At 43.5% G+C, this 72089-nt stretch overlaps 2 protein-coding genes across 2 annotated transcripts in view; one reads left to right on the top strand and one right to left on the bottom strand.

Annotated features, from left to right (window-relative positions):
• MAP1LC3B (microtubule associated protein 1 light chain 3 beta) overlaps positions 1-11529 on the top strand; it is an 11935-nt gene extending 406 nt beyond the window's left edge. The window contains exons 2-4 of the mRNA XM_087826610.1: positions 5777-5832; positions 9088-9194; positions 9995-11529. Of these exons, the coding sequence (XP_087682736.1) occupies positions 5777-5832; positions 9088-9194; positions 9995-10169 (338 nt within the window). The 3' untranslated portion in view covers positions 10170-11529. The remainder of the gene's footprint in view (positions 1-5776; positions 5833-9087; positions 9195-9994) is intronic.
• Positions 11530-13194: 1665 nt separating this feature from the next.
• ZCCHC14 (zinc finger CCHC-type containing 14) lies at positions 13195-70761 on the bottom strand. The gene is made up of 13 exons (XM_016197279.2): positions 70177-70761; positions 47761-47884; positions 37602-37675; positions 28257-28328; positions 25336-25445; positions 24186-24280; positions 24052-24106; positions 22725-23004; positions 21258-21349; positions 20794-20921; positions 19570-19710; positions 18016-19485; positions 13195-16802 (listed from the first exon to the last, which is right to left on the bottom strand). The coding sequence occupies exons 1-13, from the start codon at positions 70741-70743 to the stop codon at positions 16747-16749; spliced, it is 3264 nt and encodes a 1087-aa protein (XP_016052765.2). The 5' UTR covers positions 70744-70761; the 3' UTR covers positions 13195-16746.
• Between the last annotated feature and the right edge of the window lie 1328 nt (positions 70762-72089).

Here is a 72089-nt window from a genome sequence, read left to right as displayed (position 1 = left end):
CCGGACGCCGGGGCCACGTTGAAGGCTCAGGGGCCGGGAGCTGAGGAGTCGAGGGGTCGGGCCCGCGGGGGTGGGGTGGGGGCTGAGGAGACGCGGGGCCCGAGGGGCCGCGGGGTCGACGACCTCCTCGGGTGACTGACGGGCCGAGGGTTTCCGGGGAGGGCCCGCGAGGAGGGGTAAGAGGGCTGCGGGAAGTGGGGGAGGGGAGGCGGGGTGCAGAGCCGGGCCTGGGGCGTTCACACCTCGTCCCGCGCCGGGGTGCTGAATCACCTTTGGCCCCTGCTCAGCCCTCCAGTCTAGGGGGTAGGGGGGTGACTCCCTCCAAAAAAGCGAAAAACCATGTCAGGGAGTCGTGGGGAGGCTGTCCGGGACGCGGGGCTGTGACAGGCCCTTTGAAGTGGTGGCTCTAGGATGCCAGTGAATCATCTCCAGGTAAGTCGTCCTGATCTCCTGTGGGCACTAAAAACCGTCAGTGCCTTAACTGAGAGGAGTGAACCCTGGTGAGCCCCAGAATCTGCAGTTTCTGCACCCCTGTACCGGCCAGTGTAGCCGGACTCTTGATGGTGTTTGTGGCCGGAGAGCTAGGGTGGATGGCTTTTCCTCTTGGCTTGGGAGTACATTCTTACTTTTATACCAGCAGTAAATCAAATCAGTTCTCTCCCAGTTGAGACTAGAATCCCAACTTAGGTTTTCTGGCATTTGGTTGAAATTAAGAGTAACATCACAATAATCACTCCTCCACAGAAATGATGAGAAAGAAGTGATTCGCTCTCCTCTTAAGCAAGAAAATTCTGCAGTAACAACGTGGCCTCCGTGGATGTCTGTTTGCAGGACTTGTTTATAGCAGATCTGGGAGTACAGGTAGCTTCCACTGCACTGAGAATCCCCTGTGGTAACCTTTAGGATCTCAAGCAGTGGTGCCTTTGTCTAGATTCCTGGAGTCTAGAAAGAGGTAGACATTCATTTGAGCTTGGGTATGGTTTTCTGGATCTCATTATTGATAAGTATTTGACTTCTTGTGCCTGAGGAGTGTCAGTAAGTGAAATTCATGTTGGCCTGCTGAGCATATCTTTTCAAACAGCCTCTTGAGGTAGTTTGTTGGTTAATGAGACTTAGACGTGCCTTTTTTGTTAGGTTTTCTTTTCAGTGACCCTAGTGAACTCTTAATGTTATTTAGCTTTTATGCAACCCTGAGAGCAGCATTTAAAGCAGATTTGCTGTATCTGGCTTCTGTTCTCACTGACTGGCATTTGAAAGTTAACTGGGGGCATATGTGTGGGAAAGATGCCCATTTTCTCATGACTGGAACTATACTTTTCTCTGCTTAAAGTACTTTTAGGTTATTCCGAAGAAATATGTTCTAATGAATTAGAAGGATTTCACCTGGAACCTGTGGCTCTGGGAGTAAACAAGCAGGAGTGCTCCCCCACCCCCCTTAGTGTATCTTACATATGGGATGGGCAAAAGTAGATTTACAGTTCATATTAAAAAGACATGCAGATTATGATTATTACAATAGCTTTATTAACTCAAAAGAATGTCATAATGGCACAATAAGCCTACTTTTGCCCACCCCATATATTGTATTTGTGTGCTTTTCCCTTACCTCACCTTTCCTTCCCACCTCCTTTTTAAAGATCTCTTTAATAGTCATTTTGCAGAAAAGTATCAAATATCTTTCAATGATTACTGCTTTTCTTTGCTCTTGACTATCCTAGCAGCACTGATAGTTGACAATTTTCAGAGATTCGTAGCACAGTAAGCAAGGGGAGTCAATTCTTTGGCAAGAACCTCTATAGAATCTAAGACCAGCTTCAGTTGGCTTAAGCATTTCTTTCTCTTTCCAAGTGAGTGAGTTTAGGTTAATTTAAAATTGAATATAGCTCTGTTGATGTCTTATACCGTAATTGAGAGGGTTGAAATGGACCTTAGGGCCCACCCCAAATAACCCTTTCCTTTTGTAGCTGAAGAAACTGGGTGGGGCCCAGAGAGGTGAAGATTATGGTCCACCTAGTGGCAGAGTCTGGACTTGTACTTTTAACCTTCTGAGATGAATTCTTCTATCCTCTGGTAGGTAGCCATCATTTCCAATACATGAAGTAGATCAACACTCTGAGTCAAGATGCATAGTGTATCGTTGCATATATATATTTTGAATATATCTTTATTGATTTCAGAGAGAGGAAGGGAGAGAGAGAGATAGAAACATCAGTGATGAGAGAGTAATTGATTGGTTGCCTCCTCGCCCTACTGGGGATCAAGCCCCCCAACCCAGGAATGTGCCCTGACTGGGAATCAAACGGTGCAGCTGCAATCTCCTGGATCATAGGTCAGTGCTCGTTCGCTGAACCATGCCAGCTGGGCATCCTTGCAAATGTTTTGAAAAATATGATAAACTTGAAAAATTATATTTGAGCAAGCAATTTTGGATTTGGTCTTCTCAAGTGTAATAGTTTCACTCCATTTTCTTCTGGGATTGGCCAGTTAATATCAGAACTTTTTTCCCCCAGACACTGTTCTGCTGAGATTCAAAGGTAAATTTAGGCCTTAAGGCTCTCCATTAATAATGAAAGGGCTTGGCCCTGGCTGGTGTGGGTCAGTGGGTTGGGCGTCCTCCAGTGGTGCATCAAAAGGTTGCTGATTTGACTCCCTGTCAGGGCACATGGGCTGGATCCCCAGTAGGGGGTGTGCAAGAGGCAGCTGGTGGATATGTCACCCTTACATTGATGTTTCTCTCTCTCCCTTTTCCTTTGCCTCTAAAAGTCAACAAAAAAAATCTTAAAATAAATATTAAAAAAATAATGAAAGGGTTTGCATGTCTTGGAAGTTTTTGTGTTGGTCTAGAATAAGTAGCTTCAACTACTCTTAATAGGTAGACAGGAGAGTGAGATTTATAGCAAAATCTAGGTAGCATTCCATGATAGATTGGATATTAAGTTTTATAGACAGATTGGGAAAATATTGATTATGCTTCCATTTCACTCAGTGAAATAAACCCTGGAAAATGTATGTAGGTGAAGTTTTACTTTGAAGTTTTATTTTAAATGCTCTGGAGAATCTCAAAGCAACTTTGCAAGTGATATGTTGGTAAAATACGGTACCTTAGACGCCTATCCTCCATTTTTATCTGTTTGTAAGGCTTATAAGGATTCTTAGAGACAGGAGGAAATGGAATCTGGGGAAGTACACCCGATGTGCATTTGGAGTGGTATTTCCATTTCACAGCTTTTATTGTTTATTAACCATCTTCTATGTATAAGCCTGAGCCCTGGGGGAATACAGAGATGACTAGAACTGGGTCCCTGACTGCTAGGCACAGTTCATTGAAGATAAATGATAAAAGGTCCTTATAGCACTGAGAAAATAATTGAGTTAAAAGAATTATCCTTTTTATGTGCCTTTGATCTGTGGTGTTGGTGTGCTTCTGTCAAATGTACAATTGACCTCTGAAGATAACTGTCTAATTAAAAAGAGTGAAGTTTTGCCTTGGCCAGTGTGGTTCAGTTTTTTGAGCATAGTCCCATGCACCAAGAGGTCACTGGTTCGATTCCCAGTCAGGGCACATGCCTGGGTTGGGGACTAGAACCCCAGTAGGGGGTGTGCCAGAGGCAGCCAGTCGATGTTTTTCACTCTTGTCAATGTTTCCCTCTCCCTCTCTCAAATAAATAAAAACATATTAAAGAGTGAGGTATCAGCAAAACCATATTTACTCAATTGCTTCAGGCTCACCTGACCAAGACACTGAGGACATTCCTGTGCTACTCTCTTCACCTGCTCTTTAATAAAAAAAAAAAATAATCATTTTTGTCTTCCTTTTATGCCATATTCTGGGGATAAATCAAAATAAAGAAAACTTTTGACACTATAGTTTCTGACTTCGAAGCCTCACATTTAGAGTCTACTTTGTTTTTCCCTTCTTCATGTACCAAAATAAATGTTTCCTTGTGTAAAAAAAAAAAAACTTCCCCTTATGCCTAAATGTTTCCACTTAACTTTTAGATTTATTAGGATACACTTTTAAAGGAACATATTCCAGGGTATATGAAAGTTATCATCCACTTGCTAGAGTGCATTAATTAAATTCTGATTTCTCCTAGCCTCTGAAATAATCTGTGACAAAATAGAGGTTTTTGTTGTGGAGAGGGCTGATAGCTAAGTCTAGATGGTAGAGCACCTGTTTTTTGATAGGAGAATCATAGGGACAGGTCTTAGAGCGTTGAGAAGGAATCCACACCCTCAGAAATAGAGAAGGGTTCAAACGATAATGTAAAGAAAAAACTCTTCCTGTATGTCTCCTCTACTTTCAGTATCCTACTAAACATTGCTTCACTTCTGACACTAGACATGTGGGTTTTCTACACATCAAGCAGATCAGCTGGGTGTCCTACAATTTAACTCAATTCTAACACTATCTACCTGGTGATAGCCTCAGATCCAGTAAGTTAAGGGCTCAGTCCCACAAGATTCCCCTCCCTCCCTAACACTTCAACCACTAATTGCAAGGGCAGGTTGTTACCTGTGCTTCTGACAACTGGCCCCCTCTCTTCTCCTCCCAGGTGGTCAGAGAGTGGGGCTGAAAGTTTCAGTCCTCTCTGTTGGTCCCCCTGGCAACCGGAAAAGCTTTCCCAAAGTCACCTTATTAACATGAACTCTGGTGTGGTTGAAAGGGGCTTGTTATGAATAAGGAAAGACATCTCTATCACTCATATCACTTAGGAAAATTCAAGGGTTTTGGGAGCTTTGTGCCAGGGCCAAATACATATTTCTTGTTATAAATCACAGTATCACAGATGAAAACCCCTAGGTTACATTTAATATTAACAATAGCTAAATTTATGTTTATCTTCATGTATTGAATAAGAATATATACTGGTAGGAATCCATGAGTTTGCAATCCTCTTGGTCTATAGCAAATATGTTTTTATTTAGTAATTTATCTTAGGAACTGATTGAGAAATGTTGGATGGGAAAATACAAATAGAACTTACATGTTCATATTTGAATATGGGAATTATTTCAATAGTTTTTATGAAGAATACTAAAATGTTTTTTTAATCCAAACAAAATTGGCAATGACATCAGAATAAATTCATTTTTATATTGGTCTTAGCATCTTTTTTTTTCTGGAGCTACCACTATGAGCACTTTCTCAGGAATTTCATGACATTGGTAATTTATTTGCAAATACCATGAGAATGAATCCTACCATAGTAAATCAAGGTGATTTTGTTAATCTTTGTTAGGTTTTAATTAATGCCATCTTAATCATATGCTCTCATATTGCTTTATATATGACTCGTCCCTCCAATTATATTGAGAACTGGACTTGGCTTGTTTTTCCCCTGTATTCCCCAGAGAGTCTCATACAATTATTGGAAATACAAGTGATTTTATTAATGGGGAGAATACAGAGATATTCTCAGAAAAGTTATTCAGTAGATTTTGTGCTTTAAATTTTTGTTTTGGGCACTGTACAAAACTATTTAAAACTCAAATAGGGCATTCTTTTTTCCCCTGGTCTTATATCATATCTCCTAATATAGCCATGCAGTTTTATGTTGGTTTCCATGTAATTGCCTTTGGCCTTACATACCAACCTTTGCCAGATATGAAGTGTTAGTGCTTGGTTTCTTTCAGTTCTAGGAAAGATGTGTCTAAGGCTTTGCTCTGCCACAGCTAAGGAGAGGTGAATTCAGATATGGAACTCAACCAGCAAAAATCCAGGAAAGCAAGCTGCATTAGGGCCCCTAATAATGGCTATGTCTCTTCATTACAGAACAAAGAGTAGAAGATGTTCGACTTATCCGAGAGCAGCATCCGACCAAAATTCCGGTAGGTAGTTTCAGGTACCTATGTATGTTTCAGTGGTTAATAATGTATGAAGCCCTGGCTGGTGTTTGTCAGTGGTTAGAGCATCAGCCCATGCACTGAAGGGTCTTGGGTTTGATTCCTGGTCAAGGGCAGTGCCTGGGTTGCAGGTTCGATCTTCTGCCCCCCTCAGGGCACATGCGGGAGGCTACCAATGGATGTCTCTCTCACATCTCTCCCCCCCCTTCTCCCTCCCTTCCACTCTAAAAATCAATGGAAAAAAATATCCTCAAGGTGAGGATTAGCAAAACAAAATGTATGAAGAGAGTACTTCTTAAGTATAACTTTAGTTCAGTGCTGCTGTGTGCAACTACAGGGTTTTTACAGGAATCCTAAATCTTAGATATATATATATATTATATTAATAATTTTGAGACAGAGAGGGAGAAATATCAATGTGAGCGAAACATCGATTGGCTGCCTCCTGCATGCCCCCTACTGGGGATCGAGCTTGCAACCCAGGCATGTGCCCTGGAATTGAACTGGCAACTTTTCAGTGCACGGGATGACACCCAACCAACTGAGTCACAGCAGCCAGGGCAGTCTGAGATTTTTTAATTTTTTTTTTTTTAAATATATCTTTATTGATTTCAGAGAGAGGAAAGGAGAGGGAGAGAGAGAGATAGAAACATCAATGATGAGAGAGTCATTGATCGGCTGCAGCCCGCAACCTGGGCATGTGCCCTGACCGGGAATCGAACCCTGATCGCCTGGATCCTAGGTCGACACTTAACCGCTGAGCCACACCCGGCCGGGCAATCTGCGATATCTTAATCTAGTTTTTAATCACATTCTATTTCCTCCAAAGTCTGAGTTTGCTTTCTTAATGTTACATACTTTACAAATAACTATTTGGGGGGGAACAGGGAGAGAGGGGTTAGAACTGTTAGTATTTTATCAATGGAAGGAAATATCCACTTTCTTCTGAAGAAAGCAAAGACTACTGCTGGGAAATGAGTAGCTCTCAGGATTTAAGCATGACTACACATTTCAGGCTGCCTGACTTTTGATGCCCCAGAGAAGTCTCCTCTTATATTTGGCATTTTTTTTTTGTAGGAGATGGAGGAAAGACACTGCTCTTTCTTGTCATGTGTAGGGGCCGCAGGTGCTTATTGCAGTGCCCAGCCAACAGCAACAGTGTTCTCTGCCCTGAATCCTTTGGTGGTGGCCTTTAAATAGGTTTCTGCTGAGGTGTGAACTAGGTCTAGAGAGAAATTGTCAAAAGAAACTTTTGGCTTGAGGCTGAGGCCAAGTTCAGGCCCTAGGGTAAAGGTTAATAAGTGATGTTGGGCTAGTTACTAAAATTCTGAGAGGAGCTGTCATATTCTTATCTGTAAAATAGGGAAAGAATCCCATCCGTATGGTTGTTGGAGATTTTAAAAATTCTGGGTACATGGTGGTTACCTCGTACAAATTCTGCAGACCACTTATAAACTCCACTGCTGCCCTGGCTAATGTGGTTCAGTGGTTGGAGCATCAGCCCGAGCACCAAAGGATCACGGGTTTAATTTCCTGAACCAGGGCACATACCTGGTTTGCAGGTTTGATCCCTGGCCCTGGTTGGGACATGTCAGGGAGGCAACCAATTCATGTGTCTGTCCCCTCCCCCTCCCCCCTTCCCTCCCTTCCACTCTCTAAAAATCAATGGGGAAAAAATATCCTTAGGTGAGGATTAACAAAAAAAAAAAAGAAAAGAAACTCTACTGCTAAATTCTTTACTTTTGAGTACCTGCTATGTTTGTTTACTGATAGGTGCCACTCCTTGGAAACAAACAGCCAGCCCAGCAGTCTGCCAGGACTTATTCCACAGACTCCTTTTGAAATGTGAATGTGTCTTTTCTGCTAATAGTTTCCAGTTTTTTGCAGAAATCTCGTTTGTACCTCCATGTATGTGCTTGATACATGCTGAACAAGTTTGAGAAGCAGACTCAGCCACTTAGCATGTTGGGAATATGATGGGTGGATGGATGGACAAGGCACAGGCAGCTCCCTGGTCCTCCAGTCTCCATTCCCCAGTAGTGGCTTTTTCTTTTGTGCTCCTGTCCATAGCCCTATCACTAAATGAAAATGTAAGAAATCACTTTTCATAACTAGTAAAATGTCTTATTCTATGAGTTATTCATCTGCATTCCCCAATTAGAAGAGTTAAAGGAAAAATAAAATAAGAATTGAAAAGTAAACCAGTTATTTATAGGTGATCGAATTTTCATGGATATCACCACTGCATAGTGAGTAGGAGTAGCTAGAACAGCTTCTCCCCAGGCAGACCAGACTCAGCAGCTGAAAGCAGAAGGTACCTAAGGTCATCTTATCTTGCATTTTCCAGGCTGCTGTGTGTTCCTTTAATGAAGTATTCTAAGGTCTTGAATTTTTTCTTCTCTACTACTGCTTCTTCCTGGGCCAAGAATCTACGATTTCTGTATTGTCTCTGATTTCTGCTACCACTTAAACTCAGGCAGGTGTAGTCTACCCACTGATACTTCCTTGAGGATATCATGTTCTGACACACAGCCATAGATAAACTTCATTTTAACAAGGAAGGTGATGACAGCTTGACTTTTTTTTCTCTCCAGAAAAGAAGTATGGCAAGAAGCTAATGGATTTATTTCAGTTCATAATGTGAAACTATTTTTGTTCCCTGCATAGTTCAAGGTTCTTGACTTTAATACTCATTAAAGAAATAATATTTTATCAAAATGAAAGACACCTTCAAGTAACAAATTGTCTCTAGAACCAGCAAATCATAGCCTCTTGTCAAATATATACTTAGGGTTATTTTCATGTCAAATAGAGAAACATGTCTCTAGTATTTTAAAAAAACTGAGTCTATTACACGTAATTAAGATCTTAACACTTTTATCAAGGTTCCTGCCATGCCACAGGAAATGGTGGTATTAGAATTGATATAGACAGATTCAGATCTTTACACTTTTAAGTGCTACCTAGCCTCTGTGTGCTCCTAAATCTTAAGGTCTTTTTTTGACTAGGTAGTATATTTTCATGGTTCCACAAAACAAAATACATAGCAGTTTCTTCCTCCACCCTGTAGCCACTCTGCTCACCTCCCTGGAGGCAGCTACTGTGTCTCTCATGTACCATTTTATAAGAGATGGACAGCTATGAGGAAACTAACAAATGTGCCAGTTACAACATAGGAAGTATTTTATTTTTCTCTGTTAGTGACTTATTTTAAAATCCCATTTCTGGCTTCATTTCTAGGTGATAATAGAACGATACAAGGGTGAAAAGCAGCTTCCTGTGCTGGATAAGACCAAGTTTCTTGTACCTGATCATGTCAACATGAGTGAACTCATCAAGATAATTAGGTATTTGTTTGTTTCTTTGGGCAACTTCTCATTCTTTTGTTTTGTTAATTGATCTTAGAGAGAGGGAGGGAGGAGGAAGAGAGAAACATTTATATCAGTTACCTCCCATATGTGCCCTGACCTGGACTGACCTGGCACCCTGGGTATGTGCCCTGATCAGGAATTGAACCCGCCACCTTTTGGTGTACGGGACGATGCTCCAACCAAGCCACACTGGCTGGGGCTTAGCTTCCCCTTCTTTATCACACTTACAGCCAAATCTTTAGTTCTGATTAAGATTATGCAAGCTTACTAAAACTATAGGCTATTTCATTCCTCAGTTTATATTTCTTACCTTCTGGGTCTCATGTCCCGTCTTATCCTTTCATAACATCTAGTGTAAATGGCCTTTAACCAGAAAAGTTACAAGTTCTGTATAGCAAAATTAGTAAGAGAGAATGTAGACTTGGTACAATCGTAATAAATTGTAGCAGCTTAGGTCTTAATTTGTAAGCATTTTAACTGTTTTTCTCACATTTTAGACACTAATGGAACTCTTCAGATAGCATCCTAGTTTAAAACTGGCCTCAAGAAGGTAGTAAGAACCTATCAATGATTATCACTAATATTCATGAATATAATAGAAAATGTCTTGTGCTTTGCGAGAAATTTAAGTCCTCAGTAAGGTATACGCTTAATTTTGCCAGAAGCAGCATTTACAAAATCTTTCTACTTTTAAATGAATAAGAGTGGGTGATATTTTTACATATGCTCCCTACTTATTAATGTGTCGATGTTTTTCCCCATTTTCTTTTCTGTAGAAGGCGCTTACAGCTCAACGCTAATCAAGCCTTCTTCCTGTTAGTGAATGGGCACAGCATGGTGAGTGTGTCCACGCCGATTTCGGAAGTGTATGAGAGCGAGAAGGACGAAGATGGGTTCCTGTACATGGTGTACGCCTCTCAGGAGACGTTTGGAATGACATTGTCAGTGTAAGACTAGAAAAATGCATCTGTTCTAGAATTTTGTAAACCCTTACCAATGGGGATAAAAAGGATGTTACCAACTGAGATTGACCCGTTCATCCAAATCACAGATCATCAAAACAGTAGTGTTCCTGCCTAGGAGTTTTAGAAAGTTGTTTTTGTACCTTACACAGAAAAACTGAGCTCCAAGTGAGCACATTCAGCTTTGGAAAGCTATATTATTTAACCTAGGCTGTCTTGCTTTCAAGTTTAGAAGTTTAAAAATAAAATACTTTGCTAAGTTACCAATAAAATAGATCTTCAAGTTATTTTAATGTTCTTTCCCCAATAGGAACTTGCATTTTGAGCATTCAGAGACAGTAAGTCAGAACATGCCAACTTTTTATTGAAGGGTTTCTAACCAACTGGAGAAATCTCAAGCATAGCCCCCAAAACACATTTGCCGTAACAGTTGGCAAAAAGCAGGCTAAATGGGGGTGTAACAGGCCCAGAGAGAAAAAATGTTATTTCTTGTTTTAGATATTTTCTGATCAAAGAGCTCAAACTAGTGCCTGCTTTGGTAAATAAACAAGCACTTATATCAGTTTCATTCTTTAGGACAGTGGTAGAAACTACAGAATCCTGCAGATGATCTATGTTTTTTATGTTAAGTGTGTGACTAAAATATGTTATTAAAAAGTTACCACATTTTTAAGAGTATTTCAGTTATCACTGTTAGGTCAAACAACCGTTGAAATTCTCCCACTCTAAGCTCATGTCAGTTGTGAAGAAAACAGTAAAAGGAAATGTATTCTCTTCACAGATATTGTCAAAAACATTTTCCAAGTCGAACTAGAATAACCAGTGCTTCCTCCTACCTGCATGGGGTTCATTTACTATTTTCATGGGAGTATCACAAAAGGATCACAGACCACGTTAGACTACATGTAGCAGGTCGCAGTTTGCCCTTGTGTACTTAAGACGTGTATGGAATACCTGTACCAGTTAGTGGAAGTTATTTACTCTAACGGTGGGATCAGGCATTACTACATATGGCCCTTAACCCCCAGCCTTCCATCACCTACTCCTGCCGCCGCATGTGTCTGTCTACATGGCTAACTTTTAATATGTATATTTTTACCTTATGTATATTCTTAATTGCCGTCTTGTTTAGATTGTATGTCATTATATCTGACATTCTTGTAACTACTGTGTGATCAATAAGATTCCTATAAGAAATTCTGCTTTTTAAAAAAAAAAATACCATGCCGAGAGGGTTGACTTATATCCACATTAGTGGGTAGTCACTCTGTATTTATAGGATCTTTAAAATAAGTACATTTTTAAATGAACTAAGATGAATAAAGGCACAACTAAAAACTGTCATCAAAGCTCAACTTAATGGCTGTGAGACTTGCAGTCCTGCTTACTGCCTGCACTAGCCAGAGCCAAACAGTACTGTCCTTCCTCACAAGGAGCATCTGGGCTGGGCTTGCTGTGCTGGGTGAGCGGGTGGGGGAGGGACACCCACTGTGAAGGTCTGTCTGGTGGGCATCTTCTTCACCTTGGTCTAGGTTCTGCCACCTGGTCTCGTCCTTACAAAACTAAATTCTCCTGAGAACTTGCTTGCCACAGAGTATGAGGGCGGATGGGGGCGCCTAGGTATCTGGGACTAAACACTTGAAAACGTGTTGTTCTGAACAAAGGGAAACAAACACAAGAGTATAGAGCATGTGTGTTGTGTGGTCAGGAAGGCATCGCATGACTTGCGGGAGGTACCTCAGTTGACTGGGGAGCCGCATCGGGAGAGAGACAGTACCAATACCAGCCAAGCAGTGGCCAATGTTCCTCATTTGGAAAACTCGACCAGGGCCCAACTCAAGCTGAGGCAGGCACTGTCCCGTCTGTGGAAGGGCACAGGGAGCGGGTTGAGGAAATGCTCTGCTCCGCTTCCCCAAGTTCCTTGTTCAGATGTGCACATGTCCCCCATCTCCAGAGGCCTGGCCTGTATGGTTCCCTCAAACAACTCAGAGGCCCTGGAAGTAGCCAAACAGCGAGGTGCCCCATGTCAGGGGCTGCCAGCTGTGTCTCCTAATGTTGTTCACCTAACAGTAGCCCTTACCACGCCTGAAAACACCAAGAGGTCTTAGGGAAAAGGCACCAAATTCTCCCTCTAGTGCTTGGCATTGCTCATGACCAAGATGCAGTCCTAGGCACCCTCAGACTGCCACCCACTAAATCCAGAGGACAGAGCTTTAGGAGCCAGGGCATGTTAATGCCACATTCACTACGTACTTGGAAACATTCAAAATATGCTTAGATCTATTACCACCAACCGTGATTGCTATGAAAGCCAGAGCTGCATGTGACACCTTTAAACCCCGATCAAGAATTCACATTTCTGCCCACACCAAGGACGTTCTTTAAAAATCTGGGAACCTCTAGAAAACAGATTCAAGACTAAGTGTCCCTTTTGTAAAGCTTGGGAAGAAGGCAGAAAGGACTGACTCCCTAAGTTTGGAGATCAAGAACTGATTTATTTGAAAAGATGTGTGCTTCATATTTTGAGGCAAGGACCTAATAAAATGAAATGGTTTTTTTTTTCACTTTTTATTTTCAGTACATTAAATTTACTCATAAAAACATTCTAAAAATGTACAATTTTTCTTTTAACAAAGTATAATAAAACATAAAAACCTCAAAAACAATACTTGACATTTACAATTCAAAATCAAATTAGCAGAATATTAAATATTTACAAAACTATATTTTTAAAAAATATTTATAAAGTTACATGCAATTTTGTAGAATTGACATAAAAGAATGGCTCGAGAATGGGAGACTTTTCCTTCATTCCTAAAACAAAAATGTTCAACAGAAGCTGAAGATTCTGAAGGGTACGAGGTCTTCAGTGTCAGTACCAAAGCCTTTGTCGTTGCGCATGTAGAAACACGCATGTGAGGGGCTTGTTACAATACCCGACCAACACTCCCCTCCCTCCCTCCATTAGCAGTGTAGTAACATTGACCTTTGGCCTCAACCAGCACAGTATGTAGTTTTGTGAATGTTGATTAAAGACACTTTCATAACCTTGGGACTTGTCAATAACTGAGCCTCTTCAGAGCCCACTGCTTTAAATGTCACCTGACTCATTCTTTGGGAGTCATCTGTACTTTGGAAAGGATGGCCAACGGGATCAGGTTCCACAGGCCCGTCCTCTGAGATGGGTGGTCAAGCTGAGCAGGGACACGGTTTCCCTTACAACCTTTAAGACTCTAACATGTAACGCCATTAGTCATCAGTACGTAAAACTAGCAAGGCATTAAGTAAACCACCACGAGAGCAAGAAGAGTGACAAAATGACGGAGTGAGGAGGGTGGTGCGCAACCCAATTCCCACTTGGCAAGTGCTCACTGGAAACACTGGAGTGAGTGGATGGATGAGTGCAAGCCTTGGTCAGCCTGTGCTCAAACAGGAAACACTTCACAGCTGTGACGTCAGGCAAAGTTACTACCACTGCTACTGCGCCTCCATACATAACGTGTAGTGTAAACTAACTAAGTTGACTTCTTGCAATAAAGGACCTATAGAATTCTAAATATAGTGAATTAAAATACTCAACCTACTAACTACTATATTAACAAGCTGACTCCTATAATCTTTTGGAGATTATATAGATGATGCTGGTTTTTTAAAATACCCAATCATATATCTGCTTTCAAAAATAAATTTGTTTTTATTGGAAGTGCTAGTTCCCATTTCCTCAGTGGTCTTTAACAATTAGGAGTTTTAATGTTTAAACATTTTCCAATTTTCAGTATGACCATGAAATAAAAATTAGAAAACAAGGTAGAAAATTGAGTTTTGCTCTAAAAAAAGATGAAACGGTTGTTTCATCCCAACGTATTCTACTTTGATCTGTACATTCCACTTTCCCCATTCTTGGAGAAAAAAATGGGGTTAGAAACTTTAATATATGACAGACTATACAAAGCAAAGTGGCTGGTGCCACACCTACCTGGTTGCCACAGCACTTGAAAACAGCCACGATTTCAGGAAAACGACTAAGTAGTTGAAAGGATCAGTCTGATCTGTGTTTCTAACGTGAGGACATCTGAGGAAATGCAAAATGCTCTTTTAGGCCTACTGACTTTGGTTGCTTTTGGAGAGAAATTCATCAGAGAGAATGCTGCTAGCAAATATTCCCAAGTCCAAGTATGGGATTCACTTGGGAAGAGATCTGATGGATCAGCAGCTTTGTGTCCTGTGTATCTCATTATTTACATTTTACAATTCTCACCTCGGAATGACCTCACTGGAAATGTCATACCACACACGCACTTTCAAAGAAACTGGGAATTTTTCTAAGACCTTTGATGACTGGAACACAGCCACACAATGTCTGAACTTATTTACCTCAATTTGAATGTCATACTTCAAAGTTTTGATTTTTTTGTTGTATGTAATGCTAACTTCTAATATTTATCAAGATATTTATAAGGGTAACAAAAGACACTTTCATTTCCCAATACTGACCATTAAAACAAAAAAACTAAATATGACTTTTTTCTTTTGTTATGAGACAATTTTCAACAATTTCACTATGTTGAAATAGGATTTATTTAAAATATTTATTTGTTTAAAAAAAACCAAAAAATTTAAAAGTTTGGCTTTCAGCACATATCCAGGCCACTGTAACGGCCTTCAGAAATATTAAAATCGTAAACATCAATAAACACTCTAAGTCTTCCTTTAACATAATATGACAAGTTCCAGTCTAATATTCTTTAAGGCAAAGTTGTGTCAGTTCTCATTATTTTGACATTTTTGTAGTGTTTATAATTTAAGAGATCAATGTAACATTCCCCCAAAAAACTGTTATAAGCATCACCATTGCTTAAAAACTAGGTAATAATACTGTGTACCAGGAAGAGATATAAGAATACAGAGGTCTGTCAATTCTGCATTGCATAGAAATAAAACTCTACTAAAATAAAACTCTAAAAAACTCTACTAAAAGCCTTTCATAAGAAAAATGTAACAACTTTCTGATCTAGTTTCCATGAAGCCAGGAAACTGATCTCAAAATTTGAAACCTCACAGTGCCTCAAATTCTAGGGTATTCTTTTGATTTACATCAATTTTGTTTGAGGCTGATTGTCCCATTTTAAGAATGGTCTGAATATTACGGTTTTCTTTTTTTAAAATAAATACGCAACTGGAAAATCCCTGGGTAAGGCCTTACCGATCAATATTTCAATGAAGGCTTTAGCATTTAAAATAGTATTATTTAAGCAGAAAATTCCCTTTAGTCTTGAAAATTTAAGTCCTTAAATTTCAGACCAGAAAGCTCTCATTGCAATGGGGTGGAACTGAGAGCTGTGTGGTGAGGACTTATTTGCCAGCTCGATGAAACTAGGCTTCTGCAGATCCTGTAGTTCTGTCCTGTTGGTGTGGTCTCTTTTAAAAGAGTCTCACCACTATCTATTGTAGCCTTCCAGGTAATTTTTAACAGAACTATTAATACACAGCCTAATACAAAAGAAGCTGACAGGAGAAAATTGCAAATCTTTTGCTCACAAATTACAGGACTGTATTGTTGAAATGTGTGTCAAGTGTGAATCTGTTAGCAGTAAGCCTTGGGGTCCTTGGGAAGGCTGTGTGAGATTTAAAAAACTTGCAAACTTTGCTACGGATGGATAGCATCTGTCAGAGCCAACTCACAAAGGCCATGCTGTTACCGTGTGTCTGCAGAGTTGCTTCATGGTGGAAAAATGACAGGACTCAAAGCTATGGAAGGGCCGGTAGGTAAAGAAGATATTCTTGAAGCTTTGACAACTAGGGATTCTCTGGGACTTGGACCCTTAGAAATTAAGTTGTTGCGAGTAACTATTTCTACTTAATAATGTAGTTAAAATTTGCAGAAAAAAAAAAAAAAACCTGAAACTGCTACAAAGTGTTTTAAGGAGGAAAGTAAATACTAAAATCTCTGTTGTGTACTAGGTCACATAGCCTGCTGGTGCCAACTCTTTAAAAACAGATTCTCCGAATGTCTTGCACTGACTGCTCTCAGCGAGTTTGTCTCCAGAACTGCAGAGATTGACATCAGTTTACATTCTTCTGTAGTGCAATTCCTAAAAAGCTCAGAAATTAGTGCCTAACCACTTTAGGAACAAAACAAACAAAACAAAACAAAGGTGACATTTTCCCTCACCCAGGGGTGTCAAGAGTCCGACTGGTGGAACTCCACTTGGAGAACTCCAACCTTCAGTTCTCAATTCCGATCTCGCGTAGCTGCCCTGGAATTAACGTGTGAGCCTAGTAGGACCAATTACGGCAATGCTCTTCCAGAGACGGGAGGCCTCTGCATTGCAGTCAAGGGTGGAGGTGGCCACTAGGCAAGTCCTGACATCAAGCTCCAATCTAGAATTTTGGCAATAAAACCGAGTTTGATGCACTCCTACGCTAGGTTTTCTATCCAGTCTAATAAAGTAAAGCACCTTTGGATTAAAAATATTAAGCTCAACAGCAACTAGACTTCTCAGTTTTGTATTTAATTTTCCTTATGTCTCCATGGCTTAATAGTGTTCTGTTGCCAGAGAAAAATATCAATCTGTGGAGTCCAGACTTTCTGCTGGAGGGGCATATTTCAACCTAAAAGTACCTAGAGAGAGGGAAAAAAAGAGATGAAATTTGAATCACTGTAGAATTACCACAAACCACCGACCTGTCCAAAGTTATTTCCAGAGTCACTGGTCAAGATTCAGGTGCTGGAAATCTAGACCACCTGTTCTAACCACTGCCACCCCCTCTCCCACCCCAAAACTGGACACTGTTTTACTAGTTTATAAAAATCAGACAAGGGATGAAATGACTGAAGAGTTACCAATCCATTCCTTTATTCTTTTTAGGAGAGTTTCTGCTGGGACTCCAACAGCACACAGCTGGTGGGCCATCCAGCGTGCACCCTCCCGGGGACAGGGGCCACGTGCTCTGGGCTTGCTGCTTCAGGAGATGCAGCACCATCTCTATCAACATGGGGTGGCCATAGCCCACAGTCGCCCCCACCTGCCACCAGACCTACTGAGTCTGAGCTTGTCTTTACAGCTCTGCAGGTGGCTAAGATGCACAGGCAGGTCTGGGACTCACAGGTCTAGAGCAACCCTCACACCTATAGAGATCAAGTGACTTTTCAAGGCTGCACAGTGAACAGTCACAGAGCTGGGACCAATTTTCCCAAGACCCAGTTTAATCATCTTTCCAAAACCAACAGCAAGAACAAACCCATTGTAATAAACACATCAGCCACATACTTGAATTTGACTAAAGGAGACAGAGAGCAAGCAGGAGAAAGGGGAGACGGAAGAGGGTAGCAGTGAGAATGCTATCATGCACTCACGGACACACCAGCACCCATGGGCGCCCTGGACTGGGACAGAGGTAGGGACACTGACTTCCATCTGCAGCGACTGAACACGTGCTTCGCCCTAGGCTTTCAGTTAAAGGGTGCGGGGTGGCATTAAGTCACCCATACTTGCTCCCCAGTCACATGTCAAGAGGTAATAAACCAAGGAGCCCTGGGGTCAGACGCCCTCTCCACCGCCAGCTCAGCATGCTCTAGAATTAGTAGTAGGCTGAAACCATGGAGAGTCTTAGAACCAAAGTAACCCTCCTTTTGGGAGCTTCTGAAACTACCAAAAATTTCATGCTTTTGCAAAGAACATTTTAAAAGTTACTTTTTGTTTCAAAAAGAAGCAAGTTTACTATTATTTTCATAACCAGTAAACCTTCGCCTGCACCTCTCTGGGCAGCGCTGCACTGCTAGCCAGTGTAGCTGGTCTGCCTCCGGAGCTTCGCCGGCCGCGGCCCGCCTTTACCTTGCCGATTGAAGTCCATGGACGGCTGCTTGCAGTCCTGAGCGCGGTGACCGGTGGCCCCACAGTTGTAACATGAGAGGTTGCCGCTCTTTTTGTGACTGGAACCATTGCTACTGCCCACCAAGCCCTGGGCCTGGTACACACCAGCGGCCCCTGCCATGAAGCTCTGCATGGGAGGGACGGCGAATGTGGACTGGCCGCCCAGCACAGGCTCGGCGGGCACGCTGCTGCCATAGGGCGAGTGCACAACCGGGAAGGCGCTGCTGCCGTACTGCTGGGTGCCCACATAGCCGCTGCCACACACGGGGCTGAAGGGCAGGAAGGGGAAAGGGAAGACGGACGGCCCCGAGAATGGGTGCTGGAAATAATTGGCGTAGCTGACGGTCAGGCCACCAGAGCCGCAGCTCCCGCTGCATCCACAGGACGTGCACACGACGCAGCCAGGTGGCGGGCCCGGTGAAGGTTGCTGGGGTGCCGACGGCTGCTGATGGTGGTGGTGGTGGTGGTGGTTCTGAGCAGAGGCAGGAATGTTCCCGGGGGAGCCGCTGCCACTGCTGCTGCTGCTGCTGCTATAGAAACTGCTTTCAGGGACGGAAGAGAGCGCAGGGCTGGAGCTGGGGGCGGGGCAGCTGGGCACAGTGGCCATGTTTGGGAAGGATGGGGAAGGGTGGCTACTGGAGGAGGCAGTGTTGCTGTTCGCACAGAAGCTGCCCTGCAGGGGGCCCACAGGCACACTGCTCATTGCAGAGAAGGCAGCTTTGGTGTTGGCTGTGTACAGAGCAGTCCGCGGGTTTATTATTGCAGGGGGCACACTGATCTGCACGTTATTAGAACAGGAAGTTTGCCCAGAGATGGCAGAATCCGCAGGGACAGATGAAGACACCAGAAGTTTGATTGGCGGTCGAGCCACGTGGAAGACCGTGCTGGATGTTCCCACGGCAGCAGTGCTGGTCTCCACCACCAGGGCCGGCTGCTGGGCCGGCTTCATCACCCTGTCCAGTGCAGACGCGTGGACAACTTTGGTGCGGGGACCAAAGGAGATGGTGGGCGACACGGAGCTGGTCTCAGCAAGTCCAGAGAGGACCTGCATGGGCTGATGGGGGGCAGACGTGGGCAACACGTCCATCATGGCGTTGCCGAAGCTCTTGTCCACTTTGATGCCGCTTCTTGGTCCAGAGACTTTATTCCTTTCTTCTAGAGACAGCAGTGAGTGCACAGATGACGAGAGAAGCTTCATGTCCGTGCCTCCCCTTTCCGGTTTGTGCACAGAATTCAGCATGCGGATGGGTGCGATGTGTGAGGCTGCAGTCATCATCTGCGGGGGCAGGGGGTGGTGGCCCGAAGGATTGGAGCCTGCCTCATTCTGCACAGGGAGCACCTGGGCTGTGGGTCTGGCGGAACTTGATGTGAAATGATTCAGCAGCATGACAGGTTTCTCCTTATCAGGGCCCTCCAAGTGCATCTCCACACCTAGAGAAGGAAACAAAGAAGTCAGCACAGCTCCACAGGCCAGGACAGAGGCAGCGCCGAGCCAGCCATAATGGACAGCCTTACGTCTGTCAGTCTCCTCGGCACTGTCCGAGCTCTCTTCCCGGGCCTGCACTCCCATTGGGCTGGGTGAAGAACTGGAGCATTCTGAGGAGCTGCCTTCCCGGGCCGTCTGGTGAGGGGGCTGCTCTACTTCCACCCGCAGTGCTGCGGAGAAGGGACAAGTGATAGTTCAAATGTGGCACCCAATCCATGCGTTACAGAGCTCCGACGGGTCCCCCATCACCCACCTCCGTACAAATCTATCACACACTGATTTCTTTACATCAGTCTCAAGAAGGCAGGTATGATTATGTCCATAGTCAGGGCTCTGACATTCTTAAGAGAACTGCCAGCTAGTCACATGGCAGATGCAAACCCAGCAAAGCTCTCAGCCAGATGCTCTAAGGTCTCCCCACTCCAACACCAGAATGAGAAAACGGTTCCCGAGCCAGCTGGGTGCTGCAGAAGCGGTCCCCCACAAATGCCCCGCCCCACCCCGCTGCATGAGGTTGAGGGACATAAAACTGTCTTAGTCAAATAACCACTTAAATGATCCACTGGCATTTCTTCCTTCCTCGTGTACTGTTACTCTTGATAGTTCTGCTGGGACGGCTCAGTGGGTTGGAGCACCATCCCATACAGCAGAAGGCTGAGGGTTCAATTCCTGGTCAGGGCACACACCCAGGTTTTGGGTTTTGATCCCTGGTCAGGGCATGTGCAGGAGGCAACCAATCTATATCCCCCCCCCCCCCCCCGAAAACTGATGAAAGCATGTCCTCGGGTGAGGATTGAGAGAGAAAGAAAACAACAGAGCAACTTATACAGGGGTCCTCGGAGGTGCCTGAAAAACTAGATCACTGAAACTTCAAGGCCCCAGAGCAGAAAGGCTGGTGCTCAAGCATTAAGGAGAATTTCCAAATAAGCATACTAGGCAATGGCCTAAACCTGGCCTCTGTGCCCGATCTAGGGGAAGAGAGACGTTTTCATCTATTTTGTATACTTTCTGCTCTTTCCCTCTCACCATAGTCGTCTCTGGATCTAATTATTTTGCCCAAACTTTAGGTGAGTCACCAGTCTCCAGCTTCTAAGCCAAATGACCCTTCTAATTTCCTATGGCAGAGACTACAAAAGCTAAAATAATGAATAGTAATTGTTATTTTATGGCAAAGGGTGTGTTATGAGGTCTAATGATTATCAAAAGGATCAGGCTGCACTCCATGTGTCAAGGCTGACTTGGCTCTCACCCACCTGCAGCATGGGGGCTTCGGACATTCTGCACGGGCCCCACATGGCTCGTGGGGGGCACTCGGGCCACTCCACTGCTGGTGACTGGGGGAGGGGCTGAGGGGTTCAGGCACCGTTTCTCTGACTTCTCCCTGTATAAGAAAGTATCCAAGCAAGCCAATTTTAAATTCTGCTGAAAAATCTTCTAATGTTTCACTAACTCTGCGTTAAGTACATATATTCCACACAAAGGTGATTTTCATCAAAATAAACTCCAAGGTGAAAAACAACACATTCTCACTAGTCAGATTCACTACGAAGGGCCTTTCCTAGCAAACGAGAGCCACAGTCATAGAATTTTAAAAGCATTAAGATTTGATAAGCAATCAAAAGTGATCCAATCACTAACATGTAACAAAATTCTAGGTCGTAGCATCTGTTCGGCATGTCAGAAATTAAAATAACAGATAGCTCACAACTTCACTTACTTCTCCAGCTCCAGTTGAGTCTTGAGTTTTTTCTTTGCTCCCATGGTGAGGGATTCAAATTTATTTAGATCTTCTTCAGTAAGGCTCAGGAACTTCCATAGAAGAAATAAATCACAGTTACTGAGAATTAGGACTTTGAAAACAAATAACTCTGATTCCACCTCTAGGATATGTAAACAGATCAAAAGACTTGGGAACACCAAAACATTTACTTGCCAGATGTTTTGGTATTCACAGTTCAAAGTATGAGACGCTCGTTTTGCATCTAAGGGACACAGGCACCTCACAATCCCCTGCAGGCAGGTGACTACAGCGATACAATCTATGGAATTGCCCCCTTCCTCCCTGGGACGATCCCCTCAAATGCAAGCACTTATCTTCCTGCAGACAGGAAGACAGTTTCTTTTAATGGCTTTTTTTTTGAAATCTGGGACAACAGCAACTTTGCTGGGTAGCAAGTGGCCCAGAAGAGTAGAGGCCATCAGAACTAACCCAGCCTTACACCAAGAATCAAATGGTACTCTGGTTCTCAAGACGGTACAGGACATGATTTGTGACTGTAGCCATTTTAACATTAATCTAATACATTAGACTAAAACTTTAAAATCTGATCATGACCAAGGTTAGTTATTTTTAAGATCTATGAATCCTAAACTGAGACTATTACAAATATACTTAAAATTTGTTTTTTATTATGTAGTAAAAGCTGAATTTCTAAGTTTCAGTTGCAGATTTTTGGACAAATGAAATTTTACCTGGATAAAAGCCACCAAGCCATTTTATCCAACAGGGGGAGCTCACAGTTCAGATACTGCCTACAGGTCTAACAGTTTTATCAGTGATACCAAGACTTAAGAAATTTCAGAATTTAAGAGTGAAAAAATGCTCCTCATCTGACCTTTCTATTGTAAAAAATAATTTCTACATGGGACTGCTTGAAAGCCCTAAAATTCATTTACTCCTTTAGCCATATGACCCTAAATGAAGCCAGATCATCAGAGAGCCACGTACTGGGACCAAAGTGTTTGGGCTCCTTGTAGAACTGGCCTTGCTGAGCATCAGCACATGCACAGACTTACACTGAAGGACATCCAAGATGGGGGCTGGGGAGTGTAGGCACCGGGATTCACTATTTCTACCTATTGCAGGACTGATGGAAACAATGTCCTTCACATCACAGAGTTCCAAATTTGTAAAGACCTCAAACTACCTAAAAAAGCTATTTACAACCAATCTTGTTTCAGCTTTTGTTCAGCAGCAGGCAGCCTTCAGGTTCTAACCCACTGCCACCCTCCGGAGAGCATGCGGGACTTAGAGCATGCGTCTATAGGTGTTAAATACCAGGCGCTGTGATTTCCACATCACATACAGTTTAGAAACCCAACTCAATTCCTCTAGGAATGAGGTCAGAAGACAGGTTACCTGAGAAAAGCAAATTCTACATTGCCTGCTTAGTAGCCAACATACCTTTTCCATTGTGAGCTGTTTAAAGACGGGATAGTACTTGTGCAAACGCAGTTTCCTCAGCCAATCTAAAATCCCATTTTGCTCCTGGGTCTGAGGGGTCTGCAGACTGGAAGGCATTAAGATGGCAGGCGAGGTGTCCATCTGGGTCCGGTAGGCCAGTGCAGAGCCCCCGCCCCCTGCATGGGAGCAGTGGGGCAAGGCGGCCGCGCCAGCTGAGTGCTGCATGTGGTGCTGGGCACCACTCTGAGAAGACGGAATGCCGGCCACTCCGCACACGGGCCTGTAAGGACAGAGGACGTGTGGTTTCAAAGGTGAGCAGCCTCCAGGGAAGATCACTGTTAGTGGTATGCACGAGGAAGCTTCTACAGCCTGGACTGCATCTGTGGTCACACCCACTGCTACCCTCAGAGCTCTTTCTGCCACTTCTCCACTCCAGCACAACACACACTGAAGTCTGATGTCGGTAGGTGTGTGTGTGTACATGTGTGTGCATGCATGTATATGTATCTATTTGTATGATGTGCTTAAGAACATGTGCACAATGTTTGAATGCACATGCTTAAGACTGTATCTATCTACCTGTGTGTGCACATGTATGTACATATGTGTGTGTCACAATCAGACTAGTTTCTGTTATTTGTATCACAGGATGATACTGACAATCATAAATTAAAACTGACTCCTAAAGCTTTAATACTCAAATTAACTTTAAAAAAAAAAAGCATTCTACTTGCTGTCCTTGCCCCTTCCACTCTAAACTGTAAACCCACCAAGATTTACTGTGTGCTCAGCATACACCAGGCTGAATGGTACACAGTCAAGAAGAAAGTCAGCGCTTTCCAAGACACAACTAACTGCCTAGCTCTTCACACAGCTGTGTGCGCATGCTCTTCGTGATGTTGGCCGATTAAAAGGTCAGCTGTCAGGCAGGCAGGTGGCCTGTCACCTGAGCGCTCCTACGATCGCTGTCAGGCTCATGAGAACAGAGGATCCTAAAGCAGCACTCTGGCCGCATGGCCTACTCACTGTGAGCTTATACAAACGAACATTCTCAGAAATCCTGGCTTCCTAGGGTGAACAGGGCCCAGAAGCTGCATCTGCAATGGGGGTCCTTGGGAATTCCAATTCCAGTGGCTCAGAGAACTACTTCTTTATTTTATTTTTTTTGGGGGGGGGACGACTTTAAATTGGATTATCTCTATACAATTCCTCTCTCTACAATATTGAAGACTAAGACTGAGAATGACTTAACTCTAGAAATAATTGTTCACAACCAGAAGTAACAATGCTGATTTGAAAGGCGTTGGTTACATAGCAGAAGTCTCACCTTCCAGACACGCCCATCATGGTACCGACTTTAGAAAGGGAAAGGTTGCCAGGACCTGTGAGTTAAAAGAAATATCATGAGATTTACAGACAATAAAAATATTCTCCTTATTTAATCCCATTTTACAAACTCACTTGGACTTTGAAGCTGTTGGGTGGGAGATGAAGTGCTGAAAAATTTCTTAACATGGTCATTTTTCAGTACATGAGAAGGTAATGAAGCCAAGTACCTAAAAATTAAATCAAGGAGGAGTTTATCAGCATTAAAATGGTATTGCCAAAAACTGACTGGGAGGGAGATTTTATTTTCCAATTAAGAAAAATATACATTAGAGAGAAAAATAAACAGAAATGCCTTATTCCATAGTCATCCTGATTTAATTCAATTTAATCCTGATTATAACTCATACTGTTTCCCCACACCCCTTCTCTTACTTATACTGTATGAAGCAAGCCTTTCAGGGTTCACAATATGGTCAGTGAGCTATAACATGACCACAATCAGTGCCATCACAATCGCTGGGAATGTGCAGCCATCGTGCTACAACTAGGTCTCAGGTGCTAAGATGTCGGGTCCCGTTCTGGAGATCAGGAAGCAGGCCAGCCCCTTCCTGCACATTTACAAAACCAGAATGCTAGGACAGGATCCAGGGTCCAGAGACACCTGGCCTAGGAGACCTTTTATTAGGCCCTGGAACAGTCTTAACTTTCAACTATAGGGCAGAAATAGTAATCAGATGTAATTTTATAAGACTGTCAAAACTATATTAAATGGTAGCATATACTTTGGTTTTTTTATTTACTGATTTTAGAGAGAGAGGAAGGGAGAGAGGTGGAGAGGAGGGAGAGGAAGGGAGGGAAGGAGAGAGACAGAGAAACATCAGTTTGTTGCTCTACATATCTATGCATCATTGGTTGCTTCTTGTATGTGCCCTGACCGGGGATCAAACCTGCAACCTTGGAGTATCAGGACGATGCTCTAACCAACTGAGCTACCTGGCCAGGGCAAGTAGCATATACTTTGAAATTCCTTTGCTCATATCCTTAAAATCACAACTGGCTTATTAGGAGTGTTCAAATTGCCCATAAATGATGAAAATCCCTAGAAACAAAGTAGAGACTCAAACTACAGAGAGTACTATGTAACCTCAAGAGCTCCTTGGATGACCAGGCAGCTCATGTGCGGACCCGCCCAGCCTGCCCACACTGCAAACGGTCACCGATTACCACTGTGCCAGGGGCAGGGCTGCTCCCTATGGCTCCGGAGTGGGGTGAAGAGCATTACCTCAGGTCCGCTTCCAGATCCATGTGGTTTCGCTCTACATAAAACGAATCTGGGCCAGCTAAGCAAGGAATGAATTTCTCCAAATTTTCTTCAGGGTAGAGCTGAGATAACTGAAAGAAATGGAAAAGCACAGGAAGTATGTCAAAATTCATTTTATAGAGCCAGAATTCTTCCATGTAAGAAAAACTTGGTCAGGTATGAGATGGTGACGTCTGCTGGTGTGATACAAAGTACCATTCTATTAGCCTCTTTGGGGTTCTACATCCACTTGGGATGTAGAAAAGCCACAAAAGAACATCACACTCCCACTATAACATCAAGGAAAAGCTTGATATTCTACACAATCGTACCTTTCGTACCTTTCCTTGAGCCCATCAGAGGGCTGAACTGCAAGGCCATCACCTAAACTGAATTTCAAGAAGGACCATCCCTCCGAGAAAGAGAGACACGTAAATTGTCTCAGCTGTGGCAGAGCACGAGGAGGAGGTGGCCGCCACATAAGCAGGTAGAAGAGATTGGCCAAGATGGACACATTCCCACAGGCTGAGTGTGGGCCAGATATCCATCAGCCAGGAACCCCAAACACAAGGGGAGTGCGCCTTCATTCCCAAGCTCTCTTTCACAGGCAGGATACCAGGGAGAGCCTCCACAGGTGGCAGAGATGTGAACTGGCTCCTCCTAGGGGCCAGGGAGGAAACCCTAGGCCTTTCCCTGGAGACTTCACTCAATCCAAGACAAAAGCCCTTAAGCTGCCAGGGGAGGAACAAGGCTGCTCCTGCTCCCAGAGCCCAAGCAAAGACCCCAAGTTTCTGGGGATGGGAAGCAGCAATACTTTCCTGTCTCTGGGGGCAGGCTAGGAAGTCCTCCTGGCACCAAGGCACAGGCAGAAATACCATGTCTTGGGGGAAGGTAAAAGCAAAGCCACTCTGGCCCTGAGGAAGGGGTCCACCTGGGTCAAGGATCTTGCACCATCACAAAGCAGAGAGGTCAGCAGCTGCTGGGGAATGAAGGGGCAGGGAGGTGAGAGAGTCTCTGTCAAGGCTTTGTGCCTGGGCCTAAGGCTGGGAGGGGGAAGAATCCCCCTCACTCCTGCCTCAAGTCCATCACCAGGCAACAAGTAACAGCTGTCTCCCGAGGTGGGGCGTGGGGTGAGTTGAGGGGTCAACAGAGCAGGAAGACCCCTCTGTGCCACAGCCACGTGAGGCTGCTGAAAGCTGGGTGTGAAGCAAGACCACTGAGAACCTTTCTACGCTCCAGGATCAAGGTACCAGAGCCCTTCGCTGGAGAAACCTGAAGCCTGAGGTGCACTGAAGGTAACCATAGGACCCACAGAACCCACACCCAGCCCCGCCCGACCTGATCAACTGGAGGAACCAACCAAGGGCCTGAGAGCGCAGCAGCACGCCCATTTCCAGGCATAACACTATTCCCCTCAGTCTCTGTATTTCCTAAACGTGATCTCTAACACTCAAGGCATACCCCCAAGAAAAAGGGAGAAGAGAAAACTTGTCAAGATAATCATCAGAACCAGGCTCAAAACCAACCCAAATGTTGGAACCAACTATCAGACGTGGACTTTAAAATAATTATGACTAACATAGTAAAACATTTAGTAAAAAATAAAAAACAAAAACAACATACATGAAATATTAGGAGATTTCAGCAGAGATGTAAAGTTGATTAAGACATGTCAAATGGAAAAGCTAGGAAGAGAAACAAAAAAATAAAAATAAAAACAAGAAAACCATGGTATGAGAGATGAATTCAACTAATCCAACAGGCTCGGCAGCGCCTGGGCAGAGCTGAGGAGCAACATCAATGAACATGAGGCGAGGAAAACAGAAACCGTCTGCGCTGAAGCAGAGCGCAGAGCAGAAAAACCCGCGCACCCGAGAGCTGCAGGGAGCAGCGAGGGTCCGAGTGCGTGTAACTGAGATCCCGGAGAAGGGCGAGTGCGCGGGCAGAAGAATATCTGAAGTGATAATGGGCATGAATTTTCCAAAATTAATGGAAGACAGCAAACCAGGTATCCAAGAATATGAGCCACTGTACACACCCAGGCAAAAGACCAATGTAAGGTCACCGTTCCTGCCAGTACCAGGCAGTTCAAAGAAACTGAAGGTTTTTTGTTTTTGTTTTTTACAAAATGAGAGGCTAGGCACAAAGGCGAGAAAATTTAGTGTTCTGGATGTTAGAGAGGAAAAGTGAACTCTAGGGAGGATCAGTAATCCTAGGGAGCATGGCACAGTGTTCCTCTGTGCCTGACAGGCCAAAAGGACAGGTAGGAATCAAACCACCTCCTGTCCAAGCTTTTAAAGTAGGATCCATCAGCGGGTTTTCCCCTCCAGGATTATATCCCTGATTTTAAAATGACAATGTCTGGCTTTGGAGAAACTTTATATACACGTCTGTAAGTAGTATGCATGTACACATGCATATGTAGGTAAAGAAGTGCTTATGTAGTAGTGAAACCTTTTGTTCAAATGTTTGTTGAATCAATTTAAAAATAAACAGGAAAATAAATAAATAAATAAAAATAAACAGGAAAATCCAACGTGTAAAACAGGTAAAAGGAGGGACCAGGTGAAGCCTCTGACCACTGAGCAACCTGTGTGCGCCTCTCCCTCAGCCTCCGCTGAAGAGCAACCAACCCAAACACCCCTGGTCATCCAGGCAGCGGCATCTCCTGCCTTGTCTCGTTCTCAGCCACTGGAGGGAGCTGAGACCATGACATCAAGGACCTTGTGTTTACTGGGCACCCTGTTAGAGGCAGACCTTAGGCTGCCTGGGGACAGGCGCGACTTCCAGGCACTGCACTCACTACCCTGGCTGAAGGAAGCCATCTGCAATCACTCTGCAGCATTACCACCCACAGGGGAACGAAAGCCTTCTCATTTTAGAAGAGCCTTTAATCACCTTACCTTTGAAATAAATTCAGTCACTTCAGGGGAAGATTTGGTTACTGATGTTACTGAAGAGTCAGACCACAAGACCTTAAAAACAAACAAACAAACCAACCTTAAAAACAGACACCACATACGTAATTCACAGCAGGCTTGTCCAGGCATCCTTGCTGGCGCAAGTGCCATGAACACAACAGGCCCTAGTGTATTGTGCACCTTGTGAATGGAGCATTACATACCCCTTGACTTGTTAAAGAGCATTCCCCCAGGTCCAAGCTTAATTTTGTGTTTTGTGCAATTACTCAAGTATCACCAAATTACTCAAGCAGGGAGTCTAAGGTTGCTCGTCAAGTTCTAGCAAGTCACTGACAGTTACGACTTGTGATGCTAGTATACATCATCTGCAAGTGGACCTCCTCTTAGGTCGGTGCACGTGACTTTAGATTCGAGTCAAGAAGTTACCAGAAATCAGCCTATGCGTCCACGCAGTAAATGCTTGTATGCACCCGTCTTCAGGAATCTCACAGAACTGGGGCCCCATGGGAGTAAATCCATGACAGCAGGCCAGGGCATCAGTACTAAACAGCAGAGAAAATCTTCTATAGCGGGGGAGTGTAGGAAGAATTCGGGGACAAACCTCAGACTTTCTGGAAGAAGTTCTAAAATGCCTGGTATGCCAAAGACCTGACTACACATATGTGTGTTTTTCCTTGCCTGCATGTATGACAATGGGCAGTTTTATTTCACTACTTTATAAATGTCAGTCTCTCCAAATGGACTTTAAGCTCCCTGGGGGAGAGGGCTGGGTCTTTTTCTTTGGGTTTTCTCTCAGCACCAATGTTTCCACCTAAGGTGCTAAGTGAACATGAGGGGAGGGGAGGCGGCACCTATGGACATCATCAGAGGGCCATTCAGCATGAGAAAAGCATGAGCTGAATTCGAAAGGGCAGGTAAGAAGTCTGCTAAAGGAATGAGACAGACAAAGGGGACCGCATGAGATGAGAGGGAGGAAGGGCCAGAGCAAGAGGGGTTAAACCATGAAATAGGAACTTTACCCTAAAATCCAGAAGAAGCCACTGGAGGATTTCAAGTCAGGAAATAAAATGGCCAAATGTATTTTATTACCCAAAATAAAGCATTATATTTACACTGATTTAGAGCAAACAGAGCTTGGAGATATCAAAAACTCCTGCTCCCCCCGCCGACCCTCACCGTGGATGCTGAAGGGCTCCTCTGGCCTGGAAGGATGGCCATCTCCCCTCTTGGCTGCTGAAACTCACATAAGTCCCTTTCTATTTTAGTAGTTGTCACAACACACAAAAATTAATGAGGCATCTGTTTCATCAAGTTCCCATCAAATACACACTAACTGAGGAAAAGGACCATCTCCTTTATCTTTGAATTGCCAACACCTACGGGAACTCAGAAGCAAGGCCAGCACTGGCATTCTCTGAACGAATGTGCCTTGCTATCTAAAACCTACCTACACTAAAATGAAAACACCCAAACTGTTTTTGTGTAAAATAACCAAATCTTATGACATTAAAAAGAAATTTGGTGGTGGTGGGGGGGGAGCTGCTACCCACATAAAACACAAGTAGCATCTATGATTAAAGGTGGAAACTTCCCAGTCATTAGATGTTTTACTCTTGTTTTTCAAAGTAAAAGACGTGGAAAACTTATTTTTTCCTTACAACTCTTACACCGTGACAACAATCTGTTTCTAGTTTGCCTCTTCTCTCTCCTTCCACATTCATATCACGTGAACACCTCGTTACCCAACTAAAACATGAAATCCAACACCCAAACAGTAAGGGTAGCACAGACAGACTATTTTATGTTGAAATAGACAATGTGCATCCTCAACAATGATGTACTTTAAATAGGTACAACTATCCTAGGGTGTCTGTTCCTGATGTTTTTCTTTTACTTCCTAATGGAGTTGATATTTCAACTGTGGGCAAACAGGAAGGAAGGACTGGAAACAAGCGCTCACTTCCAGGCTGAGCCCAGCACCACTATGCTCCGCAGATGCAGAATCGTTTCACCCTCACACCTCTGCCTCACTTGCGACCCCACTCCCTGCACCAGATGAAGGGACAGGCCGCAGAGGGGCATGGATACAAGGGAGAAGCCTCACGTCACACCACATGCTACAGACACACATGCCCCGTCAAATCCAAAGTGGCTTCAATTGTAAGCTGCTCTGTTATCTTACATACCAAGAAAAGATGTTGCCAATCAAACTGTGGCACAGCCTTTTCCTACCACTTACTCAAAGAGCTGCCTGGCCTTACTGAGACAGATTTAACACATCTTAGGCATACAACACAAAAAACAATATATGCATAAAACAGACATATACTTAGGATTTCTCACACTCAGTCTAATTCTCACTTTTCACCTCAGTTTGCAACGGTTCTGTTTTCCACCTGGCACCACACTCCGAAGCATGTGGAGTGACATTTTCCTAGCCCTGCACAGGAACTGGCCAAGCCAGAGGCCTGCCCACTGCTCATGCCACATCCCTAAGGTGGGTGGGAGACCCCGCGCCACCACACCTACTGCACCTACCACCAGGCCTCTGAGAAATCCCAAACCAACCGCAGAGATGCGCAAAGCAGTCACAGAACGAGGCGGCCTGGCGGAAGCACAGCCCATGTATGGAGAAGAAAACCAACAAAAAATTAAAACTACCATTAATATTCTCAGTGAACTAAGAGAAGAAAGCATAGCCAAGGACAAGATGCTATGAAAATCAAGTTGTCACAGAACAAGTGTTCTTTGGAATGAAAAACAGAACAACGAAAGTGAGAAATTCAATGGAAAAGACGGAAGATGAGGTGATCTTCCCTAAAGGAGATTAAATAAATGAATGAATAAATAGGAAAGAAAATAGAGGGGGGAAAAAAACCAAAGGACCAATCTTGAGGCCCAGTATGCAGACAACAGGAGTTCCAAAACAAAATCACAGAGAAAAATGGAATGGAGGAAATAAAAAAATGATTCAAGAAAAGGTCCCCAAATGGATTTTTTAGACTGAAGGGCCCACTGAGCCTCAGCATATGATGGCCACAGATCTACACCCAAACAAGTCTCTGAGGAATGTGCAAACACTTGGACTAAGAAAATCCTGAAAACTACTAGAGAATATATAACAGGGCATAGTGCAGGATCAGAAGCCAAAACAAAGTCCTGATTCCCAGCAGCAACACTGCAAGATAGTGAACGAGCAGTGCTTTCAGAGCCCTAAGGAAAGAAATACAACTCAGAATTGTGTTCAGTGTCAGGGCGAGCAGGTAAAGGCACTTCTGGAGAGACGTGGAAAGTCGCACAAACAGTACTTCCCAAGTACCCTTTCTAAGGAGGAACCAGAGTAACTACTAAACCAAGACTAACTTAAGACAAAAAATGACCTAAGACCTAAGAGCAGGGGACCAGAGCTAGAAGGAGGAAGGACCCTCCAGGAGGTGATGAAAGCTGTGTACAGGGCCAAAGGCCCTGAGTCCAGGTGGGAGCATAGCCACAGCTCCAAAGGTGAAACTGGGATACTGGACAGATCTCAATGAGGGGAGTTTTAGACACTCAGGGAAAATCTTAGGGGTGAAGCCTTTTTGTAAGTACTTGTCCCTGAGCAAAATGAGACACTTAACTCCAGAGAAAACACAATGTAGGAATGGAAAAGTACTGCCATATGGCTCCAGTATCAACAACCTTCACATAATCACACTAATTATCATACAACCACTGAGGCATATAAAACAGTTCACTGCAACTACTGCCAATGTATACAGGATTATTGGACTCTAAATTCTGCGTACATATATACTGCTGATGAAAACAAAACCTAATTTAAAAGATAGTCGACAAGGTTCATCCTTTGCTAACAGCGATAAAATATTCAGAGCAGTTAAGATGGTTTTGAGATGAAAAATTAAATTTCAGCATTGGCCGGTGTGGCTCAGTGGTTCAAGCGTGGGCCCACACACTGAACGGTCGCGGGTTTGATCCCCAGCCAAGGGTACATACCTGGGTTGAAGGTTCGATCCCTGGCTGCAGTCGGGGCTCGTGTGGGAAGCAACCAATCAATGTCTCTCTCTCATGTTGATGTCTCCCCCCCCCCTTCCATTCTCTCTAAAAATCAATGGGGAAAAACCCTCAGATGAGGATTAACAAAAAATAATTTTAAAAAAATTAAATTTTAAAGAAAAGATACAGCACCAAAATAAATATCTAGGTTCTTAAGGAAGAATGGCATTAAAATGGGTTTTTTTCTTCGTAGTATTCTATAGGTGTTTTTTTTTAAAGAATAGTTTTATTGTCTTTAGAAAGAGGGAGAGAGAAACATCGATGTGAGGGCCCAACGTCCACCTGCTGCCTCCTGCACGCCCCCTGCTAGGGATCAAAGCTGTAGCCTGGGCCAGCCCCTTGACCAGAGGCGAACCAGCAACCTCTTGGTGCACAGGGTGACACCCCACTAACTAAGCCACACAGGCCAGGGCTCTATGCTTCCTTCTAAGTCAACAAAACTCTACAATCTAGAGGTGTTTCAAGGTTTGGTTAGTCTGTTGATGTTTTTTTTCTTCCCTTTCCTTCACATGTAATAACTAAAGAAAACTTTTTTTAAGTTTATTTTAGTTATTCCAGTTTCTCAACAGTGAATTTGAAAAAGCTGGTAAAATTTGGACATTTCAGCTCTGGCCAATTTGGCTGAGTGGTTAGAGCATTAGTCCACAGACTGGGGGGGTCTCGGGTTCTATTCTGATCAAGGGCACGTGTACCTCAGTTGCAGGCTTGATCCCTGGCCCCGGTCAGGAGGCAACCAATCGATGTGTGTGTCTCTTACATCGATGCTTCTCTCTCTCTTCCCTCCTCCCTCCCTTCCACTCTCTCTAAAAAAAAAATCAATGAAAAAATACCTTCACGTGAGGATTAAAAAAAAAAATTTGCACATTTCACATGTACACAGTTACATGCTAATTTTATTCTGTCACTTGCTTCCTGTATACTGATTTGGTTTCCTCAGTAACTAGTAACTAGCAATTACAACTTCAGCAAAAACAAAACCATTTCCATTGGAAAAAACAGGAAATTCAAACTCCTATTTGTAGTACTTTTGTGTATCTTGAAATCATCTTGATCCGGGGTTAGGTCTTTCTATAAAAAGGTAACCTTTAATTTGTATCCTGGAAAACAATGACACATAAAAATCAAAACTAGAGATAAACAAGGCTCAGAAAATTGGTGGGGCAAGAGAGTCATCGATTTTCCCATGAATAAGTGAAGGCTTTCAGGAAAAAATATTTCATTGAATTTTTCTATACTGTTAGCAACAGACTGTCACATCTCATCAAGGTATGGCAGATGCTCCTAATAAGGTGGTTTTTTTTATTGTTCTGGCCACAATATAATAGCTATTTATTTCCATATACAAAGGATAGCCTATTAAAGGACTATTTAATCTTCATTACTTAGGCTTCTATGGACAAAAGGAATGGTTTAATCTTAAGTAGGTAATTTTTTAAAGAAGTTTTATTAACTTATAACTGACAATTTAAAGGGAACAATTTGATGTTTTCACATATGTACATACCCAGGATGAAACCATCACTCCATTCAATATAATGAACATACCCTTCACCCCCAAAAGTTTCCTCCTGCCCCTCCTCCAGGAAGCCACTGATCTGCTTTCTGTCACTGTAGTTGGCATTTTCTAGAATTTTATGTAAATGGACTCGGGGTCTGTTTTTTTTCACACAGGATAACTAAGTTTCATCCATATTGCTAAGTGCATCAAAAGTTCACTCCTTTTTACTTTGAGTAGCACTCCACTATATGAATATTCCATAGGTTGTTTATCCATTCTCCTGTGGAGGGATATCTGGGGTGTTATAAACAAGGCTGCTATGAATATTCATATACAAATTTTTGCAGACCATATGCTTCATTTTCTTTCGGTAAATACTTAAGAGTAGACCTGATGGGTTATATTTTATGATTATGTTTAACTTTTTTAAAAACTGCCAAACTGTTTTTCAAAGAGCTTGTACCATTCTACATTTCCACCGGCAGAGTAGGAGAGTTCTAGTTCTTCCACACACCTGCCAACACTTGGTATGGTCAGTCTTTTTAATTTTAGCCATTCTAATAGACACCTAGTAATATTCCTCACTCTGGTTTTAATTGGCATTTTCCTAACTAATGATGCTGAACATGTGTTCACATCTGCTCTTTGCCATCCATACATCTTCCTTGGTGAAGTATATGTTCAAATCTTTGGCTCATGTTTTATTGGGCTGTTTTCTTATTACTGAGTTGGAGAGTTCTTTATGTATTTTAAATACAAACCATTTATCAGATATGTAATTTGCAACTGTTTTCTCCTAGTCTGTGCCTTGTCTTCATTTTTTTAACAGTGCCTTTTGAAGAGCAAGTTTAAAATTTTGATGAAGTCTAACATATTTGTCTTTTATGGATATTTTTGTCACTGTATCCAAAAAATCCTTGCCTCATTTACATCACAAAGTTTTCTCCTATGCTTTCTTCTCGGAGTTTTTGTAGCTTTAGGCTCTACATTTAGATCTATAATCAATTTTAAGTTAATTTCTGTATAAGAGGTGAGATTTGGACAAGGTTCATTTTTTGTGTGTATGGAATGTCTGTTCCAGAACCATTTGTTGAAAAAAAAATCATTATTTCTTCATTGAACTACCTTTGAATCTCTGTCAAAAATCAATGGACCACTTCCACCTGAGTCTTATTCTAGACTCTTCTGTCCTGATCAATGCCTCTACCCTTTCAGCAACGCCACACGCAGTGTCAGGATTCCTGCAGTGTAACAGGAAGTCTTAAAACCAGGTAGTGTGAGTCTTCCAACATTTTTTTCTTCTTTTCCAAATCATTTGACTACTCTATAGTTCCCGTATGAATTTTAGAATCAACTGGCTGATTTCTAAAATGGAAAAATCCTACCGGGACTTATTTTTGAAGGGAGGGGTCATAAAAATGACGGAAGGTTTAAAGATACGTTGTCGTCTTCTCGTCCTGCAGCCCACCAGTTCCTCTCTTTAGAGCTGTAGACTCTGATGGCAGCTAGCTGGGTGACCGTGGGGAGATGCCAGGAGCTACAAAACTATAAGGTGGTTCCACTCTTCTTACATGTGAATACAAATCTGTATCCTACAAGCAGCACACAAGCACAGTTTAAGCTGTGCAAATTAACAGTGTGTTTTGTAAATAGGATAATTTTTTTTTAAATGTTGATTGTATCTTTCCTTTGTGCCCTGAATTCCATCCAACAAATACACTTTGGACTGAAAATTCCTTCAGGAACATCAAGTTCGAACTTCAAAACAATAGCTAGTTGGACTGCTGGGTAGTGAAAGATTATCATTTTCCTAAACACAAGAATACTTTGCTTTTCAGACACTTCAGCTTAACCATTGGGGTAAAAACATCTTAAACTGAACATTTAACTCCGTGTGACAGTCATCAGTGCCAATGCTAAGCAACAGTCCCTAGTCTAGTGCAGCAAGCTCAGACCTGTGCTGTCCTGAAGGCCAATGGCTCCAGGCTCCTTTTGGAGCTGTCCAGCTTGCTTTCAGAGGACTCGGGCATGGGCGCGGGTCCCCATCCCCACCAGTCTGCTGCTGCCTCCTTCTCCGGATCATAAACCCCTCCTCCAAGGAGAAGCTGTGACAGGCCAAGCGTCTATTTTGCCAAAGCTCATTTCTTTAGTGAGCAGGGCAGGCAGTTGTGTCATATAGGGTTTCTGCATCTCACGCTGCACAAACCTAATTCCCTGTCACAAGTAACAGGACTGAAGATAGGGCAAATCAAAGCCCGGATGATTAGATGGTCTATGAGTGGGGCCAACCACCCCAGATATGCCCCATGCTCAGCAGTTTCCCAAATGGGTAGGCAGACGATGACTGTCAACAGTCCCTCAGGGAACACCTGACGGCAAAAGGCAGAGTGGAGGGGAGGAGACAATGTGTCCAGGGACTGGGGACTTGATGGGCTCCTGATGCCTACTAGGCTTGGATGACACTGGGATTCCAAGGTTCTCCGGCTGCTGAGACTTGGGTGCTAGCCGCAAGCTTTAGCAATCTCCAAAACCTAACATCTTTCCCATACCTTTTGAAAAGACATCCATAGCTTAACAACTGATTCTCACAATACAGTACCTTCCAAATCAAATGAAGATTTTATCCTTTTAGTGGAAAAAGTATTTAAAGTATTTTCATGCCGCTACACTTTCTGAAAAACTAGTAAACTGCACATGGTATACACACTAAATACTAAGCAGAAGCTTTTATTCCTGAGAACATTCCCCAAAAACGCAGAAAGCAGATTTTCCTTACCAATCGGTATTCAGGCGCATGGTCAAAGGAGAACCTGACACAACACACTGGGCAAGTAACAGAAACTCAGGGACATGGCCAACCAAATTCATCACCCAGCCTCTTCAACAGCTAAGTGGGACCAAGAAACTAAGTTCTGGTCAACAAAACATAAGAAGTGTCTAGCAGCTGCTTTTAGGAATGCTTCTTAAAAGAAAGATAAAACCTTTCCTCTTTTCTTCATCCTGAATCTTGCTACATGGAATGAAAATGTGAGGACAGGAGCTCTAACTGCAACTCTGGGCCATGAGGCTAAGGTTCACCCCCCAGGGATGTCAAAGCTGTCAACTGGAGGGAGCCTGGACCCTAAGAATTTTGAGAGCACAACTGCCATACCAGCAGCTGGCCGCCGCCCTGTATACTCCCACGTTGTTTAAGCCCATTATTGAGGGTCTCTAATCATAATATACAGTATGTCTCAATTTTCACATTTCTCCACTTTAGCCAACTCAGCTAACCACCTACCAGCCGCTGAGCACATCAGTCTAGAGAACGTTCCCCATCTAGACCAAGGAGCTTGTGTCAGCCAGGGAGCAGAGAACAGTTTTTGGCTGCAGGCTTTTACTACTCCAGTCTTGTGCTGAGCGCTCTGAAGGGGCTGCCTCACTCATTCTCCCCCAAGTCCCTCCTCCTCTACTGACTGGAGGTGTCTGGGCACAGAAGTTCAGCAGTGTCCTTGGGCTCGTGGCTAACAGGGATAGCACTGGACTGCAAATGGCAGGCTGTTCCAGAGCCCCAACCCTCCCCGTTACGTCGCGGAGGCCGCTCAGGCCAGGAGCCCAGTAAGGCCGCCCTGGAGACGGCCCACCATGCACTGAGTCCCAGCTTTCTAACTCCCACAGCACTGGCCTCTCCAAAAAGGCCCATCTTTTACTTAGATGAATAAAAGTTATCAATTCATGGTAAATGTTTCCTTCCTATCCCTTAGAGGAGAAAAGAGAAAAAAAACTTAGCATCTTACCTCAAAGGAACATTCAACATTTCTTTCATTTTTTTTGTGTGACAATCCCTTCAGGTCTATCTTTTCAACACTCACTGTAAAAGTAAAAAAAACAACACAAAAACAACAAACAACAAACAAAATTATAAAAATGAAATAAAACCTTGAAGTACATATTATTTTAGCATTTGATACTTTAGCAATTTTCAAAATAAGGCTTTCAATGCCCAATGCTGCTCAGTGTCTTCTGCGGTATGTTCACCTGGAATGAGAAACTCAAGCGGAAGGCAAAAAGCTGTCACGCTCAGGAATGGAGGGTGGGCGTAAAAGTAAAGCAAGAAAAACAGGCAAAAAATAAATACAAACCATAGGAAAGCAGAGAACAGTGCTTGAAAAGAGAACGTGAGTTTACTTGAATGCCCGCGAGTATGAACTCTAATTGTAACTGAAGATTGATTATGATCTGTTCCGACTCCTGAAAAACTAAACCTCAGCGCCTCCCAGTTACTGTTTTAGACACAGCTGCCCAGAGCCCCTCAGGGGATCAACAGCGCACGTCTCGTCCTGCTCTGACGGGCAAGGCTGGGGTGAGCAGGGAGCACTGCAGGAGAAACGGTGGCAATTCCGAAGGCTGCCTCCAAGGAACAGGCTGACGATCGTCAGGCTGGCTGCAGACAGACGAGAAACAGGCAAAATGCCAGGAGGGAGGGTGCTAAAGTCGGCGGTCTCTTTACACAGCCCTTTTCACACACACGGGTGCATTTTCTCCTCTCAGAAGGAAAAGGGCGCATTAGCGCACCTTCATCCATTACGTTTTGTTTCTCGAGGCCATGTGGCTGTGAGTGTTCTTTGAGGGTTTCTACAGACCTCTCAGCGTAACCGTCCAATATGAAATACTCAACATCTAAACTACTGTCACAATCCCCACAGACGCCCATCTCCTGGTCTGCCACACCAATGTTTCCCAAAGTGTTCTCCCAGGAACACCGGTTCTGTAAGATGTTCAGGGCCATCCCCGAAAACCTTCATGGTCAAACAGTTTGGAGAAAAAATCTGTAGATTGTCCATGTACATCAGCATATTAAAGGCTCTGAGAAGTCCCACAACAAATAAACCTTTTTATCAACAATTCCCCAGTTTTTTTGGCCACAGAACTCTTTCTTCCCCTAACATCCCAGAGAAAATGAACTGCTCTGTCCAACATGCTTTGGGGGAGGTTCTAACCCTGCACCACCCAATACTATAGCCACTAACCACATGTGACCATTTAAATTTGTACTAATTACAATAGAATAAAATTAAAATCTAATTCCCCAGTAGCACTAACCACATTCTAAATGGCCAACAGCTACCTGCGGCTAGTGGCCACCATATGGTACAGCCCAGAGAGAACATTCGGTCACCACAGAGCTCTACTGGACAGCACTGTTCTAAGCCAGGGGCTGGCAAACTGCAGGCTGCCCTCCGCCTGTTTGTGTAAATGGTTTTATTGGCACAAAGCCACACTGTTCGCTTACGTATCACCAATGGTTGCTTTCCGCCCCACAACAGCAGAACCACCGTATGCCTCCCAAAGCCAAAAATATTTACTATCTGGATCTTTGCACAAATAAATTTGCCAAGCCCTGCTCTAAAGCAACAATCGTTCATTCACCAAGAGGTCTTATGAAGTTCCTGCTGTGGACCAGGTCTTAGTCTAGGGGCTGGGAATACAACAGTGAACAGGACGGGGGGCTCTCGTACTCACACTAACAGCCTGATGGTGAAAAGACCCTTTACTCGCTAAACTATTTTCCGTAAACCTCCCTAATTTTGTAAGTTGCATCAGGGTAGATATGCAGCTTGGAAGATACTAGAACCCATTTGGATTAGAGTATTTTAAGTTTAAAATAGCACCTTACAGGAAGAAATTACTCTAAAAAATAAGAGTATTTGTTTCCATTCTGGCAAAACAAAGAAAATACAACATTTAGAGGTTGTCCACCTCCTCATTCGCACCCAAACTACTCACTGTTCTGTATGACTTCCTCAGTCAGACTGTCAGCAAATAAACAGCTTTTATGTTTCCCCAACCAGTATTTTAAAAAACTTACCCACAATGACATCACTCTAACCCAGATCTTTAACTTTTTTAAACAATAGGTTATGTAAAATCAATGACTACAGAAAAATTTAGTCAGCATTTTCCTTGGCCACAGAACACCAATGTGTACCTAAGTGTCCCAGAACTGAATAATATTAGGATTTATGAAAAGCAAAAAACAAAAACACAAAACCTCATCTGGACTGAAAGCAGGAAGTGACTCATATCTGGACAGGAAAATGTGAAAAGCAGATGAACATTATTCAGCTGTTTTCAAATAAAAGAGGTATTTGAACTCCAGGACTGAAATGTTTGTGAGGACTCTTCAAAATCATCAGCCCAATCGACATGGTGCTTTGTGTCAGCTCCGTTAAGTCGGAGCCACCAACCCTACATACAGGGATGCTGCGGCGGCTTTTGCCACAAGGATAGCTCTGGGCCAAATAAATGGTTTAAAAGTTCTGCCACTCACAGTGAAATTCTCTCCATGTTGCCCTCCCCGAAAACAACATCTGCCGTTACACAGGGCTCTGAAAACGGGAGAAGGGGAGCCTGCTGGACTGGAAAGGCAGGCAGGCACCTGTGGAATGATTTTCTGTACCAGACACCAAGTGACAACGGCTAATGTGGAGGGTGGGGTTATGGGATGTTTAATTAAGATTCAAAGATGTTTAAGCACGCTCTCAATTTTGGAGCTATATTAATTAAAGACCACAATTACAAAAACATGAAAAAATGCTTATAATATCAACTGAAAAATATACATTGTACATGAAACATGACTATAGTTGTTTAAAATGTAAAAGTAAAACAAACTAAAAAGTAATAGAAAATAATAGCAATGATAAGAGTAACTGTGATTCGTGGCAGTGAAATGACAACTTTCCCCCCAAATTTCTGTAATGTGGTTTCAAAATTTTAAAGTGTATATCTATATGCATACAAATACCTACTTACAATCCATTTAAAGTCTACTGGTAGATAAAGTGACCTCCTTTTCCCGCCCACCTCCCTGGTCAGTCCTGCAGACCGTGTCATCTAACTGTGACACAGACGTCCAACTACTTTCTGAAGCGTACAAGCACACTCGTAAATTTTAGGGGCTAGGTATCAATCCATCACCTGCAGGGACAGACAGTGAGAGGTGACTGAAGACAGGATCTGCGTCAACTGGAAAGACTCAAAGACTGATGGGCGCACTTCTCCTTGGCCGGAGATGAGGTAGTCGCGGCCAGGAGCAGCGCTCAAAGAGGGGACTGGGGGAGACACATGGGGAAAGAGCTGAAACGGGGCTGGGGTCTAGACTGTGTCCAGGTACATCTGTGTAGGACGTGGGGGTGAAACAGAGGGATCTGAGCTAGACATGCTGAGGTGACGCAGAAAAGAATGGGGGGCTTTCTCCTTTTAAAATTTTGTTTGTTCTGCCCAGCCGGGCGTGGCTCAGTGGTTGAGCGTCGACCTAGGATCCAGGCGATCGGGGTTCAATTCCCGGACAGGGCACATGCCCGAGTTGCAGGCTGCAGCCAATCAATGACTCTCTCATCATTGATGTTTCTATCTCTCTCTCTCCCCCTCTCCCTTCCTCTCTCTGAAATCAATGAAGATATATTTAAAAAAAAATTTTGTTTGTTCAAACTTTTCTTCATTCAAGATGTGCACTAGAAATTCTCAAATCTTACAAGTTAGATTATTAACCTTTAATAAAACGTATAATCGCATTAAATATTTTCAGAATTGAATCAATACCTAATTTTAATTCTTAAAAAACTATTTTTTTATTGATTTGAGAGGGAAGGGGAGGGGACACGGGTTTGCTGCTCCACCTACTTATGCTCTCACTGGGTGTTTCCTGAGTGTGCTCTGGTGGAGGACTGAACCCCCAACCTTGGCATTAGAGCATCGGGATGACGCTCTAACCAAGTGAGCTACCTGGCCAGGGCTCACCACCTAATTTTAAACGCCAACACACTAGCCCTTGCCAGTGTAGCTCCACTGGTTGAGCATTGTCAGGTTAGATTCCTGATCAGGGCATGTGCCCAGGTTGTGGGGTCAGTCCCCAGTGGGGGGGTATGTAAGGGAGGCCATGGATCGATGTTTCACTATCACAATGATGTTTCTCTCTCTGCCCCTTCCTCTCTCTCTAAAATTGTAAAAACAAAACAAAACAAAACAACCAATACTCTAATGTAACTGAAACAAGAGGGAGGAAAATTTGTGTAGAAAAGAAAGTACAAATGTGTCTTAATAAAAGCCCAGGCAAGTACCTGAAAGGCCTGAAGCAGGACACCAGGCATGGGGATTGGCAAAAAGTCACAAATGTTTTAGGACAATGACTGACCAAGAGGCCATATAGCTAGCAGGTACCAAAGCCAGGACCAGGAACACACTCTCTTCATTTTGGCCCAGGGAGCTCCTGGATAAAATTGCCACAGCCTAAGGGCCATGTTCGCCACCAAGCATCTTCAAATGGTTTATAAGAGCCAACTGTCACATCAGTACTTATGAGACAGCTATAGATAATGGCCTTGATACGTCCCAAGAATAAGCCGCTCTTTTGAAACATTTTCCCTTTCAAAGTTTCCTGGAAAAAACTGGGTAGTTGGTAGTTTTCTGCCAAACATGTCTTTTACTTGATTTTAATATATCTTTATTAGTTTAATTCTATACGTCTAATAACAAGAAACCACTTCAAAAATTACCAAAACTACACTAAAATAAATCATAGTAAAGAGGATATTATTTATGACTGTGGGAAAGATGAAAAAGAATAATTTTGTAGCACAAATACCTCCTTCTCCTAAGATCTTATACAAGAGAACTCAAGTCTTCATGCTTAAAATAAAGAAACTACATCAGAGTAACATTTGAGATGCTTCCTGCTTTAAAATGTTATTACTGAAATCTAGTTTTCATTTAAAAACTAAAAAGTTGTATTCTTAAAAGTTCAGCTGAATAATAATGTTCCTAAAAAATCAACTTACTTTCTTCCTTTCATTTACTTGCCTGTGTTAATGAGGATAAATTTTAGAAGCATTGCTTTTTTCAGATGTTGTTAAAATGTGAACATTCACTACAACACTGATTAAGCTGACTCTTCTGTCTTTTTAGGACACACATCATGCTATTATTTATGAATTCGATCACATATTTTTCTTTGATTTTTCTGATCATCTAGCTACCCTGCATTATTTGATTTGCTAGTTCTCAGAAATAGAGATAGAAAAAAAAGTGGTGCACAAGTGAGTAAACACAAAGCTGATAGAAGATATTTCTAAAGTAGCAAAAACAGGAAATGAACACACATTTTCCATTTGAGTGGTTAGTGATAAGACACTTGAATCTTGGAGCCTGAGGAATTTCACTTATTTATGTATCAGGGAAACGCTTTCTTCAGCATTAGTATATATTCAGCACAATAGCAGCATAAGTGATAGAAAACTCAGAGTTCAAAGTAGAAATGCTTGAGCTAGACCTCAAAGGGAAGGGCCCATCTGGGCAGAATGACATGTGACCCAGGCCCAGGTATGACAGCACATGGTGTTTAACTTTAGTCACAGCGGGGGAGCCAGGACACAAAGAGAGGGGTGACAGGAGACCAGAGCAGAGAGGGGAGGACAGTCATAAGGAGGCAAGGGCACAGACGGGGCCAGCCCACCAATCCCAAAAAGGACACATAAAGAAACTCGGGCCTCCCTGCAGTAGAGGTAAGCCCACGGGCTCTGCAGTCAGATGGGCTCAGTCTGAAATATGACACTTTCCAGCTCAGTGACCTTGGGCAGTTACTTAATCTGTGAACAAAAAAGATAATGGTTCCCACTTCACGGGGCTGTGGTATCAGTTAGGGGAATGCACACAAGCTGCAGGGTGGTTAGCGCAGTATGACATCAGCGGCGGCCATCAGTGCTGCAGCCAGGCTTCCTACGCAGGGGACCATGATCTAAAACATGCTGGGCAGGTCCCTGGCTCAGAAAATGGGCTGGAGAGGCGAAACCGCAGGCTGCAGAGAAGACGGAGGCCTGAACCACGATGGTGGCCCAGTGATGGTAAGAAACCGTGACAGCCTTATGGGGGTACACCTGCCAGGACTGTGAAGGCTGAGACCCTCAAGAGGAAGAGAGAACTGTCATGGACTTCTGGGTTTTGCTTCAAGTGCCTGAATGTTGGTATCAATCATGAATATTGGAAAATCATTTTAGGGGGTGGCAATGAAAGCCACAATTGCATTCTAGGCATAGTGACTGAGGTACCAGTGAACTGTCTAGGTGGAAATAGTCAATGGCCAGTGGGTTCACAGGGGTTTTGGGTCCAGGAAAAGGGTCTTGGCTGGACTCAGATCTGAAGTCATCAACAGATCAACAGTGGCTTCAGCACAGGCTCAGAGAAGACTGCTCAGTGTTAAGTGGGGGACCAGAGAGCACTGATGCTGAAGGGGCAGGAGGGGGAGGAACATCAAAGAAAACAAAAGTGAACAGAAAGGCAGGAGGAAAACCAGGCCTGCGTGTTGTCAGGAGGTCCGTGGAGCATGCCACACCAATGCTTGCGCATGCCTGACCTTCCACAATTTGAAAACTGAAAAGAAGCCAAGGGAGGTCAAAGTCTGGAGTGGGGTAATCACAAGTGCCAGGTGAAGATAAAAGACAACCTGCCACCCAAGGAGTCCTTTGTGACCTTCTGTGAGAGCAGCTTGAGAGAGGTGGATGCAATGTCAGGATGCAGGGGCTCAGGAGTCGTGGAGAACCCACTCTTCTTCCCGGAACTAAGCTGTGGGCTGTGGGTGTACAGCACCCATGATCATATATGACAAATGGCAGGCCAGGAGAACTACCCCAACTGTTAACAACTTACTTGGAAGTGCATCAAAAAATGTAACATTTTGACGGATGGAGAGATGGGCAGATAAGGGAGAGGCAAGTAAAGTAAAATAAAATTGTCAAATCTAGGTGGTAGCTATTCACTGTAAAATTCTTTAACTTTACTATATGTTTGAAAGTCTTCATGACAAAATGTTGAATAAAGAGCTAATAGAAAAATTAAAGCGATCAAGTCTTGCCCGGCTGGCGTGGCTCAGCAGTTGAGTGTCGACTTAGGATCCAGGAGACTGCTTTTCAATTCCCCGTCAGGGCACATGCCCGGGTTGCAGGCTTCGCATTCAGTCAGGGGCGTGAAGGAGGCAGCCGATCAATGACTCTCATCACTGATCTATCTCTCTCTCTCCGTCTGAAATCAATAAAATATATATATAAAAAAATGATCAAGGCTTCTCAATTCCAAATGCACATCAGAATTCCCAATACAACTCAAGAAAACTAATACACTACCGGTATTTTAGAATTTAGATTTTATTATAATTCTTGTCTGATTAGAATTCATGTTCTAGTTCTCTGGGTTGGATTTTGTTTTACCAAAAGTACACAACTTTTGGGTTTAGTCTTTAAGTTAAAATGAGGTTGCACAACAAACAAAAACCTCAGCAGCATACAACCAAAAGCATTTCTTTAGCTTAAAAAAAACTCAGTTTTAATCTATAATATGCTAAATATCTATAGGTATAACCGACACAAACAAGCTTTTTGGAATCAATTTTAAGAATATAAAGGGGTCCTGAAACCAAAGTTTTAGAACTTCTGGTAAATGATCTGCAGTTTAAGTTCAATGAAACTCTCTTTCACTGTCTCACAAATGGAAAATTTTTTAAAATAACACTTGAAGTCCAGAGAACAAAGTTACACAAGTTCTTTCACTTATTTTTAAAAGTAATTTCCACCTCACCTTGTACATTATAACCATCTCCCTAAGTTTTAATACGAGTGATTGCGCTGAGGGAGACTTGCTCCCCCAGTGTGTACAACAGTCCTGCACACCCATCCTGCGTAAGTCAAGGCCCTAAAGGACACGCAGCTGATTACCCACTGCTGAAGCCAGACGTAGACAGCTACCACACTGCTCTCTCTATGCCCGTTCCTGAAAATATGCACAATAAACAGTATAGCAAAAAGGGTAACACTCACTTTTTAATGTGTCCTTTTAAGCACCGCCACCTTGATTTTCGTTTTCTGTTCTCTTCAGTCTAACATAAGGGGTAAGAGCATTAGCTCTGGGTTGGAACCCCAGCTTACCCTGGGAATGTAACTTATCTGTGACTCAGTTGTTCCATCTGTAAAACGGGCCAATAATCTCTTCATGGGATTGAAGTTAGAATTAAATAGGTAAAACTGAGCCCCCCCAGAGCTCTTTAGAAAATTATGTGGGTTAGTCTATGTAATAAGCGTGGAACACGACCTGACCAGAGCAGGCAGGGTTTCAGATTGCCCTTACTGCTATTCCCTGAGCTTCCATACAAAAGAACTGGAAAAGTCTGAACTCTTTATAAGTTAAATTGTATCAGTGAAGACTTCCAAATAAGCAGACACAAACCAAAACACATATGGGTTACAGAAAAGACAATGAGGAAACTTTATAATATTACTTAGAGTGACTTAGACTTCCAGAAGAGCAATAACCTCGGCCTAACAGGGTATTACAAGAAGTGTGGCTAATAAAACCAAGTTAACTTGCTTGCCATTTCCTAGATGGAAGAAACTATTATTACCTATGGCCAATGAATGGAGGATACTACAGATAATTAATGATGTTGTGGCACAGGCGATGCTAAAGCTGGTTCACTGTCTCTCTGGGCACCAACACATACAGACAAGAAGAGTAAGAGAGATAACAGACACATATTTGGCAATTATATTTTCAAAAAGGAGTGAGGGGGTTCTTGATAATTACGTCTCGAGGAAAAAACACTGCAGAAGAGGCCAGCCCTTCAGATCAGGAGGGTGCAAGGCACTGGTTCTATGCTGGACAGTCTGCTGATGAAGGGAGCAACACCCCACCTGGTACTGCTCCCTGGAAAACACACAGAAGGAAAAAGGACAAGAGCAATTTTAGGGAGAGAAAGTGCCTGTGTGACTGAGTGACAACTACCCATCCTGAGAATGACAGTCCCTGGGGCAAAGTACATAAAACAAGCTGACTGTGCTCCCAGGGCTGCTATAAGGATTTACTGTTTTAATACCATGTCGTGGTCACGTATACATAAACACAGGCACAGACATTACAACACAGACATATCCAGTGTATGACCCAAGTAAGGGACTAGTGGCTCACTATGACTTTGTCAAAATGGAGCTGTATTTAGAAAACAAAGTGCTTACTAAGTATCTGTGAGGTGCAAAGCACTGTGACCGAGACAGGAGGGAGACAGAGAAGGAAAACACAAAACAAGCAGGTATGGCTCCCACCTTAGGGCAGCTTAGTTCTAGACGAGACACAAACAAAAGGGGGAAGGATGGAAGGCCAGCTGAGTGAGGGAGCAAATGCCTTGGGGCCTCACGATGACCATCATCCAAGTCAGGGTCATCCTGGCCCTTCCAACGACTCTGTAGAGTTAGGGTTCAACTGTCAAGCCATCTAGTCCTACACATCACCTTCACTATCCTGGGAAAGTCTCCCACACCTCCAAACAGCTCACCAACTATACTGCATACTGACTCTGTGACTGTCCAGCTGGCTGCAGAAGTCAGGCATAGTGGAACCAAGGAACTCACAGCTTCGTCTGAAACATGCACTCCATCAAGTCCAGAGCTGCACTGCCCAACATCGCAACCATGGTCCACACTGAGCTACTGCAATTGCAATTGCAATGAAAAATAAATAAAATTTCAGGTCCTTAGTTGCATAAGTCACGTTTCAAAAGTGCTCAAAATGCAAATGTGGCTGGTGGCGACCAAGTTAGTGCAAATACAGACCATTCCATGACTGTAGAAAGTTCTTCAGGATAGTGCTGCTCTAGAATTTAGTTATTTTGGTGTGGGATGGGGAGGAGGGTGTAACAACTTTCATTTCCACCCCCTTAATAAACATCAACATTTGAGATTTTTAAAGCCAAGACACATTCATGTATTACTTACAGAATTTAGAAAAATAATACATCTTCTTACGACTAGTGTTTATGAAAGATCTGAAAGCATGTAAACAAATATCATCCCAAGATCTCCCCTCTACACTCTAGTACAACTCCTTCCCTTCAGCCCTGCAAATGGACAGACTCACCTTTGGAGTGTTTTCCCACAGTCCTCTTGGGCAGCGACTCCTCAGTGGAATGTGCTGACGTACGTAGTGCATTCTCCAAACTATTACTGACACTGGTGACAGGGGTCTCGGTTCTTGGAGTGACCTAAAGTAACAAAAACATAACCATCTTATTTTCTTCCACTGGTTCATATGGAATGGTTTTCATTGTTATTTAAAAGCCATTTAGCCCAGCTGGGCGTGGCTCAGCGGTTGAGCATCGACCTAGGATCCAGATCAGGGTTCGATTCCCAGTCAGGGCACATGCCTGGGTTGTGGACTTGATCAGTGACTCTCTCATCATTGATGTTTCTATCTCTCTCTCTCCCTCTCCTCTCTCTGAAATCAATAAAGATATATTTAAACAAAAAAAGTCATTTATGTTTATTACAGTTTCAAATTTTTCTCTAAAACATGTACTACTAGTGTAATAGTAAGCCCTTCCTGTGAAAGACAAAAAATTCACCAATCTACTACTCATCACTGAAATTTAAAAACAGCCCAGAGAACTTAAAGCAAACATGAATTTATGTCTTGTGTCCATGGTTCACGGGACTGGATAAAACTATGTTAGTCAAGCTGTCATGAATTATAAGCCTATATGTGAGATGGAGCCTATAAAATTAATTACACAGCAGAACTTAACACTGCCTTGCTACAAATGTTGAATAAATCATAAAATGCTCTAAAAACAACAGTAAAGGATGGAATACAACTGGATCTAGTTGAGGGCACATTTTACAAAAGCATATTCTGAAACTATATTACAATTCCATTTCTAGGAATTCATCAAACTAAGTCCTTACACGTGAAAAAGATGTGTGTGGGGGGATGCTTACTGCAGCAGCATTTATAATAGCAAAAAACTAAAAACACCTTCAACAGCTACCAGTAGAGACCCCAGTAAATCAAGGACAGTGCATCCACAGATGAAACTAGGCAGTCATAAAACCACCATAAGCTTGTTGACATACAGAAAGATTAAAAAACAAGCCATGGAGTATCACTCCATCCCCTCCTCTTCTCTGGTTTAAAGCGAGTGTGTCTGTGTATAAATGAATGGAAAGGGTCCTGGAAGGATATGGCAAACCCTTAACTGCGGGGGGGGGGGGGGGGGGGGGGGAGGGGAAGGGAGGAAGGAGGAGACTTTCTTGGGTGGGGTGGGGAGGGTGCAATAACTTTTCATTTCCCCCTTAACAATTTTGTATTTGAAAGTTTTACAGCCGAAATATATTTATGATGTGTAGGATTTAGAAGAAAAAAATGACCAATGCTTTAAGTTCTTCAGAGTCACAACTGAATGTATATCAAAATTTCAAAGATTCATAGAGGAAAGTTAAGATTTTAAAGTTTATCAAAAGAGGCGTGACTTTGCTCACAGGTGAAGAAACACTATGCTACACACATAATAAAGGTGGAAGGAGCATGACTTTCCATCCCCATTCAGATACAGATTCCACTTGAGACACGTGTCGTGTTGTCCCGTCCCCCCCACCGTGTGTCCCCCCCCACCCCCCCCAAGCTCTCAGGCCTTTGTTCCCAGTTTACTTCATTACCTGCAGAGTAGGTGGGAGCTAGTCAAAAGGACCTGTCAGTGCACTGCAAGCACAGACCCATCACCCGGATAAAGCTCTGGAGGCAGGGGCCCAGAGGCAGGCGCAGAGGCAGAGAGGGTGGAGATGGCCAGGACCCCTGCAGGGCTGAGCTAGCATTTACCACAGGAAACACAGAGCGACATCCAACTGTTAAGACAACTGCAGTAAGACCATACGCCATGTGCACAATAAGCTCTTACTCCCACCTCTGTCAAAGCCACTGGAGCAGGGAGGCCTCCCTCCTTTGTGCGGACAAGTCTCACTGCCCACACAGGACTGACAGGTCCTGTACCGCACGAGACACTGAGCAAGAAAAGGAACTCACCGCAAGTCTAGTAATCTAGAATTTAATATAACACAAAGTGACCCCACCAATCCAATACTCCCCCCCAAAATCAATTCTTTTGATAACATTACCAATATGTTAGCTATCCAAACAGTTAAAATTTTTCATCACTTAAATAACTAAACTGAACTGTTTTCCTTAGGTTTGGCTAAGGTTCGTTCATCATCCATGGTCAGAGCACTCCAGAAATGAACTTCTTTCCTATGACGATAATAGAACTATTGGTAAAGCAATTACTCAAAAAGCAAGATTTTTAGTTCCAACAGTATTACAATATGGTTGACATTTATAACTATATAATAAACATAACCACAGCAGATTCCTTCCCATTGGGCCTGATTCATATGAACCCACTTTTCTCTTAGCTACCCTGGTAAGGAATTCTAAATCCTGGTCCTAAGAAGAGCCAAGTTGTCTGGATTAGTGACAAACCTCTCCTGCCCTGAGCTCACACACACATAACTGCTACTAGGTTCTATACACATACCGCTTGCCCACCCTGAAATATCCCCAACAGCCACGAAGAGAAAACCAGCCTCCCAACTCTCAGACTGCAGAGAGGAGGGGAGAGGGAGGCAACGGGTGAGTGGCAGAGAATGCACTACAGTCACGATGCAATCAATGCTGTGGCCGGACACAGCTTGTGAAATGAGAGTTGGACTAAAAAGGTGGTTTTCAACCTTGGCTACATGAGGAACCCCCGAGGCACTGGAAGAACATACACCAACACCAAGTCCCACACACCCCAATTAAATCAGAATTTCTAGAGTGGGGCCGGGACACTGGTTGTGGTTTTCTTTTGTTTTATGCATTAAACTCCCACGTGATTCTAACTGCAGCCAGGGTGTAAATCACTGATGGCCCCATGTCCAGGTTTTTGACTGTACCCGTTATCTTGTCAATTCTCAACAAAGTCAAGTGGAAACCCATAGGGAACAGGAAGCTCCTTCTGTGGATTAACAGGAAAAGCTAAAGGGTGTATGTCCAATTGTCATGCTACAAAGAGAAGGCGAAAACCTCTGAGTTGCCCTATCAAATTGGATGCATTGCATCTGACATAAATACATGAAAGAACACTTTAAAATTATTACTAGAAAGGAAATTTGTTTTCCTCAGTATTCTCCCCCAAAGCATTTCTTCTTAGTTTTCCAAATGTTCACTTTCTCACATAGCCCTTATCTTTACTTTGCTCCTTTGTTTACATTGAAAGCTATCTTCACTTGCATTTCCCAGAAATGCTGTTTTGGGGGTTATTTTTGGTTAAGTTAATTTGCCCATGTGACCTACGCCTTCAACTCAGATGCTCTCTGACTCACTCTCACAGTAGAGCTCCCTCCAGTCATCAGCTTCATGTGCATGAGAATGAAGACTTGATCAGTTCCAAATGTCCCCTTCTGCTACTGCGAAAGGCGATGAGAAAATGCTCTCCAAAGACAGAGCTCCACTGGACCTTCACGGATGTTTTCCATTAAGTTCAAAGTCCTTTTTCAGGCACGCTCCTTGCTTGCTTTCTACTCGAACAATCCGTATGCGCCCCTGCACCATCTAATCATTCTTTGTACCTTCTCAGCCAGGCTCTCCTATGAGCTACAGGGCCTGGCTCCTGCTGTCTCTCTGACATCTCCTACTTCTCCCCTCTGCTCAACCCACTGCAGTCACCAAGGGAAATTCAGCAGCCAGGTTCTGTCTGGAGGCCTTTGCCCTGGCTATGCCCTCTGCCTGGAATGGCCCCTCATTGCCATCACATCTACACTCAAATGTCACCTTCTTAGCAAGACTTCTTGAAGCTCGATGAGGCAGAGATTTTTTGTGTGTTTTGTGCACTGCTGTATCCTCTGTACTTTGAACAGTACCTGGCACAAAATAGGCACTTAGTACACAGCTGTAAAATATGACTACATCTACCAAGTTTTAATGAAATTCAGGATGAACCTAACAAAAAACAAACAAACAAACAAACTCTATTTCATGCAAAGTAAAATTTCTGTAATCTAAATTATGTTCTACACAATCATCAGCGTATCTCATCAGGTCTAATAAAGGACTGACAAAGCTTAGGCCATGAATGAAATCTGACTCTGAAGTGTGCTAGTAGTCACGAGGCACACACTCCATTCTGTGGTTCTGCCAGGAAAGTGATTTTGGTCTGACACTCGCCACATACCTAGGTAGACAGTAATGGGCTATAAAGTCCCACCACCTGGACTCACAGCTCGCACCCTGGCTCTGAGACAGCTAACCCTCTGTTACAGCTGTTTAAATAGAAACTAGGCCTCTGCCTCCAAACTTTAATGTGTAAAATGCCTCCAGATCTTGTTAAAATGCAGGTTCTGATTCAGAAGGTCTGGGGTGGGACCTGAGATTCTGCATTTCTAATTGTCTCCCAGGGGGTGCGAGAGTATTTCGAGATAAAGCTCACCATGATCAGAACGGCCACAATTTTTTTTTAAGTTGATTTGAGAGGGAGGGAGGGAGGGAGGGAGGAAGGGAGGGAGGAACAGAGAGAGACACACTGATTTGTTGTTCCACTTATTTGTGCTCTCATTGGTTGATCCTTGTATGTGCCCTGACCAGAGATCGAAACCGCAACCTTGGCATATTGGGACAGTACTCTAACCAATAAGCTACCTGGCCAGAGCTTCACCACCTCTTTTTAGGCAGGATGTAAAAAGGAATCCAGTACTGTGTAGAGAATTAGATCAGATGAACTCACAGATCCCTTCCAAGGGTAAGGTATGCAGATGATGACAAACCGTATAACCCATTAGCCTAGAGAAGGAACACATGCTGGACAGCATGACTCCCACTATGTCTCTCCCTCAGATGTTTACACTTTTCTTTAAGGGTTTTCCTCAGTCCATGAATCTGATGAAAGTGACCTAATGATACACAGGCTACTTTAAAGCTTTGTGTTTAAAATTCACTTTAATATTCATGGACCAGAACCACAGTTTTCAGAAGAGAGTTTTAATTATTAAAAATCTATTTCATGCCCTGCCGGTCTGGCCCAGTGGCTGAGCACTGACCCATGAACCAAGAGGTCACTCATTCGATTCCCAGTCAGGGCACATGCAAGGGTTGCGGGTTCAATCCCGAACAGGGGCGTGCAGGGGGCAGCTGATCAATGATGTTTCTAGCCTCCCTTTTCTCTCTAAAATCAACAAAAACATATTTTTTAAAAATCTACTTCACGAAAGTTCATTCAAAGTCATCCAAACAGGACATGCTAACATGCAGTGGACTGAAGAACCCCAAAACATAGATAAGCTGGCTGGAGCCCTCAGTCTCCAAAAGTCCTACTTCACACTAACAGGCATCTGAATGGCTCTGAAAATGGCAGTAGGCATGGGGGGGGGGTAACTTTCTTTGTGGAAAACAAAACAAAAAACCTGTAGCTGTCTGACAAAGCGTACTGACCCTTCCCAGAAATATGTAGTAAGCGCATAAAATACAAAGGATTGCAAATAAAGCCAATTATACTAAAAACAGTTAAGACCTTTTTCTATTTTTATATTATTTTTAGTTTTTAAATCCTCACCCAAGGATATTTTTTTCATTGCTTTTTCAGAGAGTGGAGGGGGGAGAGAAACATCAATGCAAGAGATTGGTTGCCTCCTGTGCTCATCCAGGGACTGACCCTGCTACCGAGGGCAAGGATATCTTAAACTGCCTCATCCACTGCAATATGAAAACATCTGCTTTCTGCTGGTGACAAGTCACAAGCACTGTTAAAACCACTGTGGGTTTCTTCCTGTTTTCATAATGGCAGCAAATGCTACATTTCCAGTTAGAGTCTAGTGGAAGTAAAGCTGTGATCTCCCCCATGCCTCTGAGATTGTAAGGGCAATGGCAAGGTTGGCCAGCAAGCTGTTGAGGGGGGAGGACACTGGGCTAGCAGACAAGTGGATCTGCCAGGGCACCCTCAGGTCAGGGCACAGTGATGATAACAGGTGTTCCCTTCTGGGCCAAAGTGTCAAGAGATCACCATATCGAAAGCACTCCAACCATCAGTGCCCTCCTCTTTTTACCAGAATAGTATTAACGTAAGAATTGTCTTATTAAAATGAGCCAGGTCCTGGCTGGTGTGGCTCAGTATATAGAGCATCCACCTGTGGCCTAAAAGATCACAGGTTCAATTCCTCAAGGGCACTACCTGGGTTACAGGTCTGATCCCCTGCCCTCAGAAGGGGAGCTTGTAGGAGGCAACCAATCCATGCCTCTCTCTCATGTTTATGTTTCTCTCTCCCCACCCTCCTTCCACTCTCTCTAAAAATATCAATGGGGAAAAAAAGATCCTCGAGTGAGGATTAAAAAAAAAAAGCTCTGGTAGGAAAATCCTCAGTCACTTTAGAGTTCAGGTGTTTTTCATTTGGGGGTGAGGGAGAAATAGTGTATTTTTGAACCAGTTTACCTAATTTTTAGAACTCCTCTAGGTTTCTATCCTTATTATACTTACAAAGTCTTATTTTCCACTAACCCTAACACTCCGAGAGGCCACAGTTATAATTCTGCTAGCTTCTAATAGAGAAATGTAGCATTTGCTGCCATTATGAAATAGGCAGAAATTAACAGTGCTTGTGACCTCACAGTTCTCAACAGGGGGATACGACCATGTCTGGAGCTCGTAGTAACTAGGGGTGGGACTCTACTGGCATCTAGTGGGTGGAAGTCATGGATGCTGCTAAACATCCTACAGTGCACTGGGCGGGCCCCCAAACAAAGAATTATTTGATCAAAACCTCAATAGTGCTGAAGTTGAGAAACTCTACCCTCACCCAATTCCTTTTCTCTACCATAAGCCTTAGGACTTCTAAGACAAAAGCAACCTCCTTTCTAACCAGAACCCTCTAAACCCAGCCCAAATCAGAAAAGGTCTAAAGGAGGCCTTCCTTAGTCATCTCATCCCCCCAACACAATCCCTCTAAAACAAATGCAATGCTTAACTCTAACTGAAAGTAGATGAAGATTTGTTTTCCCTACCCACTAGGTTCTTGAAGATGGACCATAAAATTTACCCTTTACATATGTGCCCTCACAATGCCCAGCAGAGGGCAAGGCATGCGCTGCGCACTCAAATGTTCAACATATAAATGAGGTAGAAGAGGTTTTAAGAAAAACCTGGTAAAGCAATCGTTACTCTCTTGAGAACCCAAAGTTTCAATGTCTTAGCTGAGCTGTAATTAAATGAATGATCAGCAATAATAAAAGAAATTGAAGGGGATGTAGCACGCAGGCAGCAAGACAGCCCATTTGTTAACAAGGCAGTGGTTCTTGGGAATGCCTACAAAAAGACAATGGTGTGCCTTCCTCTCACACGTGAAGTTAGAAGTTCCAAAATCTACCCTCAGATACACCCTAACATTCAAAATGACATCTATACAAGGTAGAGATGCATGTACTAGCAAAAGATTGGAAACTTAAAATTAAGTGCCATTAATATGGGACTAGTTAAATGAAATGACACATCTACGCTTGGAATACTAGGCAGCTGTACACAAAAGGGACAGCGACATGAAAAGACTGTTAAGATATGAGTTACGTTTAAAAAGCAGGGTGCACACTGAATGCCTAAGATGTGAACACTTTGTAAGAGGCCATGTAGAATAAAATAATGAAAAATACTAGTATTATAACCATACTTTGTATAGTTCTTATTAGACCATTTATCCAATATGCTTATATATGCATGCACTATGTGATGGTTGCAGTAATCATTACCTTCACTTTAACAATAAGGACTGACACTCATCAAGAATTTCTCCAAGGTCATCTGGCCAGTAGGGAGCAGTCGTATAGCTACAGAGGTTTATAAATTGGTGCAGATTCAATCCAAGAAGAGGAGAGCTACACACAGCCATGTTTCCATACCGCCTTCCCTGAAATCTGGGTTGGGGGGGAGGGTACATTTCCTTCTAAATGGAAACTCCACTTAAAAATGGACTCTACCATGCCCTGGCTGGTGTGGCTCCATTGGCTGGGTATCGTCCTGTGCACAGAAAGTCTGCCGGCTTGATTCCTGGCCAGGGCACATGTCCAGGTTGTGGGTGATCCCAGATAGGGAGCATGCAGGAGGCAAAGGATCAATGTTTTGCTCTCACATCGATGTTTCTCACTCCCTTCTGCTCTAATAAAAAACCCTAAAAAAAAACTAACTAAAAAAATAAAAATACCTCTACCATGACAAGTAATCACCTATTCTAAAACTAGCACACAATAGTTTAAAGATTTGATTATTTGAACTAGTTAGACAAAATGTCTTAAGAGTCAGTGCTTATAAAATGTTAAAAGGAGAGCAGCAATGTCATCCCCGACTAGCAAGTGCAAATTGGTGTAATTGTCCTGACAGCAATTAGGCACATGTAACAATCTTTCATTACATCTGTACCTTTGGATCCACTAATCCTGCTGGAAGGCATCTATACTGAGAATACAATCAGTGATAAAAAGGTTTGTGTGCAAGGATCATCATCTTAGCTTTAGAAGAACAAAAATAAACATGAACAACATAAATACCCAGCAAGATTAATATTTAAATAAATTTACATCCACATGATTAAATATTATGCAGCCTTTTAAATATAATTTCAGGAAACATAAGACAGGGGAATGCTCATACTTAGATAAGTGAAATGGTAGAATTTTTTTTTTCTGGGTCATTTATTTTTACTTACTTTTTAAAAAACTTTATAAGCTTAGCTGGTATACAACATTATATTTGTTTCAGGTGTACAATATAGTGATCTGACATTTTTATACCTCACTAATGCTCGTAATCATCTGTCAAAGATGCAAATCATGTCACTTACCACAACATTATTGACTATATTCCCTTTCACTTTTTTCATCCATCTGCACACCCCCTCCCCTGTGGTAATCACCCCTTTTGGTCTCCGTTTCTGAGAGTCTGTTTTGAAACAAGGTAGAATTTTAATTATGTCAATTGTGTATACACACAAACAGGCACCGGGAAAAAAGAGAAAACGCACCATAGTATTTATTATGGCTGGGGATTAAACAATTTTTGTTTTCCAATTTTTCTCTGAGGAATGGCACTAGTAGAATTTCAAAAAACTGCTCACCTTGTCGACAACTGTCTACTAACTCCCTTCCCAGCTGGGAACTGTTAAGAAGCTGTCAGGAGGTGCTGAGCAGCAACCACAAGATGTGAGAGATGGTGGCCTCATGGGAGAACAAATAATCTCAAAGAAAATGGGAGGGGGGGGGCATGCATGGTTCCTGGTGGTCCAGAAACAACAGGGGAGTTGAGGTCTAACTGGAAAAGGAGCCAGTCAAGCCAAGACCTGCAGGAAGGGCCCTTCAGGCACAGGAACAGAAAGGGTGGCACCCCGAGGCAAGAAGAGCTGGGCAGAAAGACCTTCATAGTTGAAGCTTCTGAGTGCCAAGGGGGCAACAGGGCCAGGTGCCCTCGGGTAAGAACATGAACTCCAAAGTGTCTACAGACAGTCCTTTATTTTCAACTTTTTTCCCAAGTAGTCCGTCTCTGCACAGGAAAGAGTAACAGCTGTTAAACACTTTTAACTCAGTGGGAAAAAACACATAAAATCAAAAAGAAGAGTGATTTGTAAGCATTTTATTAGAATAGTAATTATGTGTCTCTACAAACCAGAGCAAGAAAATAGATAGTTTAATAGTGAAAGCTCTTTGCTGACTTCGGCCCAGTGAGAGCCAATGCCAACCCAAAACCGTTTTCCATGTGAAAACATTCCTTTTAATATTTCCTACCCTCGAGCTCTACTCATTAAAAAAAGAAAACAGAAAAAAGATTACTGCTCAAAAATCTCAGCAAAACGTACCAAGGACTTAACTAGATGAGCTCCAACAATGTGACTATAAAGCCAAGTTCTTCCACAAGCAGCCTACAGAACAGCGTCGCTTCTACCAGGAGATCCCAGCCCTAAGTGTGCACATCTGAGAAGCTTTTAGAAATTCAGGTTCCAGGAAACCCCAAAACAGGCCAATTAAACCAAAATTGGGGAGGGGGGGTCGTGCCCTGGTACAAACAGCTCTGAAAGGGTCCAGAATTACTGCTCAGGAGACTGCAGTGCAGAACAACATGGATTTGGGGCAAAAGCCCTGAGTTGACTAAAGACAATACTTCCTAAGCTATGCAAACCTATAAAATGGGCTTAAAAACAGCATCTTAGCCAACTTCCTACATTTGTTGCAGGATTAAAGTGTTTACTCCCTGGAAAGTTTACAGAGCCTGTCACATAGCAGGTGCTCAATAAACACAGTTATCCAGGCTGGTGACACAACTGAGGAGCAGGGTGTAGCAAGAAAGGTTTTTGTCTGAACAGCCACACTACCCAGCCTCTCGTTCAAGGCTTCATTTAAACACAATTCCAACAGGCTTCGGGGTACTCTCCTGGAACAGAGCAAATAACAGGCAGCACATTTAAGGTGGGGGGAGGGGGAGCCTAAAGAAATCAATGGTTGCTGGGAAAAGGTACAATATTAGCAGTAAGAAGACACAAGTGACAGCAAGGGAACATATGGAAGGACTTTCTAAAAGAAGTTTAAAAGGCACAGCCATGTGGGAACAACAACCAACCCAACCTAAACTCTGAAGGCAACACCGTGTTTGAATATAAAACAACACATTCAGACAGTCCCTCCCCATTCGAGAAAACCTTAAGTTATGTGACCATGTAGTATCAAAAATGGTTAACAGTAAAAACAAGTTCAGATGCAGAGGCTGCGGTTGCTCCTCCTCACCATGCAACCTCAGGTGGGATTTCATCCTGCGAAGGTCACATCCAAAAGGACGGCAGATGAGGCATTCGTGCAGGTTACTTTTACCGCCAGGACTTTTGACATTAAGTGCACACTATACACAGTATTCTTATTGTGCATATTTTGGTCAACAGTATGTTTAAATATTGGGATTTTCTTTGAGAAACTGGCTCGACGTCTAATGATAGTAAGTAAACTGTGCCATACAGACCATTTTAGTTCCCAGTATTACATTCAACTGCCTGCGATGAACAATTCAGAGCAGTTAGCACATTAAAATGGTTGCTTCATGATCTCTGTGGGGTACTAGCCATGATATAAATTCAGTTGCAGAATATTTAGGGATCCAGGAGGGGAAGATCAGGCATTGAAATAAACTAGAAATGTGTGGGAAGCATCAAAGGTCCAGAAACAGGCCCTTGGGTTTTATTTCTACAGGAGCTACAAATTCCATTCAATGAGTCTTGACTGGATGCCTATTACAAGCAAGGCAAAGCTGATCAGAGTCAGAAACCAAATCTCTTTTGTGGCCAGCCATGCACAGAAAGATCAGGCCAGAAAAGGCTCAACTTGAATAAAGAGAAAGAAAAGACTTTGGGGGCCAAGACTAACCTCCTTCAGCATAATCAGACTGCATCCAACAGGCAAATGGTATTTGCGCAAATGAATTCCACAACTACAAGTAAAAGAGGGCCCAAACCTGCCCTTTCACACTTGTCCTACAAGTTCATCTGCGCACCTGATTCTCCATTGTTATTTAGCACCTAAGAAGTTCCAGAAGGTTAAAAGCATTGTCTCACATTCTCCAAACGACCCTCTAATTTCAAACCACCGGGCCAGCTTGTTTCTCCTCCTCTGCACAGAACCTTAATCTTTATAATGGCAAATGTCACAGTTAGTGTAAAACTCTCCACAGCTACACTTCACGAGAGAGAATTAATCCTTCCTAGAGCACATGTGCAATATTTATGCTAACACTTGGATGATATAAAAAGCAGGTGATTCTACTTCCAACAGTGGTTAAATAGTCAGACCAATCTTCATGCAGAGAACCATAAACTCTGGACAAAGTATGAAAAAAATAAACTGAACACAACCAAAGCAGGCAGAAACTAGAGGGGGGTCTACATTTGGAAAAAGATTTGCACTAGGTGAGTTTCATATCCTGCAGGCCCGATCCCTATGAGAAAAAGGAACAGCTGAAGCTCAGACAGAACCCCAATCTTACTGACTTGAAAAACCAGAGATCAGAATTCTGGTAGACTACAGTGACTGGAAAGTGAGGGAGAAATCCCAGAAAGGAGAGCACCTGGGTAGGGGAACACCAAATTCTGCATTCAAATTCTGCCCACATTTCCAAGTGAGCCCTGAAATAGGCTTGCCTGGGGCAGGCTCCAAGAAGTCATGCAAAGACCAAAAACTGAACAGACTGCAGCTGCTGATCAACACAGGGAAGAGAATCCTGGAGTTCCAGTCCAGCTATATTTAATGCCAGCTAAACAAACAAAACAACATCAATACTCTTCAGGAGGACAGAACAAAATCCAGAGTTTCTACAATGTCTCATTCACAAAATCCAAGAAGCAATCCATAATTACTTGACGTGTAAACAAATAAAAACATGACCCATACAAAGAGAAAAAGGAGACCAAGCACAAAATGAGTCACATGCTAGAATCAGAAGAAGTATTATGTGGCTGTTACAAGGAGGCTCAAGAGCTCCAAGGAAAATATGCTCATGATGTACAAACCAGAAAAATAGGAGGGAAACAATTTAAAAAAGGAAATTTAGAAAGGAACCAAGATGTCCTTCAGTGGGTGAATGGATAATGAACTGTGCACATCCAGAATGCACACATTTTTCAGTTGTATGTAATATTACCAGTGATAAAAAGAAATGAGCTGCCAAGCCACGAAAACACACAGAGGAACCTTAAATGCATACTAACAGGCGAGAGAAGCCAATGTGAAAGGCTACACACCGTACGACTCCAACTATGTGACATTCTGGAAAAGACAACACTGGAGGCACTAAAAAGATGGCTGACTGCCGAGGGTCTCGGGAAAGGGTGGGATGGATAAGCAGAGCACAGAGGACTTTAAGGACAGTGAAAATGCTCTGTGTGATACTCTAATGGTGGGTACATGTCCTTACCCATCTGCCCAAACCCAGAGAGTGTACAACATGAGGAGGGAACTCAAATGTAAACTGTGGATTTGTGTGATTTTAATGTTTCATCTTTGTGTAAACCTAAAACTGCTTTTAAAAAAGTCTTAAAATAGTAAACATTTTTAGAAATGAAAATTCTAAAATGAAAAATGCTATTTCTGAACTAAAAAAATCCACTGGAGGAGCAGTTTGCAATTAACAGGAGACAATTTCAATGCAGATCAACAGAAAGGATCCAATCTGAAAAACAAAGAAAGATTTGAGGGAAAAAATGAACCGAGCTTCCAGGAGCTGTGGAGTAATATCAAAAGGTTTAGTATACGTGCAGCTGGAGTCCCAGAAGGAAAGCGATATTGAAACAGAAAAACTATGGAGAAATTATGGCTGAAATTTCCCCAAATTTTGTAACAGACAAATTTACCAAATCCAGTAAGTTCCGAGAACATCTAACAAGATAAATTCAAGAAAACAACACTCGGTAAAGGGGGATAAATGACAATGGGAGGAGATTCAACCTGGCATGGAGAGCAAACAGTGCAATATAAGGGTGGTATGTTGTGGAACTGTGCACCTGAGACTTATATGACTTTGTTGACCAATGTCACCGCAATAAATTCAATGGAAATTAAACACACACACACACACACAAAACAACAACACTTGAACACTTCACAGTCAGGCTGCTCCGATACCAAGACGCAGAGAAAAGGAGCATGCTGGGTACAGCGGGAGAGGAGAACAAATGATGGCCAGAAGACAGTGCAGCAGCTTCTTCAAATGCTGCGAGAAAAAATGGAAAACACAGAATTCTACATCCAGTGAAAAGATCCTTTAACGATAAGGCAAAAGCAAAACACTGTTCAATAAAAGAAAAGAGAATTTCTTGCCAGCACACCTGCACTCCAAAAAGTGCTGAAGAAAAGGTTTCCAGACTGAAGGAATATGGTAACAACCCGGGTCTTCAGTAAGGAATGAAAAGCACTGGAAATGGTACATATGAGGGTAAAAGAAAAGGCTATCTTTTCTCCTTTATTTTAAAAAACTGCATTCATATTAAAGCAAAAAAATGATACACTGTGGGGTTTACAGCATATGTAGAAATAATACATATGAGAACCATAGCAGAAAGGACAGAGAAGGTAAATGGTTACAATACAACTGCGAGGTTCTTATGTTTTAGGGGAAGTGGTACATCAAGAGATGAGGCAAGCAGAAGGCAAGCCAACAGCTGAAATGAAATTCTACGATTCCACTTAAGTGAAGTTCTAGACTAGGCAAAACTAATCAATGGTGGGAAAATAAGAAGAGAAGAAAAACACAGAAAAAAGGCATAGGGTTGGGAAGAGGGGAGTTGGTGGCGGTCAAAGTGGGAACTGATCAGAAAATGGCATGAAGCAATTTTCTGGGGTAACAGTAATGTCCTGTATCTTGACAGTGGTTTGGTAAATGCAGGTTTATGCATTTACCAAAACGCAAATGGCACATTTAAAATATATGTATTTCACAAAATTTGTTTTAACTTCAAATTAAAAAAAAAAAAAAGACAGAAAGAGCTTAGTACCAAGGACTGTCAATTAAAGGTTATTGGAACGCACAGAAATGAGTAATTGAGGGTGTGGGGTATGCAGAGGAATTATGTTATAAAGAGAGTAGACTGCAAACAAGAAATGAGCAGTATGCCCAGTGGTGGCTGGGCGCTGGCAGTGAGAACAAAAGCTGTGAATGACGTCACACTTCCTACTTCTACAAGTTACACAGAATTCAGGCCTCCCTTTTTCCTCTCATTTCATATTCTTCAGGTTTTCCCTCTCACTTCTGATGACGTAGGACAAATATTTTTAAACATAATTTTGGCTTCACATAATAAAAATAGCCACTTATAAATGTCACCTTTGGCAAATTACTTACACTTAACCTCTCTGCGTCTGTTCTGTCACTGCTAAAATGGGGACAAAAATAGAACCTCACTCACGGAGTTGTTATGAGGATTGGATAAAGACATTCGAAGCACTCAGAACAGTGCCTTGCACATAGTAAATATCTGAAATGTTACCTATCACTGGCATCATTCCCCCTTTTTGACTACCCTTTTCTACTTCATCTTTATTGTTAATTCTGAAAGAAAAAAAATCATTTTGATTGGTAAATTAGCCTCCCCAATACAAATATTAATAGTACACTGGTTCATGAGTCCCATACCTATTCTTTAAAATAAAGAAAAAAAATCCCATACAAGTAAATGTTCTCAGAAATACCACACCTTGCAACAGTACTCATACTCTGTCAGGAAGCTGGAGTCAGAAGAATCCATCCTTCCATGGGTAGTACTTAAGTTTGGGTTAGTATTCTGATATTTAACAGTGTCCAGGTAGAGTACACACACCACAGTGCTTCTCACATAACTTCAATACTGGGTACATTCAAAGTAACCCGTCAATTTTATTAACTTTATTATAGCTAGCATTATTCCCAAGCTTTTACATATTATTACAATGCCCAAGAGAGAAAGGGACTGCTTCTCTTCCCCACAAACTAATTTTCTTCCTTTCTCAAAGTTATTTTTTCTAGTCAAGACTTTACTATTTCTAGAAGTCGCTCCTACATATACATGTTTTTATTTGACTGCAAATCAGTAAGCAACCTGAGAATGTAATAATTTTTCCTAGTAAATCTACTGAAGTTTTTATGTATAAGTCCCAAATAATTAGGAGATGGCTCTATAATGCTGCCTTCTTATAATTAATCTGATGTCACAGTTTAAAGTGTAGAATATAAACTAAACTTTAATTGGGATGATTAACAGTTGTTCAGTTTATTGCCATTCTATAGCAAACTAAAATATCTAGGCTTACTAAGATTTACAACTTTGTAAACATTAAAGAAATTAATTCAAAATAGTCTTACTTTTAAAACTACAAACACTACTCCTAATCCACATGGATAGTAAGGGAGACATTCTACCAAAGCATCAGAAGACCATATGCCCTTCCCTAGCTCTCTGTGTACTTGTCCATAAAACTTGGTTTTGTCATGGGGTAATATAAACCCAAACTATCATGTTCAGAGAATTTTTCCCAAAGAAAGCTTTTAAAAAATAAGAAAGTAGAATACCATGTTAAAATTCACTAGCATCTAAAGCTATGAAATGCATCAGAGAAATGGCCATTGGATAAAGGCAATTAAGGAAGAGCCAGAGTTGATAACAGGTATTACTAATAGGGCCATAGAAAAAAGCTCTGAGGAAAAAAATGTTTTCACTAGGATGGCCTCTCATAAATAACCAACAACTTCCTCCCATCAGGTGTTCACAGATGCTCAGGACACAGCCCTGTTGGGTGGCAGGGACCACTAGAGCTCTGAGAATGAAGGAAAAAGACAAGCTCTGCCCTCCAGTAAGTCAAAGTCTGGTGATGAAGATTTAAAGAAATCTATTATAATACAGTATACTAAGTTCTAGGACAGAAGGAAGCAACAGAAGGCTTGGTATGTATGAGCGGAGAAGTTGGGGCTGGAGTGCCTCAGGTAGCTACTAGGGGTCCCATCTGAAGGGACAGCATCTGCAAAGGCTCAGGGGAAAGAGAGAACATGCTGAATATGAAGAACTGCAAGTACAGACAGAGGTGAGTATAGACGGGCAATGGATAGGTCACAAAGGCCACAAAATACCATACTAAGAACTGTACACCGGAGAGTAAGAATCCTATAGGTATCTTACCAAGACCATTCCAGTGACACAGTGGGAACTGTTGTTAGAGGCTGAGTGGGGCCTGGGAGACTAGTTGTTATAGTAGGCTAGATCTAGGTCAGGGAGACTAGGAGGTGTTATAATCAACTAGACCCAGGTCAAGGTCAGAAGTTGGGTATATCGCAGTTATTTCTAAAAAATTGTTAAGGTACCAACATTTCTGAATAGTTTAATTAAAAAATGAAATAGAGCAGCTATGCAGTTTTTCCTCGTCGACTTTCAACAATGACATCAGCTTAATTCTAAAAGGAGCTCATCACTCACTTGCATTCCAGCATGCATTCCTGACTCAGGGGAGAGTGGAGTTACATGAGGCTAGGGTTGTGCTTGTTCCCTGAAGACTAATTTTATCTATTCCCCGGTTTCCTGGCAAATCACCCAAAATCTAAGTCCACTTACATAGAAGTGTGCCATATGTGTGACCATCATCCTAAGTGTGGTGAGGACAGGTTGAAGGAGAGAGTGAGCAGGACAGACAGACAGGGAGAACAGTGACCTGGGCTGTGGCCGTGTTGATAGAAAACAAATCTATAAGGATGTTTAGGACTCAGAAACAAGCTGGTTGGATGGATAAGGCAGGCAAACTATCTATGAAAGGTGTGGGCTTCTCTCCAGGGGCATGGAGGACACAGGCAGAGTGGTCGAGGATGGGGATAGAGAAACTGAGCTACCTGGAACCTCCAAACTGGAGCTCAGGTCTAGTTGGACATACAGGTTTTGGATTCACCAGTGAGAGGTGCTAGCAAAATCACAGCTTAAAATGTCATGAATTATAAAATAAAAAGAGAAAGGAAAAAGGAGAGAATTCTGAGGAATACCATCATCAAAAGGGTAGGAAAGCAGAAAAACTGAAAACAAATACTGAGAGAAGCAGGAGAATCAGTGGTGCCAGAGGACTAATGAAGGCTCTCAGAGGGCTGCCCAGGCCACACCCATACTCCTTAAAACCAGAATTCTGGGGAGGCACCTCAGCAGCCATACATGTTTTTTAAAAAACACCCTCCTAGGAATTCCACTGTGTGGGGAACCCACAGAACAAATGAGAGATAAAAAAGGTAAGAATTGAAAAGTATCCAATGAAACTGACAAAGAAGTAGTCATCCAGATAAAAACTTCAATGAAACTGAATACAGTCCAGAAGCAAACCCAAATATATACGGGAAATGCAGCAAATGATAAAAGATATTTCCAATCTGGGAGGAAAAAGATGGATTATTCAACAAATGGCACTGAGGCAACTGGGCTGTCATCTGGAAAATATAAAACTAGCTTTGTACCTTACACCATAATAAATTCCAGATGGATCTGTTAAATGTAAAATGAGAAATCGCACAAGTTCTGTACCAGAAGAAACCACAGGGAATGTCTGTATAATGTATAATGCATATGTATAATAGTATGTGCAATGCATAATGTAGAATGCATTTCTGATGATGACACAAAGCCCAGAAGCCATACAAGGCTGATCAATATATAGGTACATTAAAAACTGCCTGGTAAAGTCCAAACGAAAAGGAAAACAACCGGAAAACAAACATTTGCAACTTCTAAATACAAAAGGACAATTTCCCTGAAACTTAAAGAGCTCCTAAAAAACAATACAGGATCAACAACCCAACAGAGATGGGCAATGGATATGGAGAGCTTGCCAAAAACAAATGAAAGGTTCACTTGAAAAAATGTTCAACCTCATTCAGACAAGGACTGCAAAATAAAATCACACTACACTGAGATGTGTTTCTCATGCAACCAAATGCAAAGATCTGGGGCAGGGGGCGGGGGTGCTAACTAACTCTCCATACTAGCTGAAGGCACAGGAACAGGCACTCACACATTGGCGTGGGAATTCCAAAAGGTAGATGGTCTCAGCAATATCTAAAGTAATTACAGAAGCACAGACCATCTGACCCACCACCAATACTACTTTCAGGTTTCCGTGCTATAGATACACTTACTGAAATGAGAAGGGCCATGCATGCTGTCTGTCGTATGTAGATGACACATACATAATACGTTAAAGGCACTGAGTTGTCCATAATGGTAAGGTGGGAACAAAATGTCCATCAATAGGAACTAATTAAATGGCACCTTCGTACAGGGCAACCATAGGCTAGAATGAAGCTCTACTGAATGATAGGGATGCTCAAGAGGAAAGACTGCCAAGAGAAAGGGACAGACCATGTGGGGAGTAAGACACCAGCTATCTATCTGTTAATACAGTCTCTCTGGAAGGTTCTACGAGCAACAAAGAGGGGAGTGAAAATGGATGGCTGGGGAAAGGGTAAGAAACCCAAAGGAAGACTACCACCCACCACACTTCTGCACTGAGCACTTTAAAATTATTGTTTCAACACCCCCTTAAAAAAGAAATCTCAGGAAGTAGTTCCAGTATGATCCCTACCACGAGGATTCTGAAATACAAAGGTGGGAGAGCACAATTCTTTAAATGTACTGAAAACCAATGAATTGTACACTTTAAAGGGGTAAATTTTATGTTATTCAGGTTAAATCTCAATAAAGCTGTTATTTTTTAAAATAAGCATATACCACACCACATTATTACTTACACAAAAGACTGCAAAGGATAAACCTAAACTTTTTCCAAAACTATGGCTCTATATTTAAATAAAATGGAAAGACAAAGGTAGTGTAAGTCCAAACCAACCACTATCACCATTTCCCATCATGCCTTAAGGAACAGCACACCTACAGTACCTTGCAGCCCTGAATAAAGGAAAGCTACTGCAATCAAGCATCAGCTCACGGCTATGAATACTTCTCTTTCTGAAAGTACCAATGTTTATTTTACATTCCTCATACTTTTAAACTTCTACAAATCCTCAGAGTAGTAAGAATTTTAAAGTAACATAGTAAGGGTTTGAAAAAGCAAATGTAAATAATGCCTATATCAGAAAATATAGTTAAAAGAAGTACCACTTTAAATAGGATAAAGAATGAAGCAGTCAACACCTTTATCTCTAAAAGATAACACAAAGTCTCTAGGCTCAGAGTTTAAAACAAAATACAACAGCTTACAAAAGAAATACAAACAAAGCTTTAATGGGGCTGCTTTCTCAGGATTACACTAAATGTTAGATTTAGAGAAACGAAGGCAGCAAAATGCTTAAAAGCTAAATTTCATCTGAGTTGCCTACTCCAAGCAACAGAAGGGTTTATCAATGTCAGGCATTAACTTTAAAGCAGCAAAGGAACAGGAAGTTAAATGAATATGACTGAAATTAGTTTAGGAGCGGCACAGGGGATACAGAAAAAACTAGATACCATTTGTTTGGAAATATGGAAGCAATGGCCCCAAGGTTACTCATCATAACCCCATTATTTTATTTTATTTTTTGACTTTTTTTTTTTGAGAGAAACACCGATTTGTTGTTCCACTCATTTATGCATTCACTGGTTGATTCTTGTATGTGCCCTTAATGGGATCAAACCCACAACCTTGGCCTTATCGGGATGACTCTAGCCAACTGAGCTACCAGACCAGGGCTTATAACCTCATTATTAAGGGTCAGGTAGAATTCTCCAATTTCCCAAGGGTGAACAAAAAATCTGTCAGCTCCAAATAACTATCCAAAAATCAATTTAGAAAACACTCCGAGACATAAACATTTTACTCTATAAAAATGTGCCTTGCTCAAGTTAGCATTCCTCTATAAAAAGCCAGAGAGGACAGACACACTGCACATCTGCGGGGCACTTCACATGTGACGTCATGTGACCCTCCAAAAAAGTCCATGAGGCAGGTAACTTGCCTTCCAATAGGGCAACAGGGGAGGAGGGACGACTCTGGCCAAGGTCACACAGTTGATCAATTCAGTGCCCATTTGGGTAGGGAGGGTGGGGAGATAGATTAGCCCCTTCATCACATCGAAGAGATTTTGGCTTGACAGAAAGGCTCTCTTTATAAATGATATTTTTGTTCTAGCTTTTAGCTTACTGCCCCACCAAAATAATGACCACTATCTTCTGCTTTTAATAAAGTGAATGATGCATCTGCACACACAAAAGATACACTTCAAGAGCTGAACAAGACTGGAATCAGCCATGGACATTATCAGTGTGTGGCATTTAACCTGAAGACTAATAGCACATGAAGCTGACTTTAGGGGACTGAAATCCCATGACTGGTGACATTCCACTGGCACCCCAAAGCTTACTGAGCTCCCTACAGACCACCACATTCCCTGGGACCCAGCTTTCCTTTTGTTGTAGCTGGAATAACATTTTTCTGCCCAATGCACAACATGGATGGGATCTGAACACACACTTAAAAAGAAAACCACAGTCTCAGAGGTCAATGTCACCAAAAAAGATAGGACACAGATTAAAACCAATGCAGGGACCACAACCACTTCTTAGAGGAAGACATTAAAGAAGGAAAGCCACAATCCAGGTTTGAAAGAGCTTAAAATTACCAGCAACAAACCAGAGAGCATCAAACATTTAACTTAAAAGAGCTTGGAGACTGTCAAAGAAAGAAACACAGCACTACTGGTCCTGACTGCGATCTCTTGCTTCCCAAAGTCAGTGTGTAATCTAAATACAACACACTGGTCAAAGAAAATTATTTTTTTCTAGGAGCACAATTTTGGCATTGGGTCCCAAGGCACTGTTAAAAATAAGTTTGAGGTTGAGCCCCAAACACTTTGTTTATAGTCTTGAAACATTCAGACAAAAGTTCACATTTCTAAATGGATGACCACGATACCCTTCCTGTTTAATTTGGAGACTGGAGATCTTTAACTTAACCTAGCATTCCTTAGGAGACTGCCACCCTCAATACCCTTGGACTCCAAGTCAGCCTGGGATTTGTTTCCACAAAGGAAGCTGGGCCTTGAGAAATAACTGTTTCACATGCTATCTTCTGCTAAACACAAACATAAACACAGATATGCCTGTACATTCATAAATTCACACATGTATCAACACATATTCACATGCACTCACATTCATCAGTACTATACACACATGCATGCATTCACAAGCACACGAATACATGTATACATGCGCTCACACACATGTGCAAACGCCGCCATCCCATCCTCCCATCCGACCTCTCCAGCGGTGACACCTGCCCACTTAGGGGAAATCGACACCCAGGCCTGGGGCGCTGTATAACACCCGCGAATGTCTGCGAAGGTTCTAGTGCCTTCTCATCTCCATCTCCTAACGGCCTCCTTTTCTAGTAATAAACATCAGATTGGGAGAAATCAAGGCGACACGCGTGAAACTGTTATCTGTCGTCCAAGAGGCGGATTAAGGGGACAAAGGCCTTACGGCGCTTCCACCGAAGAAGTGAAAGGACCGCAAAGGAACCGCGACCTCTCCCTGGGGCTATCAGTCCGTCTAAGGGAGCCAGGAGTGCGGCCCTCCTAGACTTCCCTGACCCACCCCGGGCGAGACCGGTGCAACAGCTCCAAGGGCGCGAGGTGCCGAGGGATCTTGGGGTGCGGGGCTTGCGGACTGAGGTGGGAGCAGAGGCTTGAGGTGAGTGTGGGATACAAATGCAGCCTGGAAGCTTGGGGTGGGAGGTTGGGGTTGCAAGGTGGAGGCTGTGAGCACAGGATGGAAGTTTAGGGGTGCAGGTATGAGTTTGGGGTTCGGGTGGGGGTTTGTAGTTGAGGCCTGATGTGCGGGTGGGGGGGTTGGGATCCCAAATGAAAGCTTGGGGACCGAGTGAAGTTTTCTGTTCGGAGTGGAGGCTTGGGTGTGGGTAGGGTTTGGGGAAGCGGGTGAGGGCGCCGGGCCCGCCTCCCGCTTGGGCACGCACCTTGTGGCAGGACGGGCAGGTGGGCAGCGCGCTCTTGCCTCCGTGGGCCCCGCTGCCGCCGCCGCCGCCGCCGCTCAGGCTGCTCTGAATCTGCGTGAGCTCCTGGCGCAGCACCTGCTTCTGGTGGAAGCTGAAGGCCGGGTGGTTGGAGGCCATGGTGAAGAGCAGCAGGAACTCATCGCCCGTGCGGCCCTCGTTGAGCTGCAGCCCGTAGTTGTGGATGATGGAGTCGATGTGCGTGAGCGTACGGTAGAGCACGCCAGCCGCCTCGCGCTGCTCGGAGCCCAGCAGCGCCAGCGACACCAGCAGCTTGCTGCGCACCACCTCGTCCGTCAGGTTGGTGAGGCTGCCCAGGTCGGCAGGGTTGTTGGCCTTGATCTCTGAGTCGCGCAGCGAGTGGTAGTCCTTGCGCGCCAGGTCCTCGAGGCACGAGCCGAGGAAGCGCAACTCGAGCGGGATGCACAGGTCCAGCAGGCCGCACAGGAATTCCACGCGCTGCGGCGACGGCAGCTCAGAGAACCAACGGTACACGCCGTCCCTCTGCAGCGGGCAACGCTTCTCCACCATGCTGCCGCCCGTGCCGCGCCGCCGCCCGGGGCCGGAGGCCGCCGGCCGGGGCCGGGGGCGCGGGGCGCGGCGGGCGCGAGCGGGGGGCGCGGCGGGGCCGGGCGAAGGAGGGCGGGCGCCGCGGGCCGGACCGGGGGCGCGCGGCACGGGTGAGACCCCCGCCAGGGGCCGGCGGGCGGGCGCGCGCGGGGCGCTAGGGGGGCCCGGGGCGGCCGGGGCGGCCGGGGGCGGCGAGCGGCCTCGGGCCCCCCGCTCACGGGCGGGCTCTTGGCCCGCGCCCGTCCCCAGCGGCGGCCGGTGCGCGGCGGCGGCGGGGGCTGCTCCTCGTCGTCGTCGTCGTCGTCGCCCGGGAGGCGGCCGCCCCCATCTCCCCCCGCGCCGCAGGGTCTGTCACTGCGGGCCGCCCCCCGACGGAGCCGCCCAGGCCATTCCGCCGACGCCGCCGCGCTTGTGGTGGCCGGCCGTTACTAGGACGGAGGCCGCGGGCGGGCGCCTCGGCAGCGGCGGTGGAGGGACACGCGGGGCGCGGCGCGCGGGCGGACGGCGGAGGGATCTGCGCCGGCACTCGCGAGGCCTCGAGTCCAGGCTCCCCGCGCCGCGGACGGATCCAGGCGAGCGCGGCCGTGTTCCCTGCTGACGGACGCTGGGATGAAGCTGAAGTGGGCGGGGTGGCCGCCTCTCGCGACAGCGCGGCGGGAGAGGTCCGCCCCCCCCCCTCTGATTGGCTCGAGCTGCCCCTTCTAAGCCTGTGATTGTTTCGGGTCCCCAATCTCGATTCACCCCCGCCGCTGCCACTCCCCCCAGGTGCTGTCGATCATGTTGGGACCGCCCTGGTCCCGCCCCTCCACGGCCCGCGGTGTCTATCGAGCCGCGGGGGCCGGAGGGGCGGAAAACCCGGGGCGGATTTCTGGTTGCTTTTGTTCCCACAGATTTGCGTGGAGCATTGTTTTAGGTAAAAGCCGGGCGTCGGACCTGTTTTATTCCTGAGTGTCACAATAGGGAGATAGCGGGTGTCTTCGAAAAGCCGCTGGAGCCGGGCTCCGGAGATCCAAGTCCCCATTCCTGCTCTGCCTGCTAAGCTGTGTGACCTTGGGCAAGTCGCTTGGTCTCTCTGAGCCGTGGGCGCCTTCTCGGAAAATGAGGGTAATAATAACCGCCCAGTGGCTTGTGAGCAGGTTGTGAGCTCACAGAGGGCAGGCGCCTTCATTTCTGAGGCTGTTGACCTGCCTTGGGGATGTGATGGGAACCAGCTTTCTCCATGAAGTAAGCCTCCTTTCAGTGGGTTACTACCTCAGCTCAGGAACCCAGAGGATGCAGATACTCCCGCCAGGGGTCAAGGAGCAGGT

Source organism: Miniopterus natalensis, chromosome 18, assembly GCF_054644295.1.
Source record: "Miniopterus natalensis isolate mMinNat1 chromosome 18, mMinNat1.hap1, whole genome shotgun sequence".
Lineage (NCBI taxonomy): Eukaryota > Metazoa > Chordata > Mammalia > Chiroptera > Miniopteridae > Miniopterus > Miniopterus natalensis.
The sequence above is the reverse complement of the archived record's forward strand: the minus strand, read 5'-3'. Positions and strand labels throughout refer to the sequence as shown.

Excerpts from the sequence above, each read along its gene's own strand:
- ZCCHC14 (XM_016197279.2), bottom strand. The coding sequence starts at position 70,743 with ATGGTGGAGAAGCGTTGCCCGCTGCAGAGGGACGGCGTGTACCGTTGG. Across the intron at positions 47,885-70,176 it reads CCTGCCCGTCCTGCCACAAG|GTCACTCCAAGAACCGAGAC; the intron begins GTGCGTGCCCAA and ends TTGTTACTTTAG. Across the intron at positions 19,486-19,569 it reads TGCCGAGGAGACTGACAGAC|GTGTGGAGATGCACTTGGAG; the intron begins GTAAGGCTGTCC and ends TTCCTTCTCTAG.